Consider the following 72089-nt stretch of genomic DNA (forward strand, 5'->3'; position numbering starts at 1 on the left):
CAAAATACAAAGCACACGCAAAATATAAAACACATGCAAAATACAAAGCACACGCAAAATACAAAGCACACGCAAAATCAAAAACACATGCAAAATCAAAAACACATGCAAAATACAAAACACACGCAAAATACAAAGCACACGCAAAATACAAAGCACACGCAAAATATAAAACACACGCAAAATACAAAGCACACGCAAAATACAAAACACACGCAAAATCCAAAACACACGCAAAATACAAAACACACGCAAAATACAAAGCACAACGGAAGTGCTCCAGGACGCTAGGGGCAGTGTTGAGCTCGATTTGCAAAATAAACGGCAAATTTGTTGCAAACACACGGAGATGGATACCAGCAGAAAACACCAGCAAGGATAGACCAACCACGCCTCATAATAAAGGTAATGTGCAAACTGTTGTTAGTTTGATTGTTGTTGTTTTTTTATTACTATGAACGCTTGGTTTATGCTTTGCTCATGGAGAACTGGTTTAAAAAAAATGGATAAAAGTATGAAAACGTCATGTTTTAGCGATTTCTGTCCCTTGCTAAACATAAAAAGTAGCATGCTGTGCCGTTTATATACATATATAGAATGAAAGTTAAGATAAAATATGTAATCTTATTTGAATATTTTGCTCTGAGTAATTGATTGAAAAACATTCTCATGGTCAAACAAGTATTTGCAAGTGAGGTTATAAAAATCTAAGTGTAATGTTTTTGGTTCAGGAGTCTTAATGTAAGATGTGAAATACTTGTATTTTCTGTGGGTTGTAGTGAATCTTAATTTTGTAAAACATTTGATGGGGTCATTTTTACAGATGTACTGTCCCTTCTGTGGACACCTCTTGGCAGACAGTCCTGCCTTTTGTAGTCTATGTGGTAAAAACATCAAGTTTTTAAAGGACATCACCAGCACTGTGTCGAGAAATCCTGCCCTTGGTGAAGAGGCAGCAGCTCTTCCATCTACCAGTTCCAGCATCCTGACTGGCACAACTATACAGACTACACAGGGTAAAAAACATATTTGTATTAAATAAATCTTCTTAACTGTCCGTTCCCTAAAATAATAATTTTTTTTTCTGTTTATAGCTGGGAAATCATTAGTGGAGTCATTTAGAAAATTTAGGGATGTGAAAGAAAGGGAAAGAAAGGCATTTTTTTCAAAGAAACACCAGGAACAGAAGGACCAGAAACCAATTAAGGTATGTCATAAATTTGAACGTGGAAGTTGACCACTTTTGTTGCTAATACAAAATCCAAATTACCTGTAGCACTGCCAAGGCATCGCTGTAAATTTCCATATGCATATGAAAGGAACTGTATATATTGCAAGGGTGGCCAACTATGTCCTCTACAGCTATGGACCCCCCCAGACTATCTCTGTTTAATTTACTTTGAGGCTGATTGCTGTTTATTACCTGCATATGGTGTGTTCAGCTAATCACAACCTTGGACATTAGTGTTTCTCGGGGAACGTTGAAGAAACTAGAAATGATCTAGTTGCCGCTCTTGGGGATTGTAGTTCACCACTGATACAGGGCTTACAATTGTTAACCTGATCAGAATTTCTTAATTGTCAGCCTTTGGTCAACATTCCTTCAATAATATATGCCCCCTGTTAAAACTATATTTAGTCGCTAATGTTGTCTTTTGAGTCACAGCACAGCTGGATCACAACTACAGATCAGAAATAAAATGGAAGACAGGGAACACCATGTAGGAGCAAAGATGTAAAAACATGTTATTGTTAATCTCATTCCTAGATACAGATTGGCATCATGAGAAGGACCAGTGATGGTATAAGACCTGTTCGAGGAAAGTCACTTCCAGTTGATGTTCATTCTCACTGGTCAACTGAGCAAATCTTGTCTGCCGGCGTGAAAAAACATAAGGACTTTAACCAGGACATGGCCGATGGACCCTATGTACTGCTATACCCTGATGCAAGGGAAGTTAGCACAATTCCTGGAACCAACACCCCTTTCAACATCCAAAAATACAAGGATGCCATAGGGAAGGCCTATCAAAGAGTAACTCTCTACATTTGCAACCATGATGACTTCTTAAATTATGGTTAGTGATTCTGATAATGCAGTGACAATCATAAATTTTCGATATTAAAAATAATTCAAGATTTTTCAAAAAAATGTTGATCAGAGAGTGACATGGTTTTGCCACAGATTTTAAATATATTTAAATTGTGATTTATAGCCAAAGTGTTCTATATGTTTGCTAATTGTTCGATATAGCTTTCAATACATACATATATTTAAATTAGACTGTATGTTTTGAATCATTGAATATTTGCAGATTGCAACACAGAGTGTGAATCTGAAGAGGACAATGAAGTTCAAGTAAAAGCAGTAGAAAGCCCACTGTCGGACACTGTGGTTAGTCTTTTTTTCTTTTCCATTGTTTTGTGTGTGTGTGTGTGTGTGTGTGTGTGTGTGTGTGTGTGTGTGTGTGTGTGTGTGTGTCTGTGTTTGTATACACCAATATAATCAAGAAAAGTTTAAAGTTTTAAAAAGTGCTGTTAAGCTTATTTTACTACTTATCAGGTATGGGATTTTCCAGATAATCACAGCACCCCGGAAAGAGCACCTTCAAGAAATAGGTAAGTTTTGTATTGTGGAGGATACACTGCGGCGACCGTGAATAGTGAGGAGCCAAAATACATTATTATGTATTATATTGTAAATTCTGAAATTATTTAAATTCTTTACAGGGGGTCAAACTTGCAAACTTCTTCTGAAGTAAGACTCTGAAAAATGTCATTAATAATTGTCATACAGGCTACAAACATAAAATATATTAACTGTTCATATATTTTTGATATTTAGACTCAAGGTCCCTGCTACAGGTATGTTTTGGACACAGAAATTTGTGTATTGAGACACTAGACCAATAAAATCTTAGTTAACTTTAGATTTTAAGAAATGTTCTACTTTGCCCACTAAATGTTTTTATTGCAGCACATACACAAGTGTTTATGCACCGATTGTAATTGATAGTGACTCAGACAAAGAAGTTCTCATCGAAAAGGATGAGAGTGAAACACAAAGGTAAGTATACATTTAAATGTGAGAATGTAAATATGCTAAAAGTGAGTATTAACATCCTCATTTTATGTGATATTAAATAATTTTTTTATGTTCTAGTACAAATGGCCTGACTGCTGCAGAAGTACTTGAAGAGCTGGCGTCTAAGACAATAAAAACATCTGTCAGCAGATTTAATATAAACAGAGCAAATGTTTGGGACGGAGCAGCTCGGGGCTTTAGACGTGTGTCTTACAACCCAACTGATGATATACTTGTGAAGTTCAGCGATGATGCAGGACAGCGTGAAGATGGAATGGATAATGGTGGTCCTAAACGTGAATTTTTGACATTATTAATGAAATGCCTTAGATCACGACGAATATTTGATGGACCTGAGGACAGCAAATTTCTTACATTTGACAGCGCTGGTGAGAAAGTTATACCATCTGACTATAAAATTAAATTAATACATTCTGAAGTTAAGCTTGGATGATTCATTGTTTATTAAAATAAAAAGGCATTTAATTTAAAGCATTATTTTAGCATAACTAACTAAATACATCCATTACCAGCTGCAAGAGAGGATGAATATTTCCTTGCTGGCAGAATGATTGCCACATCATTGGTACATGGTGGTCCAGGGCCTGCCTTCCTCTCCAAGACACTCTACCAGCATCTGATTGGGACAACAAAGTCTGATGTGGTGGAGGTCACAATTGAAGATGTAACTGATGAAGCTACAAAAGCTTTTCTGTTGGAAGTATGTTGATTTAAATATTCTATTTTAAAACTACAATTTCTTTTGTTATCACAAAGATTGATGTGTTAATTGCACATTGGACTGTAACACTGTGCTCCAAAGTAGTTGTAATTTTAATCAGCATGCTAAGTGTACCGATGTTTGTTAATTATGAACAAAGATAAATGTTTGACTTTAAGTACAGGAGTAGAAAACAATACCAGAATAACATGCTTTAAAATATAGACCAAACATTGAAGTGCACTAGTAATTACATTTAAAATAATTTTGATGTGAACGTCATGCACAACAACCTGTGATACTGCAATTTTCTTTTTTTCTTATGTAAACACTAGATATCCAATGCTGCAACGCTGAAGGAACTCCATGGGTGCATTGAAATGCATTGCAGCTTATTGCAGACAGCTGGCTGCTATGGATTTCCGGACTCTTTAGATGGTAAAGGCAACATCATTAAGGACTACCTTAGGTGGTACATCATATACCGCAACCACTTCTCAATCCAAAGGTAACATATTTGTAAGTATTTGGACTGATACAAAATAATGGGGCAATGTAGCTACACTATTTTAATAATAGTTTTTTAACAAAATTGTTTTTAAACCGTAAGCAACACTATACTGAATTGATAACAGACCACAGCTACAGAAGTGGTCTGCCTATTTTTTTTCTAATAATTTGTATGTTTTTGCTTAATTTTACAGTTTTGCATCTTGCCTTTTTATTTATTGTTTCCATGGTTAATTATACTTGTGTTTGTTATACTAATGTTTGCAAAAAGGTTTTGAGTTATCATGCATGTGGTTTATTCAGTATAGAAAAAATCATGTGAAGCTGCAAGGACAGAGATCAAATTTCAAACTTTTGAACACTTATTCTATTAGAATTCTTGTTACTTATCAGTCCCCACATAAAACGGACAAAGCTGCAAACACTAGTTCAGCTAGTGACCATGTTTAGGCAGGTACTTTAAAAAATCCAGTGCAAATTTGATGTTTGTAGGTGGTTTGATCTTTTACATTATTGGTTTTATTGAGAATAAACCGTACTGTACTGGCTGAAAATGCATTTGCAACATTGTGGCTGAAGTAAGTTAAGCTCCAGTTTGCAACATTCCCTTGCTGATGAATACAAATGCAGATGTTAAAATATAAATTCTGAAGGTGGCATGGTGGAGCAATGGATAAAACAGACTGGGATTCAGAAGGTAGCACGTTTGATGAGAGCACACACACCAGGTGTGTCCTTGAGTAAGACAGCCAGCACTAACTCACTGCTCACCCCAAGGGTGATGGGTTAAATGCTGAGATCTAATTTCCCCCTAGGATCAATAAAGTATTTAAAATTCATTGTGCTTTTGGAATAATTAAAATAAAACATTCAAAAAGTGTTTTTCATGTTTTTATTGTAGTGCTGATGACAATTTTCCCCTTATAGATTTAAGGATGGCCTCGCAACACTTGGTGTAATCCATGCCCTGCAGCAGCATCCTTTGTTGTTCCAACCCTTCATGTGCTCAAGACCAGAGCCACTGACATCTGACTTTTTAGAGGACATGTTTGCTGTGGTCCTGAGCGAACCTGGCAGTTCAAGACGGCAGGAAGAAACCAGGGTGCTTGGATTCTGGCGAGACTATCTGATAGACGCTGAAGGTTTGTATAATACAAAACTTGTACTGCAAACAAATTACTACGATCAGTGCAAACCAATAAAGCAGCTCTTTCATGAATATTACTTTTATGATGTTTTTTAAGTTTAAACTGTCAGGTGATATTTCTGCTATAGAACAGGTATTTGTGCTATTAATCTTGGAAAAAAAGGAAAAACATAATACTTTGGAACATTTGAGGATCCAAGTTTCTGATATTCTGCTTTGTATTTGAAATTTTTAGAAAATAAAGATTTATCTTTAGCTACATTCTATTTAATTCTAGATACCAAAACAGCAGTCTCCCTACAAGACATACTGATGTTTGCCACGGGCCTAAACAGCATTCCACCAGCTGGAATGGAACCAAGACCAAGATTGCTGTTTGGTGATGCATCACGTTTCCCAATTGGGAAAACATGTGCAAACACCATTGTGATACCAATGGCTCAGTCATATAAGCAGTTCCAGGATGATATGGACTTTGGAATATTAAACTCTCCTGGTTTTGGTCTGTATTGATCGACTTACAGTTTGATCCTCATACTGTAATATAGTCTTCATGTCAACTGTGTTTTTGTTGTTATACAAAAAGGTTTGTTTAAAGAAATTGACTAGATATCTGTTGGGCCAAGGCCTTTGTTTTAGTTACAATGCTAAAGTAAATGTCTGTGATTTGAAATGATTACTTTTAGTACCCTTAGCTTTAGAAAGAATTCCCTTTATATCTATTCTAAATGGTGAATAGTAGTATTCATAGATATTGTACATTTTACACAATTTGTATGTCAGTGCAAAGTGTAATTTGCCTTGTTAAGGTTACCAATAAATCTTATTACTTAAATTAGAGTGTTTTTACTCCTTTATTTTATATCAACCTGTATTAATAAAGCTAATAATACCAACACGTGTCTTGCATTTAAGGTGGAGGTTAAGAGAGTCTTCACAATATCATCTGTTAGGAGAAAGAATTTATTTGATCGCACTGTCACAATTGATATTCTTATTTGGAAAAACACAAAGGCAATTTTTTTTAAGTGACTATAAACTGATGAACTATAATTGTGTTCTACTTGAAGCAAAAAACATTTTTTTTAGCCTTAACAAAAGTGCAGGTGGTGCATTATTATAACCACAAAGTGGAATCCACAGTTCTGGGATGTGTGGGAACCTTGGCATTACAACCCAGCAAGCCTTTTTAGTCTGATGTAGTTCTCCACACAAGATTCAAATGTCTGGGATGAACTGAAGCCACTGTTTAGTCCTTCAAAATATTCCTGTAGGTGAGGGTCTCCACAGAAATCGGGAGTTGAACTCATCCTGAACTGGCTCAGCTCTTGATGTCCAACTGCAAGGCCACAGTCGCGTCCACCAAACCTAAAAGTTTGTACAAGGAAAATCTTTAATATTAAAATACTAAGAAAATGCAAAAACATCCTTGTCTCTGTAAGGGGGGGGGAACTATGCTTAAAGTGAACATATGCTTTTGCTTAAGACCATTGGCTGTGTTATGGCATCGAATACAATAGAAGGTGGTCAGAGTTCCTGTAACTACCTGTCTTGAACAGGTAGTTATGTTGCTGAAAACATTGGCAGATTTTTGTTATGTATTTAAGGAGATAATATAAAACAGCTTTTCATAAATTTTAGCACTGGAATCAACATGTGAAAAAAGTAGACATATTTAGTCCAAATTTTTGGTGGTACAAACACTGTGGTGTCTGTTTTTTATGACCATACAGTAAAAGAAGACTATATGATCAAGTGCATAGATCAGTGCGCCCCAGGGTGGCTGTGGGTACAATGTAGCTTGCCATCACCAGTGTGTGAATGGGTGGATGACTGGTTGTGTAAAGCGCTTTGGGGTCCTTAGGGACTAGAAAAGCGCTATACAAATACAGGACATTTACCGTTTATAGATTAAAAGGTGCTAAAAAAAAAAAAAAAAGTCATTTTTGTGATTTCTACTTAAATTAAAGAATTTTGATTTTTCACATTTGTAATTGACAAGTGATACAAACCTATGAGGCAGGTAATACATCACATCCGGTTTACCAGATGGACAGCGTGACTGGCTAACTGGACGGATCAGGTGCGTGTTCCACTTTCTTTTGCATTCATCCAGATCCCTCTGAAGCACAGCCATGAAAATGAAGCGCACCAAGCACATGTGTTCATAACTACCATTAAAGAGGTGCATTTCCTTCATGTCACTCAAAAGGTCCATCCAGAACTGTGTTCTAAAAAAGACAAAAACATACCATCAGATCACAAATCACCAGCCTTCAAAGCCTCACTATTTCTTACATTTATGAAATTGTTTCTTGAGTTGACGTAAAGTGCGTGCATTTTGGATTTCTATTCATCTCTCTTTCTTTATTGACTATTACAGTTTATATTTTCTATCTTATACTTGTATGTAACATAATGGCTACACATTGAAGCTATAAAGGAAAGGTGGTGTAATACACATCAAGGCTTCTGCATCACAGACTATATATTACAGCCACACTTTTATCTGCTTAATATAGTTGTTTCTTGAAAAATTTTAAAACCTACCGCTGTTTTCTGAAGTACGACCACCAGCTTTCAATTCTTTGATTTGTTATTGAAGATCCATACATATGACTGGCAGCTCCTGCAAAAAAATCCTGATGAGATGACCGTAAGGCACAATGCATTGCTGCCATCGTCCCATTTTCAGTGCCGCAGTCTGTGCGAAGTCGCACTGGTATGACTCCAAACTCTGAAGCACACTGAACGTAGTGTTGAGCTATGACTTCTGGGTTGCTGTTAGTTGCTCCGCAAACCAACCATAATACCTTCCGCGAATAGCCATCAATACAACCACTGATAGTCAAACCATATGGCTTTAATTTGTCATATCCATCAACATGCCAAGTGTGGTTTGGTCCAGGTGAATCGTAAACTCTTCGTACAAACTTTTTCCTTGAGCGCTTTTGGACTCCAGATGGGTCGAGCTCTGCCATTAGCACCATGACATCATGCCTTTTCACAGAAAGATGGCGTTTCTGACGCAGTGTCTGCCACATTGAACGGTATCCATAATGTTGACCAGGTCCCTTCAGCTCTTCTATTATTGCAGCACGAATCAAGGCCTGACTTGAGTAATCTTTTTTGCGGGACAGTGATAAACTTCTTAATCTACATTTAAGTGTGGTCAGACTGATCTTCTGTTTATGTTTTGAGGCCAAAATGTCCAAAATTTCATTATAGGAGTAACCGTCTCTGAAATATTTCTGAATGAGGTCTTCGATGGAAATGTTTTCTTGAATTGATCCTTATAAACAGAATTAAAAAAAAAAAAAAAAAAAGATGGGAAATGGTAAAATAGATCATCAGACAAGAAATGTGCAGTTTTAAATAACAATGACATTTTAAAACCAATGTATTGTTTCATTATTAAACTAAATTAATATGTTGCTTATTTGGGCCTCAGTAAATTCAAGACAAATAAAGTCTACAACTATAACCCTAACCTGGACGACTAAGAATCTTCACAGATATACCTTAATGGTTTAAATGATTGCAAAATAACGTGTATGCAATTTATATAACATAAAAATAATATAGTACATAAGGACTGCATTCAAATGTAAATAAACTGTAAACAGCCAAATGGCAGCTTTGTGAACTGGTTGAGACAACCTTTTTTTTAATATGTAATTTGTGAAATACTTACTGTTGTCGACAAACGCCAAAAACTCAATATGTTTGCCACATGAACCGCAGAACTTGACAACTTCTCCCACGTTATGGCCACAATATGGACAAAACATTCTTATCCTGAAAGACACAGCATTTTTCTTTTAAAATAGAGTATTAAAACGGCAAAGGGCAGACCTAAGCTAAAGTGTATATACACAAACGCATTTCCAACACAACAGCTACGTTGCTAGCGTAAAACAGAACTTCCAAAACACAACTACCTACATAACTTAAATTACACAATCGAGAGCATATGTGTATTAGTTGTTGATTTATAGACAAACACTAATATATATTCAAATAATTAAAAAAAAAAGAAGGTTCATTTACCTTTTACTGCCACACACCAAATCCGGTCATTAGAAACGTCATGGCTTATGTAGCCACTAGGTAACAAAAACTCAACACTGCCCCTAGCGTCCTGGAGCACTTCCGTTGTGCTTTGTATTTTGCGTGTGTTTTGTATTTTGCGTGTGTTTTGGATTTTGCGTGTGTTTTGGATTTTGCGTGTGTTTTGGATTTTGCATGTGTTTTGTATTTTGCATGTGTTTTGGATTTTGCGTGTGTTTTATATTTTGCGTGTGTTTTATATTTTGCGTGTGCTTTGTATTTTGCGTGTGTTTTGTATTTTGCATGTGTTTTGTATTTTGCGTGTGTTTTGTATTTTGCATGTGCTTTGTATTTTGCATGTGTTTTTGATTTTGCATTTGTTTTTGATTTTGCATGTGCTTTGTATTTTGCATGTGCTTTGTATTTTGCATGTGTTTTGCATTTTGCATGTGTTTTGTATTTTGCGTGTGCTTTGTCTCTAGGGGCCACCGTAGTAGGGCTCTATTGGCTGACACGCCTCTACAATGTTGCGTGGAGATCGGGGCAGTAACTCTTGATTGGCACCAGGGGGGTGCTTCCCATCTTTAAGAAGGGGGGTGTGTTCCTACTATAGGGGGAGCACACTCCTCTCCCTGGGAAAGTCTGTGCCTGGGTGCTGGAAAGGCAAGTCCAACCATTAGTCAAACCTCGGAAACAGGAGGAACAATGTGCTTTCATCCTGGTTGTGGAACACTGGACCAACTCTTTACCCTCTCAAGGATACTTGAGGGTGCATGGGAGTTTGCCCAACCAGTCTACATGTGTTTTGTGGACCTGGAGAAGGCATTCAGTCATGTCCCTTGAGGTATCCTGTGGGAGGTGCTTCAGGATTATGGGGTGTCTGGTCCATTGCTACAGGCCATTCAATCCTTATACAACCCTTGCAAGAGCTCGCGGCACATAGCCAGCAATAAGTCTGACTAATTTCCAGTGGGTGATAGACTCCGCCAGGGCTGCCCTTTGTCACAGATTCTGTTCATTATTTTTATATAAAAGATTTCTAGGCGTAGCTAAGTGGCAGAAGGCTTTCACTTGGGTGGTCTCAGGATCTCATCTTTGCTGTTCACGGATGATGTGGTTCTCATCGGGTGATGGCCTCCAGCTCGCCTTGGAACGGTCTGCAGCTGAGTGTGAATCGGTGGGAATGAGAATCAGCACCTCCAAATCTGAGGCTATGGTCCTCAGCCGGAAAAGGGTGGAGTACCCACTCCGGGTCAGGGACGCAGACCCAGGACACGCTAGAGATTATATCTCTTGGTTGGCCTGGGAAGTGGCCGTGGAGAGGGAGGTCTCCTCCGCGACCTGGCCCTTGATTAACGGAAGAAGATGACGGATGGATGGCATTCAGATGCAGAGAACTTAATCATTTGTTTCATTGTCATTTATAGTAATCTACCATAAAAACAAATTTTATTTTCATTGTTCAACAAACCATTGTCGATCTTTTGTTAGCGTCATCTCAGATGACAAATAGTTCAGAAATAAAAGGGTCGTTAATCCTGAGTTGTCCCGATGTTTAGATTTTGTTAAAGTTTTTCTTTCATACGCCTCTGTTATCCCCTGTTAATTTCATTTATGTTAACTTGTGCAAGTTGTTTGCCTTTTGTGTTTTATATATTAGTTTAAGCGACCCCCCTCCCCCCTCCCCGCCCCCCGTAGATTCAGTAGTTTCTTCTTGTCCTTCTGATTGCCTCATGAGTATAAATAGTCCCGTTGTTCCTTCAGTTTCCATTCGATTTTATCTTGTTGACTTGTGTATTCTACACTTTGCATCAGAGTAACTAAAATGGTTGCTTTTTGACCTCTGGAGTTAGCATCTCCAGGACTACCCAATTCATAACATAAATTATCCATCTGACTAGCAAAACAAAGTTTGTGTTTGAAAATTGTTTTATCAGTTTAAGAAAACAAAGTTTGTCAAATGTGAGAAAAAAATTAAGTTCAGCTGTTTTTCTGTCTTATTGCAGGAGCTGAAAGTCCAAAGGAAAAACGCTGGAAGAAATTTAAAACTGCTTTTGTAATTGTACAGGTTGCATTTGCAGCTGCAGTTGCAGCAAAGATGGTCCTTTGAACTTGACAGGTTACATAGTAAATGCTGGGACTCGTCTGTTAGCAAGAGTGAGTTTGTGGTTCCTGTTTTAAACTGAGTTTTTTTTGCTGCTGTGCCCTGATTTATGTGTATCTCAGATCCGCAGAATAAGAAAGAAGACTAGATCAGATGTAGAGCAAACAGATCATCTTCTCTTTAAACAGAAGTAATAATGTGAAGTTGCTCTCTTATCTCTCATTCCACTGAATAAAACTTGCAGTCACTTAAAATCCACTGAAGATGTTTCAGTCAGTTATTACTTGATAATTTTCCTCACGTTCCATAGAAAAAAAGATTCTGTCATTGCCAGATTGATGTGTCAGTCAGATATACTCTTGCCACCATCTAGTATTGATTCTCTGTTTTCTGATGCCTTGAATTCATCTCTCAGTGCAGATCTCTCTGCGGTCCAGAGTCCTGTGAACATTATTCTCGTGTGTGTGTGCGCGCGCGCGCGCATGACTTTGGAGGCCTGCAATGCCCTGTTGGCCACTCTTGGAACTCAAACACCTCACCAACAATTCAGTTCATTGTTTTTTCCTGTTAACTCTGTAGACAAACCATTTGAACTTTTTACAGTGCTCCCCTTTTAGGTGACCATTCTGCTAGTACACAAAGTGTCGAGAGACTTTACAAGAAGACAGCAGCCTTGCTTGAGAGGGGACAACATCAGGTGAAACAGCAAAATGATAGAACATATCACTGCAAAATAATAGCATGGACTCTCTATCCTGGTGATCTTGCTGGTCTTGATCCACAAGACTACTCTGACTAGCAATTCTATCAACCCACTTTTCCTTGACCTCGATGAAAACATCATCGAGGTCAAAGTAGTTTATATTGTATACAGAGAAAGCCAAAACAATCATATGACCCCCTTTGAGCAAGTACTTGGTGACAGTGGGAAGGGAAAACTCCCTTTTAATGGGAAAAAAGCTCTGCCAGAATCCGCCTCAGGGAGGGGCAGTCATCTGTCACAACCAATTGGGGGTAAGAAAACTGCAAAAACAACAAAACACTGTGGAAGAGTACGGAGGGCCAGGAGTGACAAAATGAATGATAATTAATTAAATGTTTTAAATGAAATGAACGGACATTTAATTAATGTCCATAAATAAATAAGAAAATAGTCAAATAATCAATTATAAACATGTTTATTCTTTTAAATAAATAAAGGAAGCAGAGCTGCCATTAGTCCAGAGTAGAGGTCAATCCTTCCTTGACTCTCTGTGTTTGATGTCTCAGGTTTTCTTTCAGGTCTCATGGCTGCAGAGACACAAACACTTATGAGTCACTTAAAGTAAATATAAAACATTAAATAAAAACAATCTGCAATAAAATAAATTATATCTATTGGTGCAGTAAAAAGTATGTTTGTTTAGTACCGACACAGAAGTGATAACCTTTAATTGATAAAAAAAAAAAAAATCTTTTGAATTGAACCTGTTACTGGTTGTACAAACCAAAGGTCACTGAGAGGCCGAGGACAGGAAGTCTTGGAATGTTTGAATGAACTATCGAACAGAGGCTGATTAAAAGAATCTAATCAACATGAAAAACAATGAAAGTGATCATTCATTATTTTCCCCACCAAAATCCGGCAATGACAGTGATCAAAGTGAAGAAAAGCAGAGAAACTATCAGTTAGACCTTCAATGCTACCAACCATCACGTAGGGCTTCACAAACAGTCAGGGAAGCTCTCAGAGCTCCAAACTGAGTCTAATAATCTGAATGAGGAATTTAAGAGAGATTACATAAACCTGTCAGAGCAGCTCTGAGTGAGAAAGGACTAAAACTTTACCTCAGTGAGGAGGAGTGACCGAGCCCTTTGATTTGGAGGAAAACATGAGACCACAGATCAAACACATAAATAAAAGTTCAATCTTAGAGTTGGATTAAATTGGACTAAAAATAAAGAAACTGGAAGTCAGACTGTAACTGTGTCCCGGTCCTGGGTCAGTGACCCAGTGTTTTGTATTTTGAATTATTTATAGTCTTGGATTTCATTGTTATTTATACTTTCTGGTCTCTTGGCTTCTGTTTTGTTTCTGTGCCTCCCCAGTGTTCCTGATATCATGTCTTTTGTGAAGGTTTAAGGTTAAGGTTTTAGTTCTGTACTGTTGTTCTCCTTATTTGTCTCCGTGTGTTGTTTGCTTAGTTCTGAGTCTTGTTCTCTGTCACTACGTCTTCCCCTGTGTTCCACATTTAGTTACTTTTGTTTCCTCTGTTCCAAAGTCTGTCATGTTTCAGTGTCTCAGTGTCAAGTCTGGTTTTGTTTTCATACTTCCTGTTTTATTTTGATAATCCCTGTCCTGTGCTCAGCAAGTTGAGATTTTCTACATGTTATGTATGTTGATTATTCCCAGCTGTGCTCTCCTCTCTCCTGCATTTGATTCCCTCGTTATAAGAATAATAAATTGCATTTATATAGCGCTTTTCAAGACCCTCATAGCACTCTACATTCACACACTGGTGGAGGCAAGCTACAGTTGTAGCCACAGCTGCCCTGGGGCAGACTGACAGAAGCGAGGCTGCCATATCGCGCCATCGGCCCCTCTGGCCAACACCAGTAGGCGGTAGGTGAAGTGTCTTGCCCAAGGACACAATGACCAAGACAGACAGAGCTGGGGATCGAACTGGCAGCCTTCCAGGTTACAAGATGAGTCTCCCAACCCCCTCGACCGTAGCTCCCTTGTATTTAAGCCCTGTGTTTTCCTCTGTCCGTTGTAGCGTTGTTAACCATCATACATCTGCTCTGTGTTTCTGCTGTGCTCCTGACAAGTTCCTAGTTCTCTGTTCCTGGTCAGTTTTCTAGTTTGAGTTCATGTTTCCAGTCTAGTCTTCTTGTAGTTAGTGTTTGAGTTTTTTTTCCCAGTGAATAAAGCTGCTACTTTGAATTTACCTTTTGTTTTTGAGTCCTGCATTGGACAAACTGACAAACTGATTAAATATTTGAAAACTCCTCAGTGGGTAAATCTACAGGCTGATATTAATGCTGGTGTTCATTTATTGTGTTGGCATATTTAATTCTTAATCCAAATAAATGAAACAGAGAAAAATGGTCCAGCTTTTAACAACAACAACAACAACACCATCAGCTCTTAGACCCTAAATAATTCATAAAGTCAACTGTCTCTGTAGCCTCATCAAATAACAGTTTTATACAAAGTTGCCCATTTTTATTTCCTCACCTGGAGGAGAAACATTGTTCCAACATGTTTCTGTGAACTTTGTCTTTCTCTCTGCTGAAGAAACTCCTGAGCCTCTCACAAGTGCTTCTCATCCTTCCTCACAGCTTTAGGAGCTCTTTTATATAAAACTTAGATCTTAACAGGAACTTTGAAATTCTTAGATTTTTTTTTCCTGTGCATGAGCTTTGAATTTTAACACTGAAAGAAACTTTTAGTGAACGTGGGCCCAGATGAAAAGGTGCTTAAATTAAATTTCAATATTACCAAATAATTTTAATTATTAATCACCAAAACTGCACAATAGCAAAGAAAGCGCACCATCATAAAAATTAACATTACATACTTCACTCTGACTTTGATCTGAATTCATTCATAGTTTACTGAAACAACTCACCAGTGATATTAAGCTGACATCTTCCAACACTGAAGCCATAATCCGTGTTGACCTCACACAGGTAACGACCCGAGTCATCAGTCCTGAGTCTGGACAGTTGAAGTCTGATTCGTCCTTCTCTGAGGGCGTCTTTGTCACTCTGGACTCGTCCTGAAAACTTTTCATCCTGAAACTCTGACACCTCAACACCTTCATGAACCTGATACAGGACTGAGACTTTATCACTGATGAAGAGTTCACAGAGGATGTTGAGAGTTTTGGTGGATCTGTCAGCTTTGGTGGTGAACGTCCACTCCAGTGTGATGTTGTGGTTCTCCTCTGCCTGATAGCAGGTCTGTGTCACATTGACTACAAATGATCCTGTTGAGGAGACAGAGAGGGAAAGAGAGGAGCAGACACACTGAGAACTGGAACAAATCTGTTGTTGAGCTTTATTTGGAGTTCATAAAGTGAAGCTGTAAACGAACCAGAGACACATGAGGTGAGGATGATGAGCAGCAGGATCCTGCAGATCATCTTTTCCATGTGAGAGGAGACAGAGGTGAAGAGTCATCAACACATGAGGTCAGGGCTTTAACCAGAGCTTAGAAATAAGTGAGATCCAGAATATTTTCTTCTAATCATAGATTTCATTATATGAGATAAAGTTCACTGATCACATGTATCTAAACAAAAAACATGTGAGTTCAGTTACATGCTTTGATGTCTACCTGCTTTACGTACAAATATTAAAGTCATCTGTCTACAGCTCTGATCCTCTCTTTATCCAGTGTTATTATAATTAATAAAGGGAAGGAACAGGAGCAGAGCGGTTATCTTCAAATGGAGATGTGAATGAGTCAGTGACTATAAGAGGAATGCAGAGTTTCCACAGTTATTTAGTTCAATTTCAAAACTAGAGCTGCATAATTTTTTTTTTTAATTCATTAAAGTATAAACCAACAGATACCGACAGATTTAAGGTGGAATCGTTTCTTCGTGTTACTTCATGCAGAACGGCTCATTAATTACTTGACACGAACTTAGTGAGCAGCGCAAATTAGCACAATAGACAGAATCACAAAAACCTGCAGATGCCCAACATTGCACTCAGTTAACGGATTTATCTGAACAAACATGTTTAGACGTCATTTCCGTGACGAGCTATAACTGCGCATATTAGCGGCTCAAACACGGGCAGAGCTGATGAGGGAGCAAGTATCTAACAACGTGAAGTTCAGAGGCTGCCGAAGGAGAATCAGTATTCTGATATAAGGATGAAGTCCACTCACAGAGGTTTATGGAGGCTGCAGTCTTGCTGAAACACACGTTTGTTCGCTTCTGGAAATGAAACTGGCTGCCTGAAAAGACAGATTTCAGATATGATATGAGGTGCTATAGTTTGTAATAAAACTGCTCTTCCCTGGATAAATTCTGCCTCCATCCCACTTGTCAGATATATTTCTAAGACTGACTGTAGATATCAAAGCGCATAAGAAAGAAAGACAGAGAGACAGCGGACAACTATCTATGGCCACCTGCTAAATCTTGTGCAGAGCTCCACTTAAGTATTTCTCCGGCAGCGTCCATCAACATCAGTTCTTTATGGGGACTTGACAATGAAATGGAATTTACACTAAATTCATAAACTTTTTGATTTTACACATTCAGTTTTATATTTTATCTTTGTTGTATGATGTGTGAATGCTGCTTGTCATTTTTGTGTACACAGATGTTTTCCCAGTGAGCCGTGATTCAAAGAGATAATTATTTTAATCTCCTGTCTCTATAACACCACAATGAATGGAAATTTAAAAAAAAACATCTAAAAGATTTTCTAAGCAGAGATTTTGGAATCACTGATATTTTATTTGTCAATTTTAATTTATCACCAGGATAAATATACGGTTTGCTGTGAATAGCCTGTATTAGGATAGAGAATCTAGGCCTTCTGTGGTCCAAAGTGGCCCAGGATTGCATCGTGTTCCATCTAGGGTTGTGATAGTTTACTGAATTACAACTAAAATCTTAAAATAAATGATTTTAAAAGTAAAAAGACCCAGATAATCATTTCCCTGTGAAGAGGCAATAGTGAGTTACCCTCCACAGGTGAACTGTTGCCTGCGCAACTGATCCTAGCGCAGACACTGAGAGATGCCCGTACAGCGCTCTCTGTGGCGACTGGTGCAAATCAGTAAACGAGAAAGGAAAAAAATTACAGATGTAAGTAAACATTAGCAAGACACACGGGCCCTAATGAGGGAGGGAGGGTGAAAAGACACAGATTTCAGATTTATGGAGGTGCAATACTTTGTAATAAAACTGCTCTTCCCTGGATAAATTCTGCCTCCATCCCACCTGCCAGTGGAAAAAAGAATGAACTCAATTTCTAGCAATAATAAATATGCAGTGTTGGGAAGGTTACTTTTAAAATGTATTCCATTACAGATTACAGAATACATGCCCCAAAATGTATTCTGTAACGTATTCTGTTACGTTACCCAATGACAGTAACGTATTCTGAATACTTTGGATTACTTAATATATTATCATGCTGTTTACAACTACATGAATGTACTATTGCTGTGTGATTTATTACTGTTACTGAAGATCCACGGCTCTGAACCGTAGTAAAGGGACCTCTGACTAATACGGTGGGTTCTGTGTCGGGCTCGTAGCCGAAAAATAGCTTTACTTTGTTGTGTGGGTCAACTTTTCTTGCGAGAGACAGAGAGAGGCGTTGAAAGACTGCTCCAACGGAACTTATTGTTTTCGGAGGAAAACACGAACACGGTGTACAGTCGAGTCTTAATAGCTTACTTACAACTGGGCTCGTCATGCACTCTTCTTGCTTCCAGCTCCCGTTTTTGCTCGATGACAAGTCGTACTTTTCCTTTTTCTCCCTCCCTCGTGCTCACAGACACATAACGTGTATGGCAGTCCATTCTCCCTGCAGCACGGACTACACTGCCCATGATGCTACATTCTTTAGAGCCATGCCTGTAGCATTCTGCCTGTTAGCTTAGCACAACAACAACAACAAAAAGGCCTCTCTCACCCAGGAAACACGCAGAGAGAGAGCGTCACCCTGTAACCATGGCAACCGTAACGCTGCCACCTGGAGCAACAGAACGTAGCTGTCAAACAAAACCCAAACAGTCCTGACCTGCCACAATATGAAACAGGGAAGTACCGCCGTGTAATCCATTTATTTCAACAAAGTAACTGTATTCTAAATACCACCTTTTTAAACGGTAACTGTAACGGAATACAGTTACTCATATTTTGTATTTTAAACACGTAACGGCGGTACATGTATTCCGTTACTCCCCAACACTGTAAATAAGATCTAATTCAGGACAAAGTCTATATATGAAATATGTTGATAGAATTTTATAAAATATTTAAGTAGACTTTTTTGCGTTTACCGCTTCGGTTAAAACATCATAAACTGATGATAAGAAAATGTTGTAAAATCAGCACCAATGAAACAAACCAAACACAGAAAACAAGTCCTGCATAAATAGTTGAAGACTAAGCTAAAAATAACCAGTGCCAGACAACAGTGAGTGGCTTAAACAATTAAACAGTTCACGTTAGCTGGACACTTTCTTCGTGGAGTACATAGACTTGTAGTCAAGACTGCCTAAACCGAGACCAAGACCGAGACAAAAGAAGACTTTTAAACTGCAGCCAGATGCTGCTTCGTTTATGGGTGTCAGGCATATTTATGTGTTCTTGCTTTCACACAGCCCTCCTCACCGCTGTCTACTGTCTCACTCACTTACTGAGAGGACAGACGCACGCTCCACTTGAATGTCGCGTCCATCGCCCTCACTACAGTTATTTTTTAATTCTACCGAAGTACATTATTTAGATTCAGAAAGGTTTATATAATTATTTACCCTTGTTGTGCAAACAAGCCTGCATAACTTAATAAATATAGAATTTGAAAAGTAACAAATGGTATCTAAAAAGAAACACTAGGTACTTGATACATGTTCTGATGAGTTTTGGTAAACAACCATTTGACTAACATGTGTGTCTCACCTGTTCTTGTTCCCTCTCTGTTCCTCTCTCTCCCTCTTTGTGCTGACAATCAAGCCAAACACCAACATCATCAAATATACAGTGGAAACCAGATATTTACACTCTTCAGATAAAAACACAAACACTTTTTTAAGTGTAAAACCTCAAATCAGACTAAATGTTTATTTTTTTAGATTGATAAATATAAAAAAACATTTGTTAACTTTAAGAGTAAAGAGAGAAACTATCTGTATTTCTTAATTGCAAATGGCACCAAATTGTATTCAAACTTGAGCCACACTTATGGAGCTCCACAGTTCTTTTCCTGGTGTTTTGGTTGACATCTCTTGATTTTCCCATGTCACAGAAACAGGCTCTGTGTTTTGCCTTATATGCATCCACAGGTGTGCCACCAGTTTACTCACATGGACTCTACTAACCTATCAGAAGCTTCTTCAGCTCAGAATGGAATCGTCTGGAGTTTTCTTATTAATTAACAATAAACTTAGTGTACATGTACTCCTAAATTTGATGAGAGTGATAAAAAATAGACAGCTCCGTCTCTCTTTATTCTGACATTTAACTAATTCAAAAGATATTTCAATATTTATCTAAAACAAAACAAGTTTACTCTAAATTGATGTTTAACACAAAAAATAAATGTTATGTTTTTCCCTCAAGTTTTTCCCCACTGTGAATATACTGCTGTGTATTGAAATTCCTCTTGTTTTGCATAGAAATGTACTGAACAACATCCATCGCTTCCGCTTATCCTTTTCAGGGTCGCTGGAGCCTATCCCAGCTGTCATAGGGCAAAAGGCAGGGTACACCCTGGACAGGTCGCCAGTCTGTCGCAGGGCCAACACACAGGGACAGACAACGATTCACACTCACATTCACACCTAGTGGCAATTTGGATTGTCCAATTAACCTATCCCCACAAGCTGCATGTCTATGGACGGTGGGAGGAAGCCGGAGTACCCGGAGGGAACCCACGCAAACACCATGCAAACTCCACACAGAAAGACCCCGGCCTGATGGTGGAATTGAACTCAGGACCTTCTTGCTGTGCGGCAACAGTGCTAACCACCGTGCCACCGTGCTGCCTACTGAACAACATACAAAGCATAATATATAAAATAACATCTACCCGAGTTTTTTCTTTGAAAGAAGCTCCTTATGCCCATTGTTGTGTTCATCAGTACATAACTGAAACCGATTTATTTAGCCGTGGACTGTAACAACTGTAAATATGAAATAAACACACATGTAAGCTAAGACTCTCTAAAAAATCAGCATTGCTGTTCGGCTTTTTATTTATCCATTTGTTGATTCACCCGAAGAGCAAGTAACGCAACCAAGTGATCAGTTTGATATCAATCTTTCGTGATACACCGTCATATTTACATTATTTGTACAGTACCTGGTCAAACTTAAGCTCTCCTCTATCTGCAGAAAACTCGCAGCCAGCAGCTTCTCCCCCCTCGCTCACGTGGGTGCTGTGCTCAGTCGTCCAGTGCCTGAGCTCGGATCATACAAAATTAGGGGGAATTTACGACTGTGCGCTATGTGCTTCGAATATTGTGTGTAGTTTTGGTTTTATACAGTTGTCAGTCAGACATCTAACTATGAAACAAATTACACTCCAAAAAACCCCGGGCTTCTGAAAAAATGACCCCGGCTTAAGCCCAGTAAGCCCCCCCCGCTCCGCCGATGGTTGACTCCAAATCTCCCGAACACTATGTTGATCTGAGAGAGCAAGACCGAGACAGCGAGACCAAGACAAGACCGAGACCATGTAAAAGTGGTCTCAAGACGAGACCAAGACCGGTCTCGAGACATCCAACTCTAGGAGTATAACAGAAACAGCGAACATCACTATTCACGCCAACAGTTGGTTAGTAATGTGCCCTTAACATACAAAGCACTGTATAATTCCTAAAACAGTGAAATAAAAGTATTTATTTCGGAAAAGAAGACAAATGAAAACCACTGAAAACACTGTGCATGCGGCAGCACGTGTGCAACAGTCTGGTAATCCTTCCGTAGAATACGTAATTATGTATTACGCTCACAGCAAACCCACTGTCTGGGTCTGCTGTGAGCTTCTTAAAGACCGAAAATGAAGCTTTCTACAAATCCCAAACCAGTCTGTCTTCAGAAACCACTCACACCATAATTCTGCACCGAGGACACTTACTGGCAGCTTCCACCTCTAATAGAGAGATTCTACTTACTTTCACTTCTCTTTTTAAAGAGAACAGGACCCAAAGGGCAGTGCTTACTCGTCACTCGTGGAGCAGAGATGCCGGTGTTCTGGGAATTTCTCCTACCCCGTAAACCGTCCTACCCGTTGTTCCTGAGCATGTGCACAAAAAGGGAAGCTAAGCGCATCCGGCTGTGATTTCACGCTACTCCATTGTCATATTTGCAGGAGTAAGTAAGTAAGTATTAGTACTTTTTATTGACGTTGATACTTGATTTTTTTAAGCCTTTGTGATTGTTTGTCAATATTAAAGTGAAGTCGCTATCTGCTTTCTGCACAAAACTGTCGAATTTGCAGATTCGGTGAAGTCTGCTGTCAAGTTACTGGACACGTGGTATTTGCACAACACTTTTGAGTCCGCAGCTTCGGTGTTTTAAGGCTGTTTCGGTAATGTCGTTATTTAATAAGTTAAATTATTTGCATTGTCAACTGCACATGTTGAAGCTCATAAGAAAATGTTTACTGACATTCGTAGATATGGAGAAGAAGTGGGAAGAGATTTACGCGTTCATTTCTGCGGGCTCCTACCCTTCAGGATATGACAAGGCTCAGAGGCAAAACCTCAGAAGATATGCCTCAAAATTCAAACAAAAGGGTCAGTAATTTATTGTTAATACTAACAACTCATATATGTGGTTAAATTAATTTCTAAATATATATTGTTTTACTGCAGATGGAGAACTCTTTGTTGGAACCAGAAGAGTAGTAAAAACCATGGATGATGCCAGGAAGATATTTCATGAGTTTCATTCATCTCCAATTGGAGGACACACTGGCACACACAAAACGCTAAATGCAGTGTGTTCCAGATTTTACTGGTTTGGTATGACAGTTGACATTAAAACATGGGTATGTATTAACTGTTTGTACTGTTGTTAAATAGTGTTTAAAATAAGCAAATTTTTTGATATCAGTTAAAAGAGAAACTGTACACTTGAAAAATATAAATAAATATGGTTAATTAGTGATATTACAGTAATAACCTGTAGGCCTGGCAGAGATTTGAAGACGCGCACACAAAGTATTGTTGCTAAATAGTTTGTTCGTTAGAGAATATGTCATTAGGTGATTTTTTACTTTTTTGTATAAATAAGAATGTTGAACATTTATGTGAACTCCATAAATATTTTTACCTTAAAGATTCTGGAATGTGACCAGTGTCAAAAAGTTGGGAAACCACTGACTGCTGTGCTACCGTTGCAGTGTATTCAGGTAAATATTATGCCCCGTTTACCCATCAAACTATGCTTGTAGCTCATATTCATAAAGGCAGGAGGGTTTGCCAATTAATTTTAACCATCAATGTCAATGTGTACATTATACAAATTGTTATTCAAATTATTAATTTGTCCTTGATAGGTGTCTGAAGTGTGGGAACTTATTGGTATAGATCTTACTGGACCTCTTCCTAAAACTTCAAGCGGCTTCCAGTATATACTTACTGCAACTGACTACTTTTCAAAATGGGTTGAAGCTTTCCCATTAAAAACAAAATCTGCATCTGAGGTAGCCCAGCACTTGTGCTCCATTATATATAGACATGGCTGCCCCAAAAGGATTTTGTCAGACCAAGGCAGAGAGTTTGTGAATGAAGTAAGTGTTAAATAATTTTCAGTTACATTTTTTAACTTTACTTCACTGGGGTCAAAGATTTTTTTTCTTGTGTGCTTGTATAAGCAGTATAACCTTGTCCTTATCTGTTGAAGCTCAACTCTGATCTTTGCAAGTTATTGTAAATTGAAAGAAGTGTCACAGCAGCATACCATCCACAGACCAATGGTCTAGATGAAAAGACCAATGACAACATAAAAAGGTATGCCTAATTTTTATCAGTTTTTAATAACATTACTTATGTTATTCAAACTTAATTGTTACTTAATAATTTATTAATTTCTTTACTTCTAATTAAACTTTCTGTCTTACTTACTGTGTTTACATATTTCTATGCCTGCATTTAGAGCCCTCCGAAAACTGGTGAATGACCAGCAGAATAACTGGGATCTGTATCTAGATCCTACCCTGTTTTCACTGTGGTCAAAAGTACACACCACAACAAAATACACACCTTTTTTTCTGATGTATGGAAGAGAGGCAGTATTTCCATCAGAAGTGCCTGCTCAAGTGCCGGTGAGTGTTTGTCAAATTCTTTCTATGTTAGAACTAAGAATTGAAACCATTTAAGAAAAAAAACCCAGTAATGTCTTTATGAATATGATATCGTCTTGTTTTAATTGCTAATATCTACAAAATTTTAGATTTCCAACATCATTCTGCCAGACGACAAAAGGTACAGTGACTATGTACAGTCTGAAAGTGAAGCACAACATGCAGTTAAAGAAACTGCACAAGAAAACATTGCGAAGTCACAAGACAAGCAAAAGGTTGCATACGCCAAGCGGGCCCTGAAAAAGTACAAAAATGTTGTGTACAATGTAGGGGATCAAATTCTGCTTCCAAATATGAGGAAACGTGGGTGAAAAGGAGGAAGACTTGAACCGGATTTTTCAGGTCCCTACACAATTGATGACTTCAGTGGAAAATGTGTTAGACTGAAAAACGCTGAGGGAAATACTTTAAAAAGTCTATACAGTATTGACCACATTAAACCCTATAGAACAAGCCACCCTGTCCAAGTCTCAACTCCAACTGAACCTGTTGAGAGTAGCCCATCTTCTGAGATGTGGTTTTGCAGTCCTCAGCATCATCATGAAGCGCTGCAAAATAACAGATCCTCTGTCATTCAGTTTGCACCAAAAATAGCTCAGGTAAAATCAGTCCAAGCACCAGAAGAGCTTGTACCAGTGACCCCCCAGAAACCCAGCACGCAAGAAAAAGGTGGCATAGCTAAAAATCTCATTCTGACCGGTTGGTCAATTGTTGCCTGTTTGGCTAGTCAAATGGATAGAATGTTTTATTTTTTTTCTTCCCTCTTGCTAATTTTGACCTGTTGGTCCAATTTTGGCTAATTTCTGATTTACATAAAGCTACTCCCCTCTGGCATGTTTATGTTGTTGGCCCGTTGGCCATTGACTGTGATTTTTAAATGGCAACTGTTATTACTAAAGAAACTTATCATATTTTGTTTTTTAGTGAAGTGGCTTTGGGCTGCAAAAGACACCGGGCGTGTGGAGGCAGTCGTTGGGCCATACAAATTGTATGACTCTTCTTTTCGCACACTGGAGGACAGTGGGTGGCTTTCTGATGAGGTAAGTGAAGTAATCATTTTTGGTCCTAGTGGTGGTCTGTAAAAATAATCTTTTAATCCAAACAGGTCATTGATGCATACCTGCACTGCCTCATTAAGAAACAAAAGGCAAGTAAGAACGTATGCCGGTTATTTCACAAAAGTATTTTATACAATTTTGTAATCATTAAAAAAATATATAATAATAATAATAATCTTGCATTTTTCAGAAAGTGAGGGGGAAGTAACAAAAGTGACCGGGTCAGAAAAAGGAGTCAAGGAGGCGAAACAGTTAAATAAAACAGTTTTATTGGAGTAATTCAACTAAAAGAGACGGACAAGCCGCTATCACCATCAAACACAAACAAAAACTCAGGCGTTGGTCAAATAAAGCAAAAAGTCAAAAGGAAAGCGCAGCTCACTAGCTGGAAACCACACTACACAGCTCACTAGCTGGAACTCACCGCAAACACTCAGCTCACTAGCTGTACCCACACAAAATGGCACTCTGGCCCAGAGCTCACCCTGCACGGGGCTTAAATACCCTTAATTGCTGATGGGAGTCAGCTGCGCCGGAGGGAAAGGTGGCATCTCAGGCAGGAGGTAGTGGGACACGCCCACACAGGCACCCTCAGGAGAGAGAGGCCCTGCTAGGGCCGTAACACATGTGCTTTTGTATTGCAATAGCACTTTTAGTTTTGTTTAAAACTGTTAGGTTTAATGTCAGTGTGTTTCTAGGTAATGCTGATGACTACTGTGTGGTTTGTTCCATGCTGGAAGCCGATCCTGACTCCAGTATGATTGAAATGGTAAAACAAATAAACCACAAATGCAATATACAGTGGCTTGCAATAGTATTCGGCCCCCTTGAACTTTTCTACATTTTGTCACATTACAGCCACAAACACAAATCAATTTTAATTGGAATCCCACGTGAAAGACCAATACAAAGTGGTGTACACGTGAGAAGTGGAACAACAATCATACATGATTCCAAACAATTTTTACAAATGAATAACTGAAAAGTGGGGTGTGCGTAATTATTCAGCCCCCTGAGTCAATACTTTGTAGAACCACCTTTATCTGCAATTACAGCTGCCAGTCTTTTAGGGTCTGTCTCTACCAGCTAGAGACTGGTAGAGACATTGGTCTTTCACGTGGAATTCCAATAAAATTGATTCATGTTTGTGAATGCAATCTGACAAAATGTGGAAAAGTTCACGGGGGCCGAATACTCTTGCAAGCCACTGTAGTAATTATTTTCTCATCAAATTCATAATGTTGGTTAACACACTTACACCCCCCCCCCTCCTCTCCCTCTTCAGGTGCAGTGCGAGTTTTGTTCCAGATGGGCACATTTTGGATGTGCTCAATATGAGAGCAGCCTGGTCAAGTACCTGTGCGACAAATGTGCATAATTTGTACACTGTTTCTTTTTCTGTTCTTTCTCCCTGTGTTCTGTTGGATCTATAAATGTCAAATATATGTATCTGTAAATATATTCAGTAAATATATACTGTAACTATAATGGAGTGAGTTCATTGTCAAAGTTTATATAGTCAGGTGTTCCAATCACTTCAGTGGTGACAGCTGTATAACTTAAGCACCTTGGCATGCAGACTGCTTCTACAAACAAGTGCCAAAACATGCTACCTTTGTTATTATAAAGTAGAAGCATAATTCTGATGGGAAGAATTACGTGCCAAAACATGCTACCTTTATAATAACAAAGGTAGCATGTTTTGGCACGTAATTCTTCCTATCAGAGTATGCTTCTACTTTATAATAACAAAGTAGAAGCATACTCTGACAGGAAGAATTGCGTGCCAAAACATGCTACCTTTGTGAATGTGACCTACAAGCACACTTTAATGGGTAAAAGGAAGTGTCAAACCGTACTGGCTTTATGAATATCAGCTACAAACATACTCTGATGGGCAAAGTTAAGTGGCAAACAGTCATACCTACTTAAATTTGTGCTGGAATTATTGTTTGGCAGCAGAAATGTGCATAAATTACATACAGTAGGACATTTTGCCAAAGTAGGGCAGTTTGTCATATGGCAGCGTAAAATTATCCTACTGGTAGGACGGTTTGCCAAAGTAGGATGGTTTGTCAGAACACCGGATGCTGCCGGAGAAATATTTAAGTGGAGCTCAGCAAACCGTATATTTATCCTGGTGATAAATTAAAATTGACAAATAAAATATCAGTGATTCCAAAATTTCTGCTTAGAAAATCTTTTAGATGTTTTTTTTTTTTAAATTTCCATTCATTGTGGTGTTATAGAGACAGGAGATTAAAATAATTATCTCTTTGAATCACGGCTCACTGGGAAAACCTAAGTCACATCTGCAAATCAGTGTACACAAAAATGACAAGCAGCATTCACACATCTTACAACAAAGATAAAATATAAAACTGAATGTGTAAAATCAAAAAGTTTATGAACTTAGTGTAAATTCCATTTCATTGTCAAGTCCCCATAAAGAACTGATGTTTAAAATGATTTGAGTCAAACTGATTAATTTGTTTAAAGTAACTCTGACAGACTGAGCTCTGCACAGCGGCCACACTGAAAAGACTAAAGTTAATTACATGTTAAAAATAAAATCACGTCTTATCTGTGTATCACAAATCTGTATTTCTGTTCTTCATTAAATATTCTGCTGAGAGTGAGCTGTGTTTCTTTTCCTTTGGGGTAAATGTGAAATGATTCATGAAGTTCTTTTATTTTCTGAACTCATTCGTTATTTATAAAACTGAAAGTGTTTCTCAAGTAAATCAAACCTGAGAAGACTCGTGTTCGTTCCCACAGTGACATCTAACCCCATCTCAGACTTTGCACCAACAGCAACATGATCCCACCTTTCAGCAGAGAGAGTGAGTGAAAGTCAGTCAGGCTCAGCTGTTTAAAGCTCAGTCAGGAATTTCTGACCCCTACACATTTTCTTCACCATGCAAACTAAAGATTACTATAAAATCTTGTTCCCTGATGAATTTTCATTTCTTTTAAGTCTGTTATAACAAAAAATAGCTAGTTCCTCTTCTTAAAATGAGGTAAAATACAACCTCTAGATGAACGACCACACCAGCAAATGACTAAATGTGCCTGAAACTTTCAAAAGTTGTTGTTCAAACTTTTGATCTGAGTGATGAGAGGAATGAAATTCAGCTCATTGTTTTTAGTTTTAAAGCATTAAAAGAACACAGTGCTAACAGTAAGTCATGAGGAACTGGATTGTAATGTAACACATCTGAACTCTGCTCTGTTAGTATAACCAGTCTGAACCATGAAGGCGTGTCAGCACCTGCAGTCAAAACATATATAAAGCATTCACATGCTGCAAAGTGAAGCTGCAGACTGAAGCACAACACTGATGAAGATTTGTAAGTTTTAAATTACTTTTAAATAGAGAAAAATATTCCTAAAAATTCATGGACTCTTGATGATTCTTTATTTGGTGATTGTTGGAAGTTTCCGCACAGACAGACTGAAATCGTTCTCTTTGGGGAGTCAAAACTGAGAAAGAGAAGACTGAGCAGTTTAAGGATAGAGTTCTGTTAACTTTTGCATGATAATAAAATTATGTAACCTACATGCCTTTGTAACAAACCAAAGACAGAAACTGGGAAAATATATAAAGAAAATACAATTCTAAACAATTTTCTCTCTTTGATCAGGTGACTGCAGCCTGTGACCAACATGGAAAGGTATCACACTCAACACCTCACATTAAATTCTGCATTCATTAGCTATACTTCTTACAACATGATATTCAAAATTACTGTCTGTGTGCAGTAGAGGACTTACACACGACCTTGTGAAGAGCTGGTATTAAGATTAAGGGCTGTGGAAAGATGGGGCACCAGTCTGGTTCTCTGTACACAGAAAAAATCTCTGATCGAGCAGGAGATGAATGAAATCTAATATTCAGCAGTTTTACTGTCACTCTGTCCAGGAATATGATGTTAAAAATGGAGCTAATGTCAATAAAGAGCAGCCAAGCGTAACACCTATGTTGTTTCAAGTGGGAGATGGTGGTGAGGAGTGCTGTAATCTTGGCATCTTCTGCTGATCTGTTGACTCTGTATGAGTTTGAAGTGGGTCAGACGTTGGGAGGCAGGCGTCAGATCAGTACCTCAAAACACATCATTGTAAAAGGTGTCAGAGCGACTGCTGGGTAGTAGTTGAGGCTGCTGATGGTGGTCTTTTTGGGCAGCTGGATGATTGTGGCTGACTTCAGGCATAGTGGGATGAAGGACTGGGACTGCAATGCCTTTAAGATCTCTGTTAAGGCCTTGGACAGCTGATCTGAACTCTCTGAGGAACCTCCTGGTCGCTACGTCTGGTCTGGCTGCCTTTCTGGGGTTCACTGCCCTCAATGTTTACACTGTCATTGGTCATATCATCTGACAGACAACGACCCAAATGTGGTAAAGAGGTGCTGTATTTCCTCTATGGATGTTGCTATTATCTTTGTCCAGTGAGGGGTGAAAACAACATCATTGCACAACCTGGTTGAAATACTCAGCTATGATGTACAGTACATCACGGTAAAAGTCATGCTGGCTACTAACTGCTCTAAGCAGCTTATCCCATGGCTATGATAACTTTAGCATAGATGGTAGGTATACAACCGTTACCATGATGCCAGTACAGCTGTCTACAGTCCTTTCAAAGCTTATTCCCAAGCTCAGATGATTCTGATGAGTATAAGTCGACTCACCCAACACACAGCAGTAGTTGAAAGCAAACAACCACACTCATACATATACATCGCACAGTAAACAAAGCACCTGCAGAGAGCTGCAGCATCTATGTGTGCCATTAAACCCTTTTTCCTTTACAAAAGATTTAGAAATGGACATAATAGGTTCACATTGAGAATTTTACAACATGGTAGTGTTTGTATTGAGATGTTAATCAAAAAAGAAAAAAGAAAGAAAAAAAAGCACCTCACTTTCCTGTTTTGTATGTTTTTGCGCGTACCAGAGGTGGGACCAAGTCATTGTTTTGCAAGTCTCAAGTAAGTCTCAAGTCTTTATCCTCAAGTCTCAAGTCAAGTCTCAAGTAATGTCAGGCAAGTCAGAGTCGAGTCTCAAGTCACTGGTGTAAAAGTCCGAGTAAAGTCACAAGTCTGAAATTTTGAATTTCAAGTCCTTTCGAGTCTTTAAAAAAAACCCGAAAAAAAGCATGTTGCAGTTATATGCTAAATGTAAATATTAGACCATGTAATTTTTAAATCTGTGTTTTTCTCAACACATGACAAAATAGTGAACTTAGAAAATATACACAAATTGTGAAATTGCACCTCTTTAAAATGCAGCTCAATTAAACCTAGCTCCAAGAATAATTTTCACCAACAGTTCTGAGATAAGCTGCATGTTATTCTTTGGATGCGGTTGTAGGACCAGCTTTAAAATCGCATGACAAAAGTATCATACACATTAAAAAAAAAAACTGCATCACCAACGTAGCCTGGACAACATTTGCTAGTTAGATGAAGTCAGCTATCTCATCCTAGCAAGCATATTTATATGCATATTTATAATTATACGGTTCTTGGAGTGAGTGCATACACTCATGAAGTTTAGAAACTTCCGGTCACTGCAACAAGCCCAGGTACAGTTTACCGACGGATGGGTGCAGGACCTTGAAATGCACCGTGTAGAAAGTAAAGACCATCGTACGTATCATAAGTTTACCAGTCTCACAAATCGTCGTCATAAATACACATTCGTTAACCGTTTATTAATAGGACCTTTGAGCTCAAGGGTAATTAATTAGCAGTGGAAATAATTTCTGGTTCGCATCACAGAAATGTAGCAGTGACAATAATACTGTATGCTGTAATCGCACTGGACAATTAGTGATACAAAACAACTGTTTTACCCTGTGAATAAAAGTATATGTTTTTGTCAATGTACCATAATAACAGAAGCGAAACGCAATATTGTGTCAGGACAATTCACTATTTATGCACAATAAATAAAGGAGCATAGCGCGACCATTTCTGTTCAGCGCCAGACTTGCTTGTAACCTATATCACCAATTATGTTAAGAAAAATGACGTATTAACTACAACAGCAGACTGACCTTTGTGGGAATGCTTGGAGCAGACTAACCTGTGAGCTGGAGTGTTCTGGGACGTTATATTTGGTCTTTGAATGGCTGCAATCCAGGCCATCCGTCGCCTCTTTGTTACTTCGGAAACATGGCTGAACAATTTCTCTTCAACGACATAATCCGATAACAACCGATCTCTTTACCCGTCGGCTTCCCGTGGCTGTCATGCGACCGGCTATTGCAGTTAATAATACAACAGCTTCTTGACATTTTTGTGTTTCTTTTTATCGCTGTATAACTGATTTTAATTGAAAGCCTGCGTGCGCTAGTACCGCTTGCCACGAGTTCCCAGAATCCTTTGCGGTTCTACCCGTGAATGACGTCACATTTTCAATCTCTATATAATATGCATGTTAAATTTTATATTTGGGGTAAAATATCAAGTCTTTTCAAGTAAACCGGTTCAAGTCCAATTCAAGTCCCAGGTCATTGGTGTAAAAGTCCAAGTCAAGTCACAAGTCTTAGAACATTTTTTCAAGTCAAGTCTAAAGTCATAAAATTAATGACTCGAGTCTGACTCGAGTCCAAGTCATGTGACTCGAGTCCACACCTCTGGCGCGTACTGAATAATAGTAAAAAACATTGTTCTTCTCACAGAGTCAAACAAGCCTCAGATGTTCCCATTTTCCAGCTTTGTCACCAAAATCACAGTGACCTGGACTCTATATTTACGGTTTGTAAAACAACCTCCACTCTCCACAATCATGTCCCTGTAGCACCTTTTGTATCAACAGACTCTGATTGTGTTCAATACGGATTTGATCTCTTCTGCATTTACATTTTATGATGTGATCTGTTTCAGCTGCTGGAGGATGAAATTGTTGTCTTCGTGAAGAATGAGCTAACAAGGATGAAGAATTCTCTGAATCCAGAATTCTCTGAATTGTCAGAAAGTCCAAATGAGGACGAGGAGCAAAGGAGCAGAAGGGAAGCATTTCTGAAACTCACAGTGCACTTCTTGAATAAAATGAATCAAAAGGACCTCGCTGCCTGTCTGCTGAGCAGTAAGAGGATTCCTTTTCATAAATGCATTCTCAAGAAATTCTAATATTTTCTTTTGAAACATTTTCATTATTTTTCTTTCCATTAGAAAACCCTCATCCACACTTTGGGTATAAACTTAAATCTGACATAAAGAAGAAGTTGCAGCCTGTGTTTGAGGGGATTTCTAAAGCACAAAACTCCTCCGGTCTGAATCAAATCTACACAGAGCTCTACATCACAGAAGGCAGGAGTGGAGAGGTCAATAATAAACATGAGGTCAGACACACTGAAAGACATGTCAGTAAAGGTGAAACAACAATCAGATGTGAAGACATGTTTAAAACATCAACTGCAAGAGACAAACCAATCAGAACAGTGCTGACAAAGGGAGTGGCTGGGATCGGGAAAACATTCCTGACACATAAGTTCACTCTGGATTGGGCCGAAGGCAAAGCTAACCAGGACATAAAGTTGATATTCCCATTCACATTCAGAGAGCTGAATCTGCTGAAAAATAAAAGGTTCAGCTTGGTTGGACTTGTTCATCACTTTTTTAGTGAAATCAAAGAAGCAGGAATCTGTAACTTTGAAAACTTCAAAGTTGTGTTCATCTTTGACGGTCTGGATGAGGCTCGATTTCCTCTGGACTTCCACAACACTGAGATGCTGACTCATGTTACAAAGTCCACATCAGTAGATGTGCTGCTGATGAATTTAATCACTGGGAATTTGCTTCCTTCTGCTCACTTGTGGATAACCACAAGACCTGCATCAGCGGGTCAGATCCCCTCCAAATATTTAGACGCTCTCACGGAGGTCACAGGGTTCAGTAACCCACAGAAGGAAGAGTACTTCAGAAAGAAATTCAGAGATGAGAAGCAGGCCAACATCATATTCTCCCACATAAAGACATCAGAAAGCCTCCACATCATGTGCCAGATCCCAGTCTTCTGCTGGATCACTGCTACAGTTCTGGAAAACCTGTTAAAAAGCAGCGAGGAAAAGAGATTGCCCAAGACCCTGACTGAGATGTACATTCATTTCCTGGTTGTTCAGACCAAAGTGAAGAATATTAAGTATGATGGAGGGGAAAGGACAGATCCACACTGGACTGCAAAGAGTAAGAAGATGATTAAAGAACTGGGGAAACTGGCGTTTGAGCAGCTGCAGAAGGGAAACCAGATCTTCTATGAATCAGACCTGACAGAGTGTGACATTAATGTCAGAGAGGCCTCAGTGTACTCAGGAGTGTTTACACAGATCCTTAAAGAAGAGAGAGGGCTGTACCAAGAGACGGTGTTCTGCTTTATCCAACCGAGTGTTCAGGAGTTTCTGGCGGCTCTTCATGTCCATCTGACCTTCACCAACTCAGGTGTCAACGTGCTGGAAGAAGAGCAAACAGCCTCAATACAGACCAAAGAGTCTTTGGCAATACACTTCTACCAGAGTGCTGTGGACAAGGCCTTACAGAGTCCAAATGGACACCTGGATTTGTTCCTTCGCTTCCTCCTGGGTCTCTCAATGCAGAACAATCAGAATCTCTTACAAGGCCTACATTGAGAGATACAGACAGGAAGCATCCAAGAAAACAATCAGGAAACAGCCCACTACAAAGCAGTTCAAAAATAAGATCAGCTCATCTGTAGTTCTGTGGTTGACGCCATAACAGACAAGAAGGTTCTGGGTTCAAATCCACTGGAAACTTTCTGTGTGGAGTTTGTATGTTCTCATCATGTCATTAGTCAACTGATGATTTAGACTTTAAACTTAAAATCTGTCCTGGTTGTCAAGTTTCAGCACTGGATGAGTTGGAAAACTATTAAATCAACAAAAACAGTATCAAGTTTTTTTCTGCATATGTCAGTCATCCATGAAATGTTTAAAGTTAAGACTAAGCAGATTGTAATGATTTAAAAAGAGCACCAGCCTTATTTGTTTTTTGTTTTTTTAGTTTTCTCTCTTTGTGCCTCTCCTCTGTCGACTCTTTATGTTGCTGTATGTTCTGTGCTGGTTATATAATGCAGCAACCCCACTCCACAGTCATGTCTCCCTAAATTTAGTTAGTGTGTTATATTTGTATTTGAACAATAATGTGCGAATGTCAAACTGACAAATGAAAATAAATACTTGCATGAAAAATCTTGATAACTGATTAACTGTAACATAAATTAATGAATATAAATACAAACATGCATACACAGAGCATCAGGTTGGCTGAATACACAGAATACAGAGTCATTAATTATAAATACAGAGTAGAGATTTTCCACGCTGAATTGTATAATTTCTATACTAATATATTTATTTAGTATTGAACACACAAGTGATAACTTTTATTACACTATTAAATTATATTTAATTCAATTCAATTTTACTCATGTAGTACTAAGTCACAACAACAATTGCTTCATGGCACTTTATATTATACTGTAAATACAGTTGACCCCCTATGACCAAGAACCAAATTGCTAAAACAGCCACTGCTGTTTTTTTTTTTTTTTAAGTTAGCTTCTAAAAGAAATCTGATATTTCTTCCACAAAAGTATTTTATCATTTTATTACAATTATAGTGATATACAAGAATGTTTTGTGTGTATCCTAATCAAACACAGGGAATAGGTCACAGCAGGTGAAGACAATAGGGGTAATCAGAGGACAGTAAAGACATAGAATAAAAGAAATTACCAAAATAAACCAGGAAAGCCAAGATACACTAACTAAGACAAAAAAGAGGAAGGCACAAAACTGATCCCTACAACAGTAAAATGCATTAAAGAGGATGCATACTTTATTGCAAGATGGCCGATTTTTTCACTACTTCATCTACACAAGGCATTTTGTAGAGGGTATAGGCAGTTTGTCTTAAAACAGCAACGGTTTTCAACTATTCTCGAAATTTCAAATTTTCTCTCAGAATGAAAAATGATGATCAATTTTTTTTCTTAACGGACTCTAACACATGTGCTCTTTAATCTTTTTGTGTGTTTTTCTTGCAACACCCAAATTTACCCTTTCTGTGTAGCAACAAGAGCGGCAACAAGAGGTTGCTGGGAAGATTAAGCCAGGCTCCTGATGACATTAAAACACATCCAAGATGTGCTCCTGTGATATACACTACAGACCAATACAGATCCCAAACAACCTTCAACACCAGCATTCCCAGTATGGTCACAATGGTGTAAAATGCTCTCTTCTTTGACTGGTCAACCCTGTCTCTGTTCCTGCTCTCTTCTCTTGGGCCTGAATGAATTAAGACACAGAGAACAGAAAGGCTGCAGAAGGAGGAGACGGTTAAAAACAATATCATGAGGAAAAAGTTCACAATGGCGATGATGATATCTTTTATTGTTATGAAACCTGTTAATGCAAAGCAAAGCAGCCAAACACAGCCTATGCTGATTATCCTGATTCTGACCCCTCTTTCTTTCCTTAAGCTCCGATAAGTGATGGGATGAACAGCAGCCATGTAGTGCTCCACACAAGTCAGCATGTGAAAGAAGATTTGTCCAAAGCAGGAGAAAGAGAAAAAAATGAACGGATAGATTAATATGTTTAAATTATTCATGACGCTGCCACAATAACTGAAGATACACGCTAAGACAGCAAACAGGTCCATGATGACGATGTTGTAGGTGAAGCAGTCAGAGTGACTCAGTGTTACTTCCATGAAGGTGGAGCCTTTTTTCCTCCATTCTTGGAGACCATGTTGGAGGATGAGGATGCAGATGGGGAGGACGAGGAAGATGATAATGATGCTAAATGCACGATAGATGAGGGAGCTTGGTTTAGAGATGAGACAGTGCATGTATAGAGGGAGGGAGGTGTTCATGGAGGAAAGGTGCCGATCCAAAGTGGAGAATGATGAGTTTGTCGACATCTGGAAAAGAAAAAGACAAATGGGACAAACCACTGGAATGTAAATTAAACTGACAGAAAAATTAAACCTATCTATATGTAGTTTATATATTCAGCTTTTTTCCCTGTTTATTATCTATTTAATTTCTTCTTTTATAACACTGTCTTTTTCTAAATTGAGGTTTTGTGGATATTAGGTGTTATACAGTTGAGGCCAAAATTATTAAACCCCCCCCTTATGAAATTAGGCAACACTCATTTTTTCAGTATGAAAATGACCATTAACAACAAGTGTTTGTTTTTTAAAACGTATCTGTGTCCAAAATAACAAGGTTCACTAATTGTAGTAAGGATATTTTATTGATACACTGAGTTGAAACAAGAAAGGGCAAAAATAAGACATCCAAAATTATTAGCCCCACGCCCATTAATAGTCAATACTGTACCCTTTTTGAGGGTACAGGGTATGGGCTTGAGGTCTGGGCTCTGTGCGGGCCACTCCAAGATCTTGGTTTTGGTATCCTTGAAAAACTGTTGAACTAATTTTGATGTATGATTTGGCTCGCACACTCTCCCTCGGTTCAGGAGGGACACACAGTGTTCCAGTAAGGTCCAGTAAGGTGCCAAAGAGGTATACGCCCAGTGTTGGTGGACATGGGTTTCACACAGGTCCATCAAACCCCGGTTCAACCAGGGGCCTTGTTGGAGGAGGTTGGTGAGTAACAGTAACATGGATGGAGGTTAGGTGTATTCATGGGGACATTCACAAATATCCCACAGTGTCACTGCCGGTAGAGTTTAAGGCCAAAACACAAAGTAAATGCTGCACTTAAGTTGCGCATGACGCATATCTTAATCCTGGGGACAAATTTGCCAGGGTTTCATTACCTGTTATGGCAGTGTGTGGGGATGCCTTCATGACCTTTAGTGGTGTGCAGTGTCTGCTCTTTGTATTATCTACACCAGCCCATGTTTAACCCCTGACTTTGAGACACAACATGTCTTTTTATTTTACTGTTTAGGGTCAAATCAATTTGAAGTCTTGCAGTGACAAAATAATAATTTGACCCAATTGCATTAAAGCAGAAGTAATGAGCCCATTTTGAAAATGTAAGCAGTAGAAAGTACAGATACTTGTTTAAAAATGCAAGGAGTAAAAGTAAAAAGTAGTCAGAACAAAAACAATAGTCAAGTAATGTACAGATTCCTGAAATTGTATCTAACTACAGTAGGAAGTAGTTGTTCTCCATTACTTTCGACCTCTGCAACCAAATGATAAAACTTGGTTACATGGTTACTTGGTGTGCTCTGAAGCAGTGTGGGCCAACATGCGCTTCATATTGATTAATGAAAGGCTTTATCGAGTAAATTGTGACACTCGCATGGTGATTTCGATTTTCCAGGTGGCTCATTATTTTTTTTAATACTTTTTATTTTGTACGTCTTCCAAATTTATAGTACATACAAACAATAATAAGAGAAAATAACGCAAAAGAAACCAACTAAACAGAATGAAACACATAATCTGTGGGGTAAAGAAATAACAAATTACACACATATGTAAACATAACTGTCGCGACCCGAACTGGGGCGGCCCAACATCTGTCCAAATACTACACTGGAGTGCATGTGGATATTGGTTGCATTCGTTCTGGTGGATTATTATTTTATTTTATTTTTTTCCCTGTCCCGTTTGGTTTTTTTGCCATCAGAATTATTGTCTAAAGGCAAAGAAAGATGCCCAACGGACTGACTTTACCAAATGGACCATCCCAGCCTTGCCGTATTGGTCTATTTGATTCGCCTTTTATTGTTTATTTTATTTTAACCTGCTAAATACGGGACAGACTTGACTGGGGAAAAGAAAGGGGAGAAAGAAAGAGGGAAAGAAAAACAGCGGGGAAGAGGAATGGTGATAAAGGGCAAAAAAACAAAAAACCAACAAAATAAGCAGACAAAAAATACACACATTAATCACCTGGATCACCTGTTGAGAAAGAAAAAAGAGAAAACAAGCAGAAAAAAAGAGCAACAGAATAAACAACATTACGATGATCAGTGTTGGGAAGGTTACTTTTAAAATTTATTCCATTACAGATTACAGAATACATGCCCCAACATGTATTCTGTAACGTATTCCGTTACGTTACTCAGTGAGAGTAACGTATTCTGAATACTTTGGATTACTTAATATATTATCATGCTTTTTACAACTACATGAATGTACTATTGCTGTGATTTATTACTGTTACTGAAGGTCCGTGGCTCCGAACCGTAGTAAAGGGACCTCTGACTAATACGGTGGGTTCTGTGTCGGGCTCGTAGCCGAAAAATAGCTTTACTTTGTTGTGTGGGTCAACTTTTCTTGCGAGAGACAGAGAGAGGCGTTGAAAGGTTGCTCCAAAGGAACTTATTGTTTTCGGAGGAAAACACGAACACGGTGTACAGTCGAGTCTTATTAGCTTACTTACAACTGGGCTCGTCAGGCACTCTTCTTGGCTGCAGTGGTTATTATTATATTTACATGCTTCCAGCTCCCGTTTTTGCTGGATGACAGCTGGTACTTTTCCTTTTTCTCCCTCCCTCGCTCACAGACACATAATGTGTATGGCAGTCCATTCTCCCTGCAGCACGGACTACACTGCCCATGATGCTACATTCTTTAGAGCTATACCGGTAGCATTCTGCCTATTAGCTTAGCACAACAACAACAAAAAGGCCTCTCTCACCCAGGAAACATGCAGAGAGAGAGAGCGTCACCCTGTAACCATGGCAACCGTAACGCTGCCGCCTGGAACAACAGAACGTAGCTGTCAAACAAAACCCAAACAGGCCTGACCCGCCACAATTTGAAACAGGGAAGTACCGCCGTGTAATCCATTTATTTCAACAAAGTAACTGTATTCTAAATACCACCTTTTTAAACGGTAACTGTAACAGAATACAGTTACTCATATTTTGTATTTTAAATACAGTACTATAATATTAAATATTATTGTGCAGCACGTAATATCGACAGCACACAGTGTTCTTTGAGGTAGGAGCCAAAAAGGGTGTAGTTTGTGTGTGTGAGCACTCCGCCCGCTCATATTGTTGGTGTATGTGTGTTCTAAGGTGCATTTAAAACCCAGGAGGGCATGGAGCTACCTGCCAGAGAGCAGCAGGTAAGCGCATAGCCCCTCCTGATAGCCCTCAATGTCTACGTGTATTTAAAATTGAGAGGTGGGCAACGACGCCAGGGGTGAGGTGTACACCCTGATGGTCTTTTGGATTCCGTGTAGTGTGCCCACCCCCAAGGTCCTATATGTATGTGTTATGAGAGTGTGAGTAATGTGAATGTCTAAGTTGTGGTGGATCCATGAGTTCTGGTGGATTATACAAAGTGATATCCCAAAGCAACACTGCTGTGCACCATTTCACCAAAGAGTGTTGCACAAGGGCTGTTTCAGGCCCGAGCCGGCATCCTAAAAAAGAGACTGACTGATCATTTTAAAGCTCAGTTTTTAAAACCTTATGCTGTAACTACAGCCCAGCCCATCCAGCAGTATATTAATGACTAACCTCGTATTGTGGATGGATTATCTCAGTTGTTTTCCTGACTGAAGCTTGGTCTATTTACAGCATCCTGCCATGAGATTGCATTTGTCCCTGACCTTCAGGAACCCTCAAGTTAACTTTTATCGAGTGGAATAAAGTTAGCGTTCATCCTTCAGCTTCACTGTTTATATCATGCTAACACAGTTGTGTCGCTAGCGATCACGTAGCATATCAGTATATACCAGCTAAACCAACTTCAGTAACCCTACAAACGTCACTGCTGTTTACTTTTCTGTCTTCATTTATGTCGGAAGCGATAGCAGAGCTGTACATCTTAATTTGTTTTGGAAATCCCTCAGCCAGAACATGGTATATTATACTTAGATGGAAACTAGCAAGATAACTTCCTACTTACTTCTAACTGTTAAATTTCATAAATTCTGTTTTCATGGATGCCTGGATGTTAAACTTAATTGTTACACCTGGTAGAGCAGCCACACTGATCATTTTATTACAGATGAAAGAATTTAGACAGTTTTTAGCTCTCAGAGATGCCACAATGATCGTGTGACTTTGGGATCTGCAGCAGAGTTTGGGCCCAGACGCAGCTAATGACGTCAGACTTAAAAACCAGATAGACACCCAAGCTGAGTTCACCCTTAATCTTTGCTAGATTCCCCTCACTTTCGGAGGAAGGATGATCCTTAAAAGATGGTAACAACCCCTCCGCCAACTAACGAGACCCTCAGTTCCACCAATGCACAGATGTGTGTCACGTGTCATGACTGGGGCTCACATTGAAATGTAATATTTTGATGTAATCAGCTAGCAAGTCAACAGTTTGAGGCACATAACTCCTACATTTTAAGTTAATAATCAATTTTTTTGATCGACTGTTTGAGTTTCTTCTGCCTGGCTCTGGTGGAGGAAAACAAGTATCATCAGATAGATATGCTAAAATGCTGTAAGGTAAATTACACTAAATTATGGGTTTGAAAAAATGTTAAGAAAAAAAAAAACTGCACAAATTTCTGTTCTTTCTGCATTTAAACTTTTTTATTTTTGTCTTTCAGTAATACTTGAGCATATAGTTTTAATATTAAGGTATGTTTGTTGAATTATGTAATACATAATATGATACTATCATTTTGCCAACAAATTAATCTTTAATCAACATTTTTCAGTGTGCCAATGTCTATTAAGCAAAGTGTAAGAGAAAAATATGGGACAAAAGATTATTAAAGGTTCCACCATATCAGATTCAGTCAGTGGAAGTAAAGATTATTAGTACTGGTGCTGCATGATGACTATATCTCACTATTAATTTTCTGGGAAATTTGACTACTTGGACAAACAAAAAGAATTTTAAAAGAGAGATTTATTTATCTATTTTTTATTTCATTTTATTGTCCAGCCTGACTCTGCCACCCGTCTCAATGCATTCAATTCAAGTATCGTTGCATTAAACTGTGACAATGACAAATGTTTGTCATTGTCACATGACAGCAATGACAATTATTTTGACATGAACACACATAACAAACACACACACACACACACACACACAAATGATGTGCAGAGTTTTGTATATTCAAATAAACCAGAGGCAATAAATACATCATCTGTCACTGTCTCGCCTCTACTCTGATCATAGTTTTGCATGACATAGTTTTCCTTAGTAGCAGGAAATATGTAAAGCTGCATGTCTTTAAAGCACATTAAAATATACCTCAAGAATTCTTTTTATACATGTACCTTTTATAATTTTCTTTTAAAGATGCTGTTAAAAGCACTTTGACTTGGAACTTAAACACATATAATCTTCTGTTTCCTCATTAAATTTTTTTAAATAAAAAACAGTGAGATATTACCATTCGACATCGCCACAAAAAGATGATAATGCAATATGATTAAGGTACCTTGAAATATTTTATATATAAACAGTCTATCCCAAGTGTTCAAGGTGGGTTGTTTTTTTGGGTTTTTGTTTGTTTTTTTTGTCATGCACTGACTCAAAACCCATCCATTCATCCATTCGCTTCCGCTTATCCTTTTCAGGGTCGCGGGGGGCGCTGGAGCCTATCCCAGCTGTCATAGGGCGAGAGGCGGGGTACACCCTGGACAGGTCAACAGTCTGTCGCAGGGCCAACACACAACCATTCGCACTCACATTTACACCTAGTGACAATTTGTGTGAATGTGAATGAACATTGTGTAATAAAAGTAGATTTAGAAATACCATCCATCCATTTGCTTCTCCTTTTCAGGGTCGCGGGGGGCGCTGGAGCCTATCCCAGCTGTCATAGGGCGAGAGGCGGGGTACACCCTGGACAGGTCGACAGTCTGTCGCAGGGCCAACACACAGGGACAGACAACCATTCGCACTCACATTTACACCTAGTGACAATTTGGATTATCCAATTAACCTATCCCCACACGCTGCATGTCTTTGGATGGTGGGAGGAAGCCGGAGTACCCGGCAAACACGGGGAGAACATGCAAACTCCACACAGAAAGACCCCGGCCTGATGGTAGAATTGAACTCAGGACCTTCTTGCTGTGCGGCAACAGTGCTAACCACCGTGCCACCGTGCTGACTCAAAACCCGTATGATATTATACATTCTGAAAATTTAAAACAAAGTGTACAGACTTGTCAGTTGCCACCACTGTATCATGGGTGTGATGAAAAAGGATTTTAAGTCGGTGCATCATGAAAACTGGACACACACACACACACACACACACACACACACACACACACACACACACACACACGTATACCAGTTTTCAAGATGTTCTTCTGACATACTCAAAGTCCTAATAGATATTATGAGTTTTAAAACTAACTGAACTAACTTCTATACAGTTAGTCAGAAAAATGCAGAAATTACAACAGAAAGTGTAACTGAAAATAAACTTTGTTTATTTTTAATTTTATTACAATCCAAAGGAACACTAACCCTATGATTCTCTTCTCTTCTCTTCTCTGTTGACTCCCGTTCATGTGATTATTTGCTCAAAACATATTAAAGCTGCCATCCAGCCCACTCGCTCTCTCCAAGTACAATTCAAATATAGTTTATTTGCATAAAAAATGTGACAATGATGAATTAACAAAGGAATAATTGCACGCTCAATGAATTGATCAGAACTTTATGTTTATCTATAATGCTAGAGTAATGTTCTACATATTCTTTGATTAAAGAATGTATCTGCACATGCAGTGCTTTTGTGTATCAAACATCTTGTGTTGATATATGAGATATGTTTCTCACATATGTGATGATTTTGGAGTTGAGTGAACTTTTACTTTTTTAAAATGTAATGCTACAGAATGTAATGCTTTTCTTTGCATGTATTATTGTGGGGTCTACCGTACAATATAGATGGTAAATGGTAAATGGCCTGCATTTGTATAGCGCTTTTCTAGTCTCTAAGGACCCCAAAGCGCTTCACACTACATTCAGTCATTCACCCATTCACACACAGATTTACACACTGGTGTGCTCTGGGGGCCTCTGGATTTCTGGGGCCAAGGGCCCCCCCAATTCATGTTTCACATCCTGGTGGGGCAGGGCTTTGGCTCCCCACAGCCACTATTAGACACTAACGTGAAGAAACCTTATGAACACAAGCACGCTCACACGCACAAGTATTCACAGACACCCACTATCTTGGCCGGCTGCTGCCTCTAAAAATATTTTGTATTATTGGTGCTGTCTGCTGTTCAATGAAATGTATTATTTATTATTTACTGTTGTTTATTCATATGTTAGTTGTTGCCATGGTTTCTGTTGTTTTTTTGTTTTTGGCAGGTGTTGAAACAAATTCTCAGTGTTCTTCTCTCTCCATCTTTCTATCAATCCATCTGCTTCACCTCTATTTTTCTCTCCCTCTCCTTCTTGTAATTCTTCCCAACTTCTCTTTCTTCTTTGTCTTTTCCAAAGTCTTGTCCTTTTTAATGATAATTTTCATCATAGCAAATCCAATTAAACAAAATAAACAATCAGAAAGAAAACCCTTAAATACCTTTAAACCTGACAACTGAGAGACCATAGAGAAAATCTGACATTTGCTGATGAGGTAAATTATTAAGCGACTTTTAAAATATTAAAAAACAGAAATAAAAAGATGATCAGTTCTTTTTTGTACTGAGAACCAGTGAAGGGACATCAATGCTAGCGTAATATGTTAAGAGAAAATATATGAGTAAATGCACTGACTGCTCATAGTTGAGTGCACTGGAATTAGACAGCTCATTACTATAACTGCATTGTTCATTGACTGGCTCATCCAAAACTGGAATCCTGGTACCACACTCGACTCTTCTGTGATGATAACAGAGAAGAACAGTTTAAAGGTTCAGTTTAAGTCCTTCTAAAATGTTTAATTATCAACCACTTTGGGAGGTTTTTCATTTCTGAATGATATCCTTAGTTTTGACTTTATTCAAACTGTTAGGCCTCATGCATCAACTCCTGCCAACTTCGATAGCATAGCTTTGTTATGAGAAGAGCCACACTGACATGTTCAGACACAGTTTTAAAATCGCTTAAAGAAAAAAATACTAATTATTTGAGTTGACCACAAAAAAGATATAAACAGCAAACTGACCGAGGCAGTTTTCTGGAAAAAATAAGGCCCATTCCTCTGTGTTATAACCTTGAATGAGTTTCACATAAAATGCCTTTTTGATAGTGCAGTACACCACAGCCCAACCTGAGCATCACCCACACGCAAGCCTATGATTTAGTGCCCCATGTATGGATATTGGAATAATCATATTTAACCAGAACTCAGTGGCACAATGGAAACAACGACTGGAGGCCAACTCCGAGGCAGTTACCATTAAATATGGGCTATATCAATGTAATGGACTGACCCTGCTGCTTTATATAGCATGGTTAACTTAGGCGTTAACCCGCTAAGCCATCTTGTCAAAAAGAGTGGAAACAGATATAGATTCGGGATTTTGGTGATCATCAGACACCACCTGCACATGGATGTCATCAAGCTTTATGTCAGGAGTGAGCAAGACGTTGGTACACTGATCCACTCAGCAGGATCTACACTGAGGATATAAGGATGTCATTCAGATGGGACAAATGTGGCCCCATGGGCCAGAGTGGTGCAAAGTGTGGGAATGTGACTGAAGGGGTGGCTTTAACAGAAAGCAGTCATATAAAGGACAGCTACAAGTACTTGGGTATCTGACAAGCCAGCAGGAACTGTGAGACAGATGCACAGAGGTCCATCACAGCCATGCACTTACTACAGGAGACAGGTGTTTAGAAGACAGCTGAATGGTAGAAATAAGATTCAAATCATCAATAGGTTTGCTCATCCAGTCATTAGAACCAAGGTGTAATAACAAGCTGGCCACAGGAGGAGACAGATGCCACAGATGTCAAGATACAAAAACTGTTTACAGTGCACTGAGGTCTCCATCCAAAGTCAATCACTCTGACGCTAAATGAGAAATGAAATGAGGGAGGGCGAGGATGAGTGTCATAGCCACAATCCAGGATGGAACATGGACCATCCATGAATACATCAGGAAGATGAACTCTCGAGATGAGCTGCTCATAGCACAGACTGAGAGGGAGATTTTTTTATAGTGTGATCTTTAAGTGTCAGGAAAAGGTTGAAAAATTTGTAGTGAAAATTTGGAGGGTGTTGGAAAATTTTTTAGTCTTTAACTTCAGGTTTGGAGATTGGGGCCAGTCCTCAATATGTGACCTGAAAATACATTAAAAAGAGTACATGGGAGTATAAAAATAAGAAGCGTAAAGTTCTTTCCAGAGAAAGGAAAAACATTCTGCAGTGGGTTGTTCCTGCAGAAACAACTTTGTACATCAGTGTAACTGTCATGGTTCTTGGTTTTGGTCCCAGGGTTTTGAGTTTCTTTGGAGTTTTTGGAATCACCTTTATTGTTGAATGTTTTTTGTTGTAATAACCACCATTTAAGAAAATAAGAAAAAAGAAAGATAAAAACATATAAACCTGCTATTTAACTCACAGTTAGTGATTTCAGTAAATTTGTTTGCTTTTCGAGAGTTTGCACAGCTTATATACATTTATAGTCTGTCTAAGTCTGTCAACCCCTAACAATTTATCATCACAGATATAAATGGAGTAGGATTAACCCAAAGAAGGTAGAATCTAGACTATTCACAGCAAAAAATATATTTATCGTGTTGATCAATTAAAATTGGCAGATAAAATATCAGTGATTCCAAATTCTCTGTTAAGAAAATCATTTAGATGGTTTTAAATTTTTAATTTCATTGCGGTGAAGTATGTGTTAACAATAATTATCTCTGTGAATCACCACTCACTGGGAAAACCTAAAAACAAAACTTTTGTGAATTTAGAGTAATTTCCATTTCTTTGTTAGGTCCCTCAATCAAAATTGATGTTCAAAATGATTTGAGTCAAAGTGATTCATTCATTTAAAGGAACACTAACAGAATGAGGTCCCCACAGTGGCCACACTGAAAAGACAAGATAGATAATTGCATAATTGCATGTTAAAAGTGAAATCACTTCCTATCTGCGTATAACAAATCTATATTTCTGTTCTTCTTTAAATGTTCTGCTTAGAGTGAGCTGTGTTTCTTTTCCACAGGGGTTAAATGTGAAATGATTCATGAAGTTCTTCCATTTTCTGAATTCATTTGTTATTTATAAAACTGAAACTGGTTTTCAAGTAAAATCACACCTGAGAAGACTCTGCAAACATAAACTTTGATCCAACATGCATTTGCTCCCACTTTGAAATCTAACTCCATCTCAGACTTTGCACCAACAGCAACATGACCCCACCTTTCAGCACACAGAGTGAGTAAATTCAGTCAGAGGCTCAGTTGTTTACAGCTCTGTTATATTCAGTTAGGAATTTCTGAACCCTTCACGTTTTACCATGCAGGCTACAGATTACTATAAATAAAGGGAACAGAACAGAAATAAACAGAATTCTATAAATGAACAGAAACAAGAATAAAAAACAAAGAAACAAACTTATAAAAATTATGGAAACACTTTACATAATAGGATGACTATGATGCAACTCTAACATAAATAACTACAAATGATATATTACACAGTGTCAAAGATGCAATTAACAAAAACACTTCGATGGAGTAGGTTGTAGAATTACTTTGAATGACACGGTCTCATGACCCAGTGAAGAGCAAGTTTTAGCTGTCATAAACATGGCCTCAAATTTGACTCAAGAATACTTTGATATTCAGACGAGCACATGGTCAGATCTGCAAAATAGTGATGAGGGAAATGAGGTTCAGCTCATTGTTTTTAGTGTTAAAGCATTAAAAGAACACAGTGCTAACAGTAAGTCATGAGGAATCTAATACATCTGAACTCTGCTCTGTTAGTGTAACCAGTCTGAGCCATGAAGGCGTGTCAGCACCTGCAAAACATATATAGAGCATTTACATGCTGCAGGAAGTGAAGCTGCAGACTGAAGCACAGCGCTGATGAAGATTTTTACTTTTTAAATTACTTTTAAATAGAGAAAAATATTATACATGGACCCATTATTCTTGATGATTCTTTATTTGGTGATTGTTGGAAGTTTCCACACAGACAGACTGAAATCGTTTTCTTTGGAGAGTCAAAACTGAGAAAAAGAAGACTGAAGAGTTTAAGGATAGAGTTCTGTTAACTTTAACTTGATAATAAAATTAAAGAGATGACACACTGGTCATCTGACAAAAGAAAACATGTCTTATATAAAATAGCCAATGACTCGTGGTCTGTTATGAAAGCTGAGCTCTGTAGGTGCAATTAAGAGCTCAAAACAAAAAATCTATATGGAAAGCAAGTAAAGTAAAGTAAAGTCTGGAAATGGTCAAAAATTCTTAAGCAAGGATCAGACATGGTTTCAAAAGAGGAAATAATGAAACCAAACAATCTGATGAATATATATCGAATTAAATGTATGAACCCTTCCACCATCTTTTTCTTGCTTTCATAACAATTTTTTTTTTGAAAAATATTATTTATAAATTAAGAATCAGCAAATATGGTTTGAACTACTTGCTACTACTACATGCTGTTTTGGGCCTTTGTGTTATTGCATTATTCTACAACTGTAGCTTGCCTCCACCAGTGTGTGAATGTGAGAGTGAATGAATAATGGAATTGTAAAGCGCTTTGGGTGCCTTGAAAAGCGCTATATAAATGCAATCCATTATTATTATTATTATTCTAAGTTTAGATTCTCCGTGTGGTTTATGTTCGTTTGTTTATTTCTGTGTGCTAGTAGCTATGTTTACCTTCCTCTGTGTCTAGCTGTGTCTTGTGTTTTGTGAATCTTGTCTCTGTTTCATTCCTCCAGTCCCCAGGGTTAAGCTTAAGTGTCTTGAGTTCAGTCTGTGTTTCCTGTATTATTTTGATCATCCCTATCCTGTATGCAATATGTTGGATTTTGCTTCCCTTGTCTCCCTTTTAACCTCTGTGAGTCTGCACTTTTGGGTCCACCATTCCTGCCTGCACACAGCACATGACACAATGAGGAAAAACTCCACTACAAAAAGATCAGTCCATCTGTAGTTCTGTGGTTGCCTCCATAACGGACAAGAAAGTCCTGGCTTCAAATCCACTGGGAACTTTCTGTGTGGAGTTTGTATGTTCTCATCATGTCCATCTGTGTTGTGTCCAGGTACTCCTGCTTCCTCTGAGTCCAACGACATATTAGGTTAACTGGTGATTGTCATCTGTCTCTCTGTGAAAGATTGGCACCTTTAACCCATTACAGTTGGGTAGATGGGACAGATCGGCTCTAGCCCAACTGTCAAAATATTGATAAATTATTGTTATATCATATAGTCATTAGTCAACTGATGATTTTGAATTTACACATAACATCAGTCCTGGTTTTCAAGTTTCTGCATTGGATGAGTTTCAAAACTGTTACGCAAACAAACTAAAAATCAGTATAAAGTCTTTTCAGTCATCCATGAAAATTTTAAATTTAAGACTAAGCCGATTACAACAATTTAAAAAGAACAGCAGCCTTATGAGTGTTTTGTTATCTAGTTTTCTCTCTTTGTGCCTCTCCTCTGTCGACTCTCTATGTGTCTGTATGTTCTGTGATGGTTATATAAGGCACCAACCCCACTCCACAAATATGTCTCCTAAATTTAGGTCAAATGTTATATTTGTATTTGAACAATAATGTAAATACATGCATAAATAAGCTTGACAACTGATTAACTGTTACATAAACTTTAATGAATATAAATGCAAACATGCATATACAGAGTAAGTAATACAGAATTTCCATGCTGAATTGTAATTGTTTCAGTATTGTTTCTATACTTAAGTATTTACTATTGAACACACAAGCGGTAACTTTTATCTTGCTATTCAATTTTATTCAATTCAATTCAATTTTATTCATATAGTACCAAATCACAACAGCAATCGTCTAATGGCACTTTATATTATACCCTAAATAACCCGCAACAATACAGACAAAACCCAAACAATCAGACAACCCCCTACCAAACACTAATATGCAAAAAAAAACCCACTGTTGTTGCTTTTTTATTAGCTTTTTAAGACTGCTTCTAATCCACACAAGTATTATTTCATTCTATTACAAATGTATACTATAATATACAGGAAATGTTTTATGTGTATTCTATTTGTGTATCCAATGTGTATCTAATCTAACGCAGGAAATAGGGCACAGCAGGGGAAGACTGTAAAGTAATCTGAGGAATGCAAAGAGAAAGAGTAACAGAAATTACTATTAGGCTACCATTAGAATTAGGATCATATTGAGAGAAAAAAAATATTATTGATCATTTTGAGAATAAAGTCAAAATGTAAAGGTTTCAGTTGTTTCATCTAAACTGCCACGGTTGCTGTACCCTCTGACTCAATGAAATCTGACCTCAGAATCTGTTTTAGCAACAAGGAATGAAATGAGTTCTCTTTTAACCACTGAGGGGTGATCAGGATAAGGACGTTTAAGAGTTGTACAGATTTGTGTCAAATTAAATGGCTGGTAAAGGTGAGATGAAAGATTTTTAACTATCACACCCTCATGCAACAGAGGGGATGAATGTTGTATCACAAGATGACTGATCCATTTGTTTCATTAACTCACCTCATAAAGAAGACATTTTGTACAGAGTGCTGCAGTGGTGCCAGTCTGTGTTAAAACAACAGTAATCTCCTGATTTTAACTAATCAAGAATTTTACTTGAAATTTCAACTTTATTCTCAACATGATCAATGACATAGGCAGTTTATGTTGAAACAGCAACAGTTTGCATGTTGTTCTTGCAACACACAAATTTACCCTTTCTGTACAGAAACAACAGAGGCAACAAGAGGTTGCTGGGAAGATTAAACCAGACACTCCATGACATTAAAATACATCCATTAAGTCCTCCTGTGATATACACTACAGACCAATTCAGATCCCAAAAAGATTTCAACACCAGCATTCCCAGTATGGTCACAATGGTGTAAAATGCTCTCTTCTTTGATTGGTCAACCCTGTCTCTGTTCCTGCTCTCTTCTCTTGGGCCTGGATGAATTAAAACACAGAGAACAGAAAGGCTGCAGAAGGAAGAGACGGTTAAAAACAATATCAAAACACATATATTCACAATGGCGAGGATCATATCTTTTATCATTGTAAAACCTGTTATTGCAAAGCAAAGCAGCCAAACACAGCCTATGCTGATATTCCTGATTCTGACTCCTCTTTCTTTCCTTAAGCTTCGATAAGTGATGGGATGAACAGCAGCCATGTAGTGCTCCACACAAGTCAGCATGTGAAAGAAAATCAGTCCAAACCAGCAGACAGAGTAAAGAAAGAACGCCCCCCATAATAACGTGTTTAAATTTTTCATGACGCTGCCACAATAGCTGAAGACACACGCTAAGACAGCAAACAGGTCCATGATGACGATGTTGTAGGTGAAGCAGTCAGAGTGACTCAGTGTTACTTCCATGAAGGTGGAGCCTTTTTTCCTCCATTCTTGGAGACCATGTTGGAGGATGAGGATGCAGACAGGGAGGACGAGGAAGATGGTGGTGATGTTAAATGCACGATAGATGAAGGAGCTTGGTTCAGAGATGAGACAGTAAAGATGCAAAGAGGACTGAGAGGAAAATGATGAGTTTGCCAACATCTGGGAAAATAAAATAAAATAAATTGAACTCCTACTTTGACTCAGTTAAAAAAAAAAGAAATCTAAAATGAGACATTTATCAACTTTTTATTTCATTGAATTTAATATATAGGTAGATTTTTTTTTCATTCACAAAATGGTTTTTAAGAACGTACAGTATCATTGCCCAGCCTGAAGTGTGGCAATGACCAAATGGGAAAAACAGTTCAGCAATAGAAATTATTTTGACATACACATGCATAACATAGACACACACACCTAAATCTTCACCCATGTCATGCATTTCTTTATTGACTACCACACACTACACAAAATGCAAGATGCGCCTCATTTGGCTTGATCCACCTGCTGCAGTTTATTTTGTCCATTCATTAGGACAAAAAGTGTTTAGTATTTAAATCATGTGCAGAGCTTGGCATATTCAAATGAACCAGAGGCATTAAAAGCATCATCTGTCACTGTCTCACCTCTGTTGTGATGTTAGTTTTGTATGACATATTTCCTCAGTAGCAGGAAATATGCAAAGCTGCATGTTTTTAGAGCACATTAAAATGTCCATCAAGGATTCTTTTCAAGTTTTTTTTTATTTTCTTTCACAATATGCTGAACTTAAACTTAAAGAACTTAAACACATATAAACTTTGTGGTACCCTTCTTTGTTTCTTGTTATGTTTATTTCATGCATAAGCATGACATGTTACTACATGAAAGATGAGAAGGCATTTAAACTGTCTATCCGCAGTGTTCATGGTGCACAGTTAGTACACAGTTAGTCAGAAAACTGCAGAATTTAAAAAAAACCATACAGTTCTATTACAAATAAATATTGTTTTAGTAATTTCATTTAATTTTATAAAAATCAAACGAACACCAACCTTTGATTATGTTCTCTTCTCTTCTCTGTTGACTCCTGTTCATTTGATTATTTGCTCAAAACACAATAGAGCTGCACTCCACCCCACTCTGTCTCTCCAAGTATAATTCAAACATAGTGTATTTGCATTCAAATAAAGACATGTGGCAATGATGAATTAACAGTGAAATAGTTGCACGATCAGCAGATTAATCAGAACTCTATGTTTACCTGTAATCCCAGAATCACTCAGGTAAGTGAATCTCAAAAGGCTGATTCTTTTCATCTGGATGTAACTTCTCTAACAATACTCAAGAAGTATAAATCAAACACAAAACACTGGGTCACCTGAGATTCTGACGTTTATGGCAAAATACATTTATATTTAAAAATCGATTCAGGATTTAATGAATGATATCAACTTAAAACATGCACCTCGCTCCACATTCCAAGGGCTGCAACCTGCAGCGCAGCTCTCTGGGCATCAACTGTTGTATTAACAAAAAAGAAGAAGCTGTGGCAGCTCATTAGCTACACTTCACCTTATAATCAGAAGAATTTTCTTCCTATATACATCATTGTCATTTAATGTTGGATCTGATACAGTCAGAAGAATTTTTCATCAAAATACTTAAGCAATGATCACAGTGTCTCAGAAAAGGTTTTACTTGCAAGCAGTTGTGTTCTCTACATCGCAGTGTACAGAGAAGTCGACAGAGTAGGACTAAAGCACACAATGTCTTCCCCTCATTTATAGTGGGGTTGAGTTTTACGAGTACTTAAATGTATAGAACTTTCCACTGCCCATGCAGACATGCTGAGAACGGTGGTCTTATTTTCATTTAAACAGCTCTCCTGCTTTCATTTCCTTCAAACAGCCTTTTTTTCTCTTTCACAAATCCCCTTTCAAGATTGATACTATTGATATTTGGATCAATCCGCCCTGCCTTCTTGGTGTAAGGCTGAAGTCATTTAATGTTCATCTGCATTCATCTGGGAGTTGTCAGAAAACACAAGGCAATCTCTGATGACTTCTCAGAGCAGCAGTGTTCTGTGCAATAAAGCATCTCAGATCAGCTGGTGCCATCTTGAGGTCACAGTTGGTTATTGTGCTTGAAATCTGTTTGATTGTTCCTGTTTTCCTGTCATGCTGAAAGGGAGAAGTATTTCTTGGGTTCGTCACACATGCTCATTTTGTTCTGATGGTCCTGTGATCATCCATGGAGGCAAACTTCAGATAAATGTGTTTAGCCTGGTTAGTTTTTCTCAGTGCAGTGGCTTGACTTTTCAGAAAAAGGATCTTGTCATCATAAATTGTTTGCTGACTGTCAATGTTTGTTTTTATTAGTTTTAAAAAAAAAAAAAAATCATTCCAAAGATAAAACAAAGAAAAGACAGAGTTAATCATGTGATTATGGCAATCCAGTGTTCAGAAATATTAATTACAGAGAAACAATAATCAAAGTTTATATTGGACACAGTTTACATATCACATCATTCTAGAAACATCATTTCTTCTCCAGTGTAATTCTATTTAATAAATTTCTACATATCCTATCTCTTCTTATACTTTAGCTCCATCATCAAGGTTATAAATGTAATATTGTATTCACATTGCCCATACACATTACATTTCTTCAAAAAAACTGCCAATAAAATAAACTGTGTGCTGCTGGTTGGTCAGATAGCTTTCTAACTTCTGACATCATCACAGATTAAAAACTTGATAAAATTTTAAATGTAGTTTGGGGGTCATTCAACAAGAAACAGTGAAATGATTTTCCATGTGAAAAAGTGGACAGCAGAAACAAAGAAAGAGTGAGAACAGTGTGAGTAATAAAGAGCTTTGGAACAATAAGGCAGCAGGTGGACAGCTGCAGTTTAACAGGTTTGTAACAACATTAAAATATAATTATAATGAATTAATTGACACTGACAATGACACCTTCTACAGCAGAACCTTCAATTTACCAACCACAGTGTTAATGAATGGAAACATCCTGTCAGTGAAAGTGTGTGTGAAGGTGTGTATGTGTGTGTTAGTATCAGGATCAGAGAACGACAGCTTTCCTCTGTTACAGTTCAGATTCACTCTGATCCTCTGAAACTTCTTCTGTACTGAGAGAGCAGTGTCTGGAGCTGATGGTGACCACGCGTAATATTTACCTTCATAGAACCTTATTCTCCATAATCCAGACAATCTGTCTCCCTTCCTCTGCACAGACTCTGCAAACACACCCAGGTTCCACCATGTACTGTGTCCAACCTCGACATCCCAGCTGTGAGTCCCAGAGTCAAAGCCTTCAGAGCCCAGGACAGAGTAGAACCGATCAAACCTCTCTGGATTATCAGGAAGCTGTTGTTCATCTCCTCGTCTCACACTGGTCAGATCCTCAGAGAGGATGAGTTCTGGATGAGCAGTGTTTGGGTCCAGAATGATAGGAGTGTAGGAGACCATGTCCTTCATGTTGTTCCAGATGTTGAAGGTCAGATTGGCCATGTGTTTGGCCTGGTTTAACAGAGCTCCTGAGGGCAGCTGTGGATCATCCAGCAGGGGGCAGTGCTGGACTCTTTCCACTGCAGCCTTGTAGTTGTTCAGGAATGAGATGTCTTCACCTCTCAGCTCCTCCTCTGTGGCTCTGACTGTGTCTGAAAGAGCAGCTATGTGTCTGCTCAGGGACTCCATCTTCTCCTTCATCATCCCACTCTTCTTCTCCTCTTCCTCCCTCAGTGCAGCCAGCCTGTCCTCCTCTTCCTCTGCTAGAAACTGGCGAAACTTCTTAAACTTCTCCTTAATCCGAGTCTCTGTGTGTCGGGCCTGGACGTTAATGTGTTTTGCTATTTGATCAAACTTCACTTGAAGTTCTGCACAAACCATCAACTTCTTCTTTAAGGACTCCAGAGTTTCCTGAAGTTCCTTCTTGTGTTGTTGTGCAGCTTCATCGATGGGTCTGAAACTGTGGTTGGTGTGTTTTTCTGAGTCTCTGCAGATGAGACACACTGGCTGCTGATGGTCCAGACAGAAGAGTTTGAGTTTCTCAGAGTGCAGACTGCAGAGAGCCTCTGAAGCTGTCTGATCTCCGTCTTCTAAGAACGACTCACACAGGTTCTTTAAAGCCAGGTTTACAAGTTGATTATTCCCTGAAGATCTTCTCTGACAAACTGGACACTCGTGTGTTGTTTTCTTTCTCCACCATCTCTTCAGACAGTCTTTACAGAAGCTGTGGCTACATGACAGAATAACAGGATCTCTGAAGACCTCCTGACACACCGGACAGCAGAGATCGTCCTCTGATCTGGAAGCCATTGAGTCTGTGAGTGAAGCTGAAAACAGCAGACAGGAGTTCTGCTCAAACTCACATTCAGTGTGTGGAGCGTCAGCAGCTTTAAGCAGCAGTGTGGGAATTTTCCAGTTTTCTCGCCTGTAGCTCAGATGAAACTTCTAGTTTGATCTGAACTCTGTCTGATCGTCTCTGCGTCTCTCTTTACTACGTATGAATAACATCCTTTTGCCTAGTTTTTCTCAGGTGAGTCATGTGAGGGGCGGAGCTTAGCTGTTGCTTCACTCATAAATAAGAGTGTTTCTCATTCCTGAGTTCAGATACTTCACCTGCACATGTCCCAACATGAAGACCTTTCTGAATCTTAGAAAAGAAAGTCTCATTCAGTGGTGCTGCAGAAACTTCACGTTCAAAAGGGACGTTTTTCTGGTTGTTTAGCAGACTCAGCAGCAGATTTTAATGCAGGAAAACAAATACGGATCATTTCATGTGTTTAGTCCTGAGAACACTCGTCATTGGCTCATATATCATATAGCAAAACCTCTGAAGTCTCCTCATTTCTCAGCCTCTCTTTCAGCTTTTAGGAGACATGATGAACTTCAGTTCATTTCATTTCAGCTATTTTAGTGAGAAATATTTAACTATGATGCTGTGAATCTTTTTCACACTAATGTTTGAAATTTAAGTTCAGCCAAATGGTTTTTTTTTCCTATGGAAAATTTCACACTTCCTTTGAATATCTGACATGAAAAGCCTTGGAATAGTGTTGCAATTTGGAAGACTGCTGCGGGAAAAGGAACATCTTCCAAACTGACTTCCTGTAGAAACCAGTTAAACTGGTCGGGTGCCAGTAATAAAGGAATCATCTTTTAAAATTAGGTTGCTGCACAACTAGTAAAAAACTGAAATGGTGGTAAACTGCTGTAAGAACACTTTTTTTTCCTACTAATAATCTTTGCACTTAACGAACATGTTTCCAAACATTCAGACATCAGTTTAGACAGTTATATTTATCTTTATTCACAACTAAAATAAACAACACTACGGAAACCAGGCATAATTTGTGTTTTGGATTCCTGAAATAAACAACTAACATTTCACACATAGGTGTTAGGAATTTCAGGTATTTGAACAGCTACTCAAACATATTTAACCAATCATGTCACTATGCTCTCATTTTGATAGTTTAGTCAACAGAGCCTCGGCCCTGTTTCTTAATACTTCTTATCTGTTTTTTGCTTTTTAATAGAGCTCAAGCGCTATTAAAATCTTGATTCCTGTAAATAAAATCTATAAACCAGTCTCTTCTCTCTGGATTCTGCTTTGCAGTTGCAAACACTGGCGTCATGACACAGAACAATAAACCATCAGAGATCCCCTCTGCACAGACTCTAGACATGTTTGGTCCCTAACATGTCTAAAGAAAATCAAGTGCGGCTTTAACAGTACCCTTAAGTTTGTCCACATTATGAAATACTGATAGAGTAAATCAGGGAAACCTGCAGCACAGCTCTCTTGGTGTCAGAAGAAAAGCACTGGCAGCTCATAAGCTGGGCTTAGTCCCATCAAAGAGCTCTTTAAAAGAGGAGTGATGTCCTGAAACTTTAACATCTGTCCTTGCCGCAACACACCTGAATATAAATTGTAGGTCATTAGCAACTGCAGTCCGAGGTGGCAGCCCCTAACCCTACTCATGTAAATTTAAATAAAAGTGCAATTTAAAAAAAAATGTGCTTCAAAATCGGCAGCACGGTGGCACGGTGGTTAGCACTGTTGCCACACAGCAAGAAGGTCCTGAGTTCAATTCCAACATCAGGCCGGGGTCTTTCTGTGTGCAGTTTGCATGTTCTCCCCGTGTTTGCGTGGGTTCCCTCCGGGTACTCTGGCTTCCTCCCACCGTCCAAAGACATGCAGCTTGTGGGGATAGGTTAATTGGATAATCCAAATTGTCACTAGGTGTGAATGTGAGAGCGAATGGTTGTCTGTTCCTGTGTGTTGGCCCTGTGACAGACTGTCGACCTGTCCTGGGTGTACCCTGCCTCTCACACTATGACAGCTGGGATTGGCTCCATCGCCCTCCGCGACCCTGAAAAGGAGAAGCAAATGGATGGATGGTATTTCTAAATCTACTTTTATTGCACCATGTTCATTCACATTTGAGGTGCTCTAACATGAATCAAATAGCTGAATTGCCACCTCAACATGCAGTCAAGTTCTATAGTCTTGCTAAAGTCCTACGAATTTTATCCAGGTGTGTTGCAGCAGGGACAGATGTAAAAGTTTCAGGACAACGGCCTTCAAGGACTAGAGTATGAACCCTGTGGTTTAAAAAGTGTAGTTTGTGATGATATTACCCAGCAGGCAGTGCAGAGCTAGGATGGATCCATTAGGTTTGGAGATTCGGTAGTTCTAACTGCCTCTATTCTCTGGATGTCTACTCTGATATAAACCCAGCCCTGTGTAGTCTCGCAAGCCCAGTATCCTACCACAAACATCCATTGCTGCAGCTCTTGGAATGTGACTAGGCTTAATATAGTGGTTTGGAAAAGCAAGCCATGAGGGTTTGTTACTTTTAGAAGGCTGGAGTAACTCGTATGAATCATATATAAGATGTAAACTAGTGCTCAGAATTTAAACTTTACTGTTTCAAAAAAGGTTAAAAAGTCCACAATTTTGAATTTTGAATGCAGGATATTTTATTAAAGCAATTTAGCAGGAGGAAAACAAAAGAATGCAAATCAACAATCAAATAAAGCTTAAGTTCAATAACATCTGTGGTCTCACATCTGTCTGCTCCCAGGTGTTCTCGGGTAAATCTGTAGGCTTCACGTCCACTTTCCCACTCTGTCAAGCTGTTTGTGACATCACTGGTCTAGTCCAATCATCTTTCTCCGGGCCTTCTTCAGGCCATTTAGTATTCATGCCGCTTACTTTCAATCTCACTGTCATTCTGTCATGCTCCCTTGCAGATGCCTTTGTGAAACACACCTCCTCCCCATCACCGCCTTTTCCTTTTCACTAAGACTCCATTCATGGCACCATCTTCATCTCCAACACCAGCATCTAGACTCCAGGGGGTCCTGCTCAGCTCGCTATCACAGCTGGAGTTCGGTTCAGAAGAAACGGGCCATCAGAGTCTAAGCACCACATACTTCTATTTATATTATGTATAACAATAAAGCATGTCCATTTCTTTCTAATGGTCTCTCCTTATTAAAATAGTCATCTTCATAATCAATTCACATGAATTATATCTAATTAACCTACTCTGAGCTGATGCTGATTATGTGCTGATCTTTGAGAAGTGAGATTGAGAAGAAAACAGGAACGTCCAGACCATAAGATGTGCTTATCTCTGTGTAATAACACAACAAGAAAAGCAGCATTCCTTGGAAATTCAGTCCCACAGGAATACAGTGGAAATCAAAAATAAGCAGAGAAAGAGCCAGTAAACACAAAGTCATTAAAGGGGCCACAGTGTTCAGCAATCGGTTGCTCAGGGTCATCTGCTCATCGCAAGAGCTACAGGAAGAGACAACTCCAAAAGTTCCTAGGCGCTCTTCTTTATACTCATTGCGTGTTGTTCTTGCAACACACAAATTTACCCTTTCTGTATAGAAACAGCAAAGGCAACAAGAGGTTGCTGGGAAGATTGAACCAGACACCCCATGACATTAATATGCATCCATTAAGTCCTCCTGTGATATACACTACAGACCAATTCAGATCCCAAAAAAATTTCAACGCCATCATTCCCAGTATGGTCACAATGGTGTAAAATACTCTCTTCTTTGACTGGTCAACCCTGTCCCTGTTCCTGCTCTCTTCTCTTGGGCCTGAATGAATTAAGACATAAAGAACAGAAAGGCTGCAGAAGGAGGAGACGGTTAAAGACAATGTCAAGAGGCAAAAATTCACAATGGAGAGGATCATATCTTCTATAATTATGAAACCTGTTATTGCAAAGCAAAGCAGCCAAACACAGCCTATGCTGATTATCCTGATTCTGACTCCTCTTTCTTTCCTTAAGCTTCGATAAGTGATGGGATGAACAGCAGCCATGTAGTGCTCCACACAAGTCAGCATGTGAAAGAAAATCAGTCCAAACCAGGAGACACAATAAAGAAAGAACGCCCAGAATAACATGTTTAAATTATTAATGATGATACTATGATAGCTGAAGATAGACCCAAAGACAGCAAACAGGTCCATGATGACGATGTTGTAGGTGAAGCAGTCAGATTGACTCAGTACTTCCATGAAGGTGGAGCCTTTTTTCCTCCATTCTTGGAGACCATGTTGGAGGATGAGGATGCAGACAGGGAGGACGAGGAAGATGGTGGTGATGTTAAATGCACGATAGATGAAGGAGCTTGGTTCAGAGATGAGACAGTACATGTATAAAGGGAGGGAGGTGTTCATGGAGGAAAGATGCAGATCCAAATTGAACAATGATGCCTTTGCCAACATCTGGGGAAAAAAAGAATAGAATAGTTCTTCATTCTCATTGCACAACAATACAATTTTGGGTGCTTCACACCAACTGTGCAGAAATGAAATATAAATAGTAAGACAGCGGGAATAAAAAGAAGGAAAAAAGCCAAATCATTTGAATAAACTTACATTTTGTCTGTTTAGCCTTTATATGGTTTGTTTATTCAACTCCCCCCTCCCCTTTTTTTCCTCCCAATTTTTATTATGTATTTTATTTCTTCCATTATAAGAACGTATATTTTTTTCTAAATTGAGGTTTTGAGGATATAGTATAGTGTGGAAATTGTAGTGTTGCCTTAGACAATAATTTTGTTGCCATGGAACCCAAAAGCTGCAAAAAATTTGTGGGCAAATTAAAATTATTCTGAAGTGATTTGAAATTTTGTTATAATCAGCCACTAAGTCAAAGGTTTTGAGAAAATAATAAAACAGTTTGCAATAACTTGACTGTTTGGCTTACTTCTGTCTGTAGTTGTGGTGGAGGAAACAAGCATCCATAAACATCAGATAGAAATGCTAAAATGTTGTAAAGTAATAACATTAAATTATGTGTTTGAAATAATTTCAAGAAAAAAATAAACTTCTGTTTTTTTCTTTAAACTTTCCTTGTTTTTGTTTTATTTTTCAGTAATACAGAAAAAACAGATTTTTACAATATAATGCAGTATATGATACTATCATTTTACCACCAAGTCTTTGATTAACATTTGTCAATGTGTCAACATGTGTCAAGCAAAATGTGAGAGAAACATCTGCTACAAAAGATTATTAAAGTTTATACCATAATGTTTCTGAGCTTCCTCTGTGTTTCTCTTCACAGAAACACCGTGTCTATATACAATTATTTGCTCAAAAGATATTTCAGCCCCGCTCCACCTCCTGCCTCAAAACAGTCAATTCAAATATGGTAAAAAAACAAACAAAAACAAAAAAAAAACTGAAACAGTGGAAAGCTATGAAAAACCATTCAGCAATAGACATACACACACAAATCAACCACTAAGATGATTACTCAAGATTACTCTACACGAATGCAAACCTTCACTTCACTGATGTCCTGCATTTCTTCTTTGACTACCACACACTGCACAAAAATGCACTATGTGTCAGACTGGGCTTCATCCACCTGCTGCTGTTTATTTTGTCCATTGGGACAACAAGTGGAAAAAGTTGAAATCATGTGCAGAGTTTTGTATATTCAAACAAACCAGAGGCATTGACTACACCATCTGTCACTGTCTCATCTCTACTGTGATTTTAGTTCTGCTTTACATATTTCCTCAGTAGATGGAAATATTTAACGCTGTATTTAAAGTACATTCAAATATCCCTCGAGATTTATTTTCATATTTTTCATTTTCTTTCACAATATGTTGCTGGAAAAACTCTGACTCAGCAGCAGCGCCCTCTAGCTTCTGCTCGGTGGCTACTGGGTGACGCCTCGTCTGGGGATCCTCAGCCCTTCCCATGAGGGTGGCACGGATGCCCCTCCGGTGGTCCTCCTTGGGCTCTCGCACTCTGAGGCCTCTGGATGTCTGGGGCCTGGATCTCCTCCATGCCTGCTTCATGCCCTGGGGGACGGGGCTATGGCTCCCTACATCCTCTTGCAGACCATTACATGTGGAAACCATTTGAATACAAGCGCGCTGATCCACACAGGTGTGCACATGCGTGTTCACTGCTCGTAGACTTAAATTACACCTTTCTTGGCTGCTACTTCAAAGCACATTGTGCGCTGTCTGTCCTGCATGCTGCACAACAACATTGAATATTTAGTATTTACTGCTGTTTACACTTAGCTAGATTAATGCGATGGTGATGTGTTTAGTATGTTGCTTTGGTTTTTTTGCTTGTTTTCTATTCTTTCTCTCTCAACAGGTGATCCAGGAGATTTTTTTTCTCCCCCCTTTCTCACTGTCCCTCTCCCCTTCTGTTTTTCTTTTCCTTCCTCTTTCTCTCTCCCTTTCCTATCCCTCACTCATGTCTGTCCCGTCTGTAACATCTGAAAATAAAATATAATAAATAATAAAAACAAAGGTCGATCAAATGGACCAATACGGCAATGCCACGATGATCCATTTGGCAAAGTAAATCCATTGGGTATCCTTGTTGGTCTTCAGACAACAATTCTGACGGCTAAAGAACCAAATGGGACAGGCAAAAAAAAAAAAAAAGGAAAAACTCTGACTCAGAACTTAAACACATAAAGCCTTTGTGTTTCCTCTGCTGGTGCCCTTCTTCGTTACTTGTTAAATTTTAATTAATTATGAATAAGATTGATTAAGGTACTTTGAAATATTTTACATATAAACTGTCCGTCCCCAGTGTTGTGTTTTTTCATGCACTGACTCAAAAGCCTAATGATATTCTGAAAATATGAAACAACTTGTACAGATTTAGTAAGACAATTTTAGTGTTTATAAAACACATACTGTATAGTACTGTATGGATCATTCGTGTTATATGTGAAAAAAAAAGGCTTGAAAACTGAACACACACAATTTTTGAGATGCTCTTATCACTATTCAGAGTTCTAACAGATCTTATGATTTCCAAAACATAAATCAACTTTTTATGACACAGTTATTCATAAAACTGCAGAATTGACAGAATATAGTGGAACTGAAATTAACTTCTTTTTTTTTTTTAATCTAATTTAATTTTATAATAATCAACACCAACCTTTGGTTTCCGGCTCTCCTCCTTCTCTGTCTGTTCTCTGTGGGATTATTTGCACAAAACACTGAAGCCACACTCCATCCCTCTCTGTCCAAGTATTAGTCAAATTGGTGTTGAAATAAAACCATGTGACAATAATATAATAACAAATTAATAATTACTTGATTAGTAAACTATTACAGTGTCATAGCCCAACTACCTATAGTCCACATACAGAACATTATGTTTATCTCTAATACTAGAGTGAGTATTATTCGACATTTATTTCATTCAATAATGTATCAGCACATGTGTAGTGGTGCTATTGTCAGTGTTAGGGCCCCTGGCCTTGTAAGAAGTGAGCCTGCCTATCTTCAAGCAAATTCGAGTGTGGTAACACACAGAGAGAATTGGCTATTGCAACCTGTGGTGCAGTGAAAGTCTATTGGACTTTTTCTCCCTGGTAGTGGGAAGTTCGGATCTTGTGGGACGGCTCCCAAAGAAGAGCCGGCTCTTTTGGATCCTAAATGGCTCTTAATTTATTATCATCTGTAGCCTCATATTCTAGCCTTACTTGGCAAATATGAATGTGCCGTGTATTGCTAAAGCTTTTTGCATTTAGCATTTTATGAGAAGCCTTATAATTGCCTAATTTTGTGTATTTGTTCTGTTACAAAAGCAGGAATTCTTTTAATATTTTAATCATACTTTTAATTTTAATTTAACACAAAAACAAAATACTGAAAATAAATCCACAGAACAGAAACCAAACTCAGCAGCCAAACAGTCTGTCCTCAGTGCAGGTTGAAATTCAGGGTGATTTGATTTCTCCTCTGTTAGTATCTGATTCTTCTTTAAACTGCAGTCAGATGCTGCTTTGTTTACTGGAGTCAGTCTGCAAAGCCCTTTTGCACATGACACATCACTACTGCCTGGAGCCCCACCTGGAGCTCATTGTCATGGCTGTATTTAAGACCAGCGTTGACCACTACTGTTCCCAGATCGTCTGCTAACCAGCGTCGGCATCAAAAACTGAGCTCAGTATTGGAGCTGGGAACAACCCCAGATTTTTTTAAGCTTATTAGACCACACAAACAAATAAATCCACAACATCATCAGCAACCAACTTCTGTTAGTTACAAAAAAAATAAAGAATTTACTAAATCAAACTACCACATCAGATTTGAAGTGTGATTAAGTTTCAGGAATAGGCTGAAAGACATAAAAACAGTTACACTGAAAATTTGGAGGGTGTCAGACGATTTTCTATCAGTGTTTAATTTTTAGACTAATTATGACATTTTGAAGTTGGTTAGATACATTTAGTTTCAGTTGAGTTTTATTTATGTAGCACCAAACTCAACAACAGTCATCTCAACTTTACATTGTAAGATAAAGACCCAATAATAAAAGAGAGAAAACCTCAACAATCAAAATATCACCTCTGAACAAGCACATTGTGACAGTGGGAAGGAAAAACGCCCATTTAAAAGGAAGAAACCTCCATAGTACCAGGCTCAGGGAGAGTCAGCCATGGCGAACGGTTGGGAGTAGATCACTATGGTAACTAATGCTGAACACATATCCTGGTCCAGGGCAGGTTATGTTGAGACTTTCAGTTTAAAATCCACTGGAGAGACACATTTTGAATTTTATTTACAGTTCACTTTAGGTGCTGTACACATTCTGCACATTCTGATGTAGGAACACATTTTATATATGGAACTTGGTAAACAAAGTCTTACTAACACTACTGAATGAAGCCCAGCTGGGAAATTACAGCAGCTCTGATGATGGGTCTCATTTACACTGCTGGAAATGCAGCGACACAGATTAAAACTTTCACCAGTTCCTTTTTTGGCTATTGGTAACCAAGAACATCGGTCTAATCAAAAAAATGACCTGTCCACAAACTAAGTTGATTTCAGTTAACAGTTTTAACATTGTTCCAGTCATGAGCTCTGCGTTTCTCCTCAGGACTTCTTGTTCCTTTAAGAAGAAAAAAAAAACATCAGTTTATATCTGATGTCAGGTGAAGCAACTATTTATGTTTGATTTAACCTTGACATGCTCAATCATGTACATAAAATGGAATACAATGAATTGGAAATGTCATAAAACTATTCAAAGGAGCTTGCAAAGAAAAGCGTCTGGACTTCTTTAAGTTGCTTGAAGACGTTTCACCTCTCATCCGAGAAGCTTCTTCAGTTCTAAGGTCAAATGGTGGAGAGTCCCAGATATAAACCTAGTGGGAGTATCCCCCACAGAGGGACAAAAGGACCCCCTGATGATCCTCTAATCGCCTGAGCCAAGGTGTGAAACTGGGCGTGGGTCCCAATCAGCCAGAGTTTCGGGTATGTTCATTGTGAAACCTGGCCCCACCTTATCATGCGAATTCCTGAGGTCAGATGGCCCAGGATGTGAGTGGGCGTTAAGGCGTCTGGGAAGGGATCTCAAAACTGGATTATAGATGGCAGAGAGTTGGTGTCGTAAACCCCCGCCTCTGTTCAAAGATGGTCGCTCACAGTGGACATAGATGGCTTCTTTCACTCCTCTTTCAAACCATCTGTCCTCTCTGTCCAAAATGTGAACATTGGCATCCTCGAAAGAGTGTCCTTTATCCTTAAGATGCAGATGGACTGCTGAGTCTTGTCCTGTGGAGGTGGCTCTTCTGTGTTGTGCCATGCGCTTGTGAAGTGGCTGTTTGGTCTCTCCAATGTAGAGGTCTGAGCATTCCTCGCTGCACTGTGCAGCATACACCACATTGTTAAGTTTGTGTTTTGGCGTTTTGTCTTTTGGGTGAACCAGTTTCTGTCTGAGCGTGTTGCTGGGTCTGAAATGCACCGGGATGTCATGCTTGGAGAAAACTCTCCTGAGTTTCTCTGATACACCGGCTACATAGGGGATGACAATGTTGTTGCGTCTGTCCTTCTTATCCTCCCTCGCTGGTGTCTGGTCTTCTTTTCTGTGCCTCTTTGCTGACTTTAAGAACGCCCATTTAGGATAGCCGCACGTTTTGAGTGCTTCCTTTACATGTGTGTGTTCCTTCTTTTTTCCTTCAGGCTTAGAGGGAACATGTTCTGCCCGGTGGTGTAGGGTCCTAATTACTCCAAGTTTGTGTTCCAAAGGGTGATGGGAGTCAAACAGCCACTTCACAAGCGCATGGCACAACACAGAAGAGCCACCTCCACAGGACAAGACTCAGCAGTCCATCTGCATCTTAAGGATAAAGGACACTCTTTCGAGGATGCCAATGTTCACATTTTGGACAGAGAGGACAGATGGTTTGAAAGAGGAGTGAAAGAAGCCATCTATGTCCACTGTGAGCGACCATCTTTGAACAGAGGCGGGGGTTTACGACACCAACTCTCTGCCATCTATAATCCAGTTTTGAGATCCCTTCCCAGACGCCTTAACGCCCACTCACATCCTGGGCCATCTGACCTCAGGAATTCGCATGATAAGGTGTGGCCAAGTTTCACAATGAACATACCCGAAACTCTGGCTGATTGGGACCCACGCCCAGTTTCACACCTTGGCTCAGGCGATTAGAGGATCATCAGGGGGTCCTTTTGTCCCTCTGTGGGGGGTCACTCCCACTAGGTTTATATCTGGGACTCTCCACCATTTGACCTTAGAACTGAAGAAGCTTCTCGGGACAGTGGCGCGGCTGCCCCTCTGTTGGTCTTCCTTGGTCTCTTGTGTTCTGGGGGCCTCTGGATGTCTGGAGTCTTGATCTCCTCCATACCTGCTTCATGCCCTGGAGGACGGGGCTGTGGCTCCCCACACTCCCTAGCAGATCGTTACATGGAGAAACCTTTGGAATGCAAGCATGCTGATCCACACAGGTATGCACACAGGTGTAGACACGGGTATTCACAGACGCGGACTACAGCTTTCTTGGCTGCTGCCTCAAAGCACATTGTGCGCTGTCTATCTTGCGTGCTGCACAATATCGTTTATTATTTAGTATCTACTGATATCTACTGCTAACTAGTTTATTGTGATGGTGCCGTTTTTTTTTATTATGTTGCTCTTTGTTGTTTGCTTTCTCTTCTGTTTTTTTTCTCCATACAGGTGACCCAGGAGTTTTGTTCTTTTTTTTTTTTTTTTTTCCTTTCTTCCCCCCCTTCTCACCGTCTCTTCTCCCATTTGGTTTTCTTTCTCTCCCTCTCTTTCTTTCATTCTTTCTCCCTGTCCTATCCTCCAGTCATGTCTGTCCTGTTTGTAGCAACTGGAAATAAAATAAATTCATAATTATAATAAAGGTCAATCAAATGGACCAATATGGCAAGGCCATGACGATCCACTTGGTAAAATAAATCCGCTTGGCATCTTTCTTGGCCTTAAGACAACAATTCTGATGGCTATAGATCCAAACGGGACACAAAAAAAAAAAAAAAAAAAAAAAAAAAAGAAGCTTCTCGGATGAGAGGTGAAACGTCTTCAAGCAACTTAAAGAAGTCCAGACGCTTTTCTTTGCAAGCTCCTTTGACTACGATGACCTGGATGACTGAGAACCTTCACAGTCATAAAACTATATTTCATTCACAACAGAACACAAAAAACATTAAATTTTTCAAATGAGAAAACGCACAACTTTAAGAAAAAACAAAACACTATTAGCTGAATCAACATGTTTCCAAAAGTTGGGAAGAGCCCATTTTTATTGTAGCATCAGATCTTCTTTTGTAACAGTCTATAAACATGTGGGAACTGAGGAGAGCAGCTCAATGTCCCAATCTTGTCTGATATAAGAAGCTAACAGTCCTGGATCCTCTCTGATGTATTTTTTTGCTTCTTTATGCTCTAAATGTTTGGAGCTGGTGAAAGGTCTCAATGGCAGGCAGGAAGACTTTTTTTTTATTGCATTTTTTAATGCAGTGAGGACCAGAACTTTAAGGGCATTCAATGCTGGTTTTCATTTTTGCCCCTTGCCCACAGAGATTTCTCCAGATGATCAAAATCTTTCGATAATATCATGTACTGTAGAGCAGCGGTCTCCAACCTTTTTTGCGCCGCGGACCGGTTTATGCCCGACAATATTTTCACGGACCGGTCTTTAAGGTGTCGCGGATAAATACAACAAAACAAAACTAGTACCGGTACCGAAAAAAGAAGATTTATTCATAACACACGTGAAAAGACCCAGGAAAACCGAGTAAACGATAAAAACGATAACAAAATAACGCTGAAAACCGATTAAAACCCTGAAAACCATACATTTCCTCAACTCTCGCGGCCGGTACCAAACGACTCACGGACCAGTACCTGTCCGAGGCTCGGGGGTTCGGGACCGCTGCTGTAGAGTATTATGTATTTGATAACATTTAGGTCTTCACAATTTTACAATGAGAAACCTTATTCTGGAACTGTTTAACCTTATTCTTAAAATGGTGTTTTTCTTAGTTTAAACAGTTTTTTTTTCTTTTCTATTTTCTATTGTGAATTAAATGTGAGTTTATGTGATATGCAAATTATTGTATTCATTTTTCTTTACACTTTATACAGCTTTTTAATTTTCAGTATTATTATTATTACTACTATTATTATTATTATTACACACTTCAAGCCTATAGATTTAAAGCACCTGTTGACATCAGTGTGCAGTGCCTTGTCTAATATTACCTCAGTCAACTTTTCTAACTCTTGTAAGCTCAGTTTTGAGGAATGACGTTCCTACCCCTTCATTCGTGCTCAGCTTCCAGGAACCAGGAGCTCCTCTCCATGAAAGTGAGCAAACATGTGACGATGAAGTTTTCCAGGTGAACTTCCTGAGTGCATCACAATCAAGGGCCTGGAACCTAGAAAAGAAAAACGACAAGCAAGTGTTTTTGGGGGGTTTTTTTTGGTTCTTCACTTCCACTAAATTTCGATTCATGGTGTTGACGTATGGAGGAATTAATCTGTTAAATGTTCCCCCACAGTCCACGATGAAGTTTACAAACTTGTTGTTTAATCAACGCAGGCTGTTTTCTGCCCTTCCGATACATGGATTTGCCATGGCAACGGGCAAATAAAGAGCAGAGCCTCGTTTTAATCTAGTGGACTGAGAAACATGAATGTTTGCAAGTGTGGACCATGATGTTTATCTTTGGTTCTCCACTTTGTCATAATAATAGACAATAAAAATAGATGGATGGATCTGGATAAAAGGTTCTTCTTATGAAATAGAATCGTATATATAATATACGTTTATGAGAGTAATGCGTTTATTTTTTCCTTTTACATGATTCTGTTATTTCTTCAGGTTCATCAGGAGGAGGAGTTTGCTGGAGGAAACCTGTCAGTGAGTAGGTCAGGTTCACAGAGTCTGTTACTCAACTAAGCGCTTAATTTCACTTGTAGAACAAAAAACACAAATTTCTTTCAATCTCAGACTTAACAACCTCCCAGAAGCAACTATTATTAAAGCATTACACCGGTCATGTTTCGGACAGTTTCCATTTAACAGTCTGTCTTAAATTCACCTACAGTAACAACAAAATATTGAAAATCGTGACTCTAACAACACGGCGCTTTCAGATGATGTTTAAAAAACGTCAACTGCCTCAGGTTTTATTTTGTTTCTGTTTCTGCTACAACCAGCAGAGCTGCTGGAGCTTGTTGTTGCACAACCTTAACTTAAAAACGTTAGTGTAAAAACCAGTAAAAAAAACAAAAACAAACAAAAAACAGTTAACCTGGAACACAGGGCAACAGACGAAAACAATTGAAACACAAACTGCTCTTCTGTTTCCTCAATGCGCACTTTAAATGTCCACAAACGTCACAGCTGTGATCGTTCCAAACAAAAACCGACGAAGAAGCAAAGTTAAAACATTAACACTGGTTTAATAATACTTAAATCAATTAATGCGCTTCGTCTTCATTAGGTAGTCCAAACTTAAATCCTGCCCAGTTTTACATGTTGACATTAAATACGTTTTAAAGGACTGAACATGAAAACGCAAAGAGTCAAATCAGCTTTTAGATACTCACCGGTTTAAAAGAGAGGTCCACTTCGTGTAAATTAATTGTGATGGGTCCAGCAACACTGATGCACGTATCAAGCTCACAGAGCGAAATTTGTATCTATGCTGTGTCTCTTTAAGAAAAAAGTCACGTGATCGGCACAGCTGCTGTATCACTCGTTGCCAAACTGTGGCTGCGTCCGAATTTAGCGACCGCACGCTTCAGAGTACGCGCAGTATGCGTACTATGTACGGTGGGCACTATAAGTACGAGAAGTGCGGAAGTGAGAGGCTTGTGAAATGGGACGGTCTAGCCTTCGTCGCGCTGCTCAGGTCGCCTAGCAACCATGATACTACGGCATTGTTTGACATAAATGAAGGAGAAAAAAATGTTTTTTTGTTCGTTCATCTTGTCATGACATCACTTTGATTAGTTGAGTATCTGAGGCTGAGACCACAGGACTGTAAAACATGATTGTTGGCCTTCTGTACTGAACAGTCATTATAAGATTAGTTAGTAAATAACAATTAGCTAATGTTGGTCATGAGACTAAAATCATCTCACTTTGGTAATGTGAATATAATATGGCCAATATTATATTTATTGTCAGATTATTATGATATTACAGGCTATATTACAGCAGTGAGCTTGAACTCTGTGTCAAAGATTCAAGTTGCAGTTATTTATATTTCCTATCACCTTAAATCTTCACTTAAAGACAAGCATCTATGACAGTGTATATATAGATGTATTATACATAAGAGACAAATATTGTTCGTTTAATATGTTGGCATTAGATTACATTTGGCTCAATGCTTACATATATGTGTAAAAAGAAAATGTACGAGCTGTGATAACTGTTTCTGATAGAATGAAGAGTAGACTGATATATTAAATATTCCTTTGTTGAGTGAGAAAATCAGACCATGTCATAACTGCTTTAAGTCATACAGAATAGATATCAGAGCCTTAAACAGGCTGACTTCTGCTAAATGGGTCAAACTGGGCAGAAAGTATACAAACACATAACATCCTTATAGAATATGATGTAACACTATAGATCAACTTACCTCAGAATATATAAAGCATATAAACAATTACAGCAATATGATGCAACAAACACAGCAGTGCTACTAATCCAAAATACTCAAAGCTTCATAGAACTGAAACAAACATTTATTTTTAGCTCCATTCTGCTGCTGATACATACTTTAGGTTTCTGAATGTTAAACTTGTTGCTGCCTTTCATAGTGTGTAACTTGAAGGCCCTGAGTACTTTCTCTCACACTGAAAACACTGGGATGATAACATTATTTGAACACTACCTAATAAGACTGATTCAGGACAGACAGTTATGTTAAACTATTCTAGCAGTCCTTCACAAACAGGGAACAGTCTGTCTATTCTCTCCATCTGTCAGCTGCTGCTGGCTCTTCCTCCTCCTCTTCCTCACACACTGCTGAGTTTGTCCTGGTGGATCATCAGGGCTGCAAAGCCTCACAGATGATGTGCAGCAGTGGGTCCCTCAGTCTGTCCTCACTCTGGACACTTGCAGTTGTCACACATGGAAATCAAATGTGTGATAAGGTGCAGGATTCAAACACAAGTGTGACTTATAAATACATGTTCATACTTTTATTCCACAATCAGAGAGAAAGAAACAGAGAGAGTGCAGGACAGACAGACAGGTGGCAGTCTCAGGTGTACACACTGCTACAAACAGGAGGATTTAGTGTTTGTGTTATTACGAGTGCTAAACAAGAAGAGTTCCCAGATGGTACAGTGGACACATGTGTGACTCCTGTGATTAAAGCATCTTTCTTTCAGCTTAACGAGTGAACCATCAGCTCGTTCAAACACACATTAAAGTCCGTTTGGCTCGACACCACCGAACAGAGGCAGCAATGTAACAGAGCTAACATTAACAGTGCAGTGAATCCTGCTTGTGCCGTGATATTCAGGACTGCAAACCGAGCAGCATCACTGACTTTCAGCTTGTTGTGTTTGTGGATATATGACTGACTTTAATTATCCACAAAATCATTTAATCCTACAACTGTTTACAACTTGCATAGTTCCCATTTCTGTATAGCTGTATATCTCAGATTTCTGTAAAGTTATTTATTTCATATTCTGTATAGTTTTTCATATTTATATCCTGTTCATATCCTGTACATAGCTTGTACTCACTACAGCCTGTACATACTTATAGTTATAGAACATTCACAACATACTTCATACCGTGTACATTATAACATACCATAGTAGACCCATTTCTGTAATATACTCACATATCTATATTATTGCTAATATATATTGTAATATATCTATATCACTAAAGCACTTCTGGATGGATGCAAACTGCATTTTGTTGCCCTGTACCTGTGCATGTGCAATGACAATAAAGTTGAATTCTATTCTATTCTATCACGTTCTCTGTAAGATTAACATCAACTATTGAACAGCGTATATTTTACAGTAAAGGCTTTAAAACCAAGTTAGTACAAACGTCACTAATGTCACATAACTTTGCCGACATGTGGCCAACAGCAATGTTTTAATGTTCTTCATTATTAAACATTCGCACATAAATAAGTGACACTCAGTACTTACTTTTGACAGTTCACTCTTCGGCCGCTCTGCTTCTGCCGTCTGCCGTATTTTGTGGCAAAATTATCCACACCCACCGCCGCGCTATGAATTGTGGGATATATGGGACCACGAAGCGTGCACCGGACCACGCTTGATATTTGGGGAAATCGACGGCGCATTTGGAGTACGCATTTGAAGTGCACTTCGAATTGGGACATCCGTCGTTGCGTCGCTGTGACGTAATAGGTCTCAAAATGCGTACTCGAAGCGTGCGGTCGCTGGATTGGGACACAGCCAGAGTCTAAAAGGTACCACATGCGCTTCTGTCAACGGAATGAGTCGCCACCAAAAAAAGAAAACAAAAACAAAATTATTCTCGCAAAGATTAAAAAAAAAATACATTTCTCTCCATAACAAAATGGAACCCAAAAGAAAAAGAAAAGTTTCTTTCGATCTTTTAACTGCAAATAAGGTAACGGTTTGTCTGTCTTTGTTTCAGTGTAATCTATCAGAATAGGAAAAACAGCCATGTGACTTGCAGTGTAAATTATTTATTTCATTTTATGCAGGTTAAATGTCGCATCTGTTCTGCGGAGCTTTCTTACACAAACAAAAGCACCTCCTCAATGTTTAGGCATTACAGTGCCAAACATGAAAATGAGGAGACAAACACACTGAGAATGAACACTGGTAGGCCTATATAGATATTGAGCAGCATTATCATCTTTTTTATTAATATGCGTTTTATTATTTTGAACTCAAGCGTCTAGGAAGATTGACCAGGCAGTCTTGAATTTTATTATAAAGGACTGCCAACCCCTTAGTATTGTGGAGAGTGAGGGGTTCAGGGAGCTGGTTCAGGTCCTTGATCCATCATACGTTTTGCCAA

At 38.7% G+C, this 72089-nt stretch overlaps 3 protein-coding genes and 2 long non-coding RNA genes across 6 annotated transcripts; 3 read left to right on the forward strand and 2 right to left on the reverse strand.

Annotated features, from left to right (window-relative positions):
• The first annotated feature begins 244 nt into the window (after positions 1-244).
• LOC120718386 (G2/M phase-specific E3 ubiquitin-protein ligase-like) lies at positions 245-5991 on the forward strand. 2 transcript variants are annotated; one of them, XM_040006923.1, is made up of 14 exons: positions 245-405; positions 824-1016; positions 1095-1207; positions 1769-2078; positions 2316-2395; positions 2564-2619; positions 2731-2758; positions 2846-2865; positions 2978-3067; positions 3164-3474; positions 3619-3806; positions 4142-4314; positions 5244-5458; positions 5741-5991. In XM_040006923.1, the coding sequence occupies exons 2-14, from the start codon at positions 824-826 to the stop codon at positions 5974-5976; spliced, it is 2013 nt and encodes a 670-aa protein (XP_039862857.1). In that variant the 5' UTR covers positions 245-405; the 3' UTR covers positions 5977-5991. The 2 variants fall into 2 exon arrangements, with proteins under 2 accessions (XP_039862857.1, XP_039862856.1); XM_040006922.1 differs by lacking the exon at positions 245-405 and having other exon boundaries at positions 671-1016.
• Positions 5992-6401: 410 nt separating this feature from the next.
• Positions 6402-9342, reverse strand: LOC120718409. The gene is made up of 4 exons (XM_040006964.1): positions 9158-9342; positions 8014-8755; positions 7476-7694; positions 6402-6831 (listed from the first exon to the last, which is right to left on the reverse strand). Exons 1-4 carry the CDS (start codon positions 9252-9254, stop codon positions 6633-6635), a joined length of 1257 nt encoding a protein of 418 aa, XP_039862898.1. The 5' UTR covers positions 9255-9342; the 3' UTR covers positions 6402-6632.
• A 15810-nt stretch (positions 9343-25152) lies between these two features.
• On the forward strand, positions 25153-26218 carry LOC120718425. The gene is made up of 2 exons (XR_005692482.1): positions 25153-25495; positions 26012-26218. It is a non-coding gene; the product is annotated as an uncharacterized LOC120718425 (long non-coding RNA).
• Positions 26219-28351: 2133 nt separating this feature from the next.
• On the forward strand, positions 28352-33977 carry LOC120718391 (protein NLRC3-like). Its single transcript, XM_040006940.1, has 4 exons — positions 28352-28400; positions 31414-31489; positions 31619-31820; positions 31907-33977. Exons 1-4 carry the CDS (start codon positions 28393-28395, stop codon positions 33358-33360), a joined length of 1740 nt encoding a protein of 579 aa, XP_039862874.1. The 5' UTR covers positions 28352-28392; the 3' UTR covers positions 33361-33977.
• Positions 33978-62938: 28961 nt separating this feature from the next.
• On the reverse strand, positions 62939-68943 carry LOC120718427. Its single transcript, XR_005692484.1, has 3 exons — positions 68636-68943; positions 67338-67458; positions 62939-63643 (listed from the first exon to the last, which is right to left on the reverse strand). It is a non-coding gene; the product is annotated as an uncharacterized LOC120718427 (long non-coding RNA).
• Positions 68944-72089: the final 3146 nt, after the last annotated feature.

Source organism: Simochromis diagramma, unplaced genomic scaffold (assembly GCF_900408965.1).
Source record: "Simochromis diagramma unplaced genomic scaffold, fSimDia1.1 OVJJ01000141.1, whole genome shotgun sequence".
NCBI classification, from domain to species: domain Eukaryota; kingdom Metazoa; phylum Chordata; class Actinopteri; order Cichliformes; family Cichlidae; genus Simochromis; species Simochromis diagramma.

Coding starts and splice junctions, on each gene's coding strand:
- LOC120718391 (XM_040006940.1), top strand. Junction 31,490..31,618: donor ACCTGGACTCTATATTTACG/GTTTGTAAAACA, acceptor GATCTGTTTCAG/CTGCTGGAGGATGAAATTGT. Junction 31,821..31,906: donor CGCTGCCTGTCTGCTGAGCA/GTAAGAGGATTC, acceptor TCTTTCCATTAG/AAAACCCTCATCCACACTTT.
- LOC120718409 (XM_040006964.1), bottom strand. CDS start 9,254: ATGTTTTGTCCATATTGTGGCCATAACGTGGGAGAAGTTGTCAAGTTC. Junction 8,756..9,157: donor TTTGGCGTTTGTCGACAACA/GTAAGTATTTCA, acceptor TCTGTTTATAAG/GATCAATTCAAGAAAACATT. Junction 7,695..8,013: donor TCGTACTTCAGAAAACAGCG/GTAGGTTTTAAA, acceptor TGTCTTTTTTAG/AACACAGTTCTGGATGGACC.
- LOC120718386 (XM_040006922.1), top strand. CDS start 806: ATGGGGTCATTTTTACAGATGTACTGTCCCTTCTGTGGACACCTCTTG. Junction 1,017..1,094: donor AACTATACAGACTACACAGG/GTAAAAAACATA, acceptor TTCTGTTTATAG/CTGGGAAATCATTAGTGGAG. Junction 2,079..2,315: donor TGATGACTTCTTAAATTATG/GTTAGTGATTCT, acceptor GAATATTTGCAG/ATTGCAACACAGAGTGTGAA.